The sequence below is a fragment of the Carcharodon carcharias genome, chromosome 7, assembly GCF_017639515.1.
Source record: "Carcharodon carcharias isolate sCarCar2 chromosome 7, sCarCar2.pri, whole genome shotgun sequence".
Lineage (NCBI taxonomy): Eukaryota > Metazoa > Chordata > Chondrichthyes > Lamniformes > Lamnidae > Carcharodon > Carcharodon carcharias.
In genome coordinates this window covers 30,786,608-30,849,129 of record NC_054473.1, presented here as the reverse complement: position 1 = coordinate 30,849,129, position 62,522 = coordinate 30,786,608, and the positions used below count along the sequence as shown (strand labels likewise).

Genomic DNA, 62,522 nt, shown 5'->3' with positions numbered 1-62,522 from the left:
GGGTGGGAGGGTGAGCTGTGAGGAGGATGCAGAGATGCTTCAGTGTGATTTGGACAAGCTGAGTGAGTGGGCAAATGAATAGCGGATGCCGTATAATGTGGATAAATGTGAGGTTATCCACTTTGGTAGCAAAAACAGGAAGGTAGATTATTATCTGAATGGCTATAAATTGAGAAAGGGGAATGTGCAATGAGACCTGGATGTCCTCGTACACCAGTTGCTGAAGGTAAGCATGCAGGTGCAGCAGGCGGTAAAGAAGGCAAATGGTATGTTGGCCTTCATATCAAGAGGATTTAAGTACAGGAGCAGGGACGTCTTGCTACAATTATACAGGGCCTTGGTGAGACCACACTTGGAACATTGTGTGCAGTTTTGGTCTCCTTATCTGAGGAAGGATATTCTTGATATAGAAGGAGTGCAGTGGAGGTTTACCAAACTGATTCCTGGGATGGTGAGACTGACATATGAGGAGAGATTGAGCCAGTTAGGATTATATTCGCTGGAGTTCAGAAGAATTAGGGGGGATCTCATAGAAACCTATAAAATTCTAACAGGGTAGATGCAGGAAGGATGTTCCTAATGGTGGGGGAATCCAGAACCAGGGGTCACAGTCTGAGGATACGGGGTCGACCATTTAGGACTGAGATGAGGAGGAATTTCTTCACTCAGAGTTCTGATCCTGTGGAATTCGAAAGTAGTTGAGGTCAAAACATTGTATGTTTTCAAGAAGAAGTTAGATATAGCTCTTGGGGCAAAAGGGATCAAAGGATCTGGGGACAAAGTGAGAGCAGGCTATTAAGTTGGAAGATCAGCCATGATCATAATGAATGGCGGAGCAGGCTCAAAGGGCTGAATGGCTTACTCCTGCTCCTATTTTCTATATTTCTATGTTGATATGACAACAGTGATTTGCATCTATAGAGAATGGATTTTTAAAAATTCAATTGGCTGTATATAATTTTTAAAAATGATAACTACTGGATCCTTCATTAATTATGGACTTGATGTTTTGGGGGTAATCAGCAAACAAATGTCCATATAAGCTAAAGACTTTGGAAAACTCATTAATAGATTGCTGCCACTCTGCATCGTCAAGATGTTATGTACGTTTTCCCCAGGATTTTCTGTTCATTGAATTTTAAACAAGAAGAAACTGAGGGCAGAAACAAAGATGGAGACCAAGTGACAATGGGGAAATGTTGCTGGAAGTTGGGAACCTGATGGTACCAAAGGGTACCGTTCAACACTGCATAGGATAGTAGAGGTCCAAGAAAGAAAAGCTAACCAGAAAACCCAGAGAGGACAGCTGAAACAAAGACAGAGGATGCAGGCCACAGATTATGGTCACTGGTGACTCTGCTCAGGAAAATGACCTATTTGTGTCAGAATTATACTACTTACAGGATGGTGAGCTGTTTAACTGGAGTTGTACATATTAAGGAATATTAAGACTTAAATAGAAAATCATTTAAATTAGACAGGTGAAGGTAGGAGGGTGGGAAGGAAATAAGATCTTGAATGAGGCACATTGTAGGGTACAAGGTAATGCAAATTCATGTCAAGACCAGCTATAAGCAGATGATGAGATGAGGGGAGGAAAATCTATTATATGAATGCTAGGAACATTTGAAATAAGATGCCAGAACTGATGTGGCATTCAGAAACTACAATGTGGTGGATGGATCAGTAATGTGGCTAAATCGAGGATAGAAGTTAGTGTGGTGCTTGGAAGGAGAGGGAGTCCTACATGTCAGTTCCACCTTGGAGGCAAAAGATAACTTTAAGTTGAACTGAAAGTAGAGCTAGGAGGACAGGTTCAATTCGGAAAAGATATTAGCACCCAAGTTCTTCTTCAAACAAATTGATCAAACTTGCAGAATAAGCTTTCAGATAAAGTCGTTGAGGGCAAAATCTGGAGTCATTTAAGAATCAATTGAACGTTAAAATGAGGTGACTTCAGGAACTGTTTGTTTGGTGAATTAAAATGGGCCAATTAGGCTTCTGTATATGTAATTATACAGAAATAAAAACAGGAAAAGCTCAGCACGTCTGGCTGCACTTGTGGAGAGAGGAACCGAGTTACTGTTCCGAGTCCGTATGACTGCGGAATTCTGCTATTATGTGAACACTTATTGTTAAAAGCGACGCCACATACTAGTATAAGTAAAAAGCTTGGATTTCAAAAGTTGTAACTCACAGATAAGCAAGAATAAATGTAAATATGAACTCGTATAGGGGAATTAAATATGTAAGTGCCAGTAAAGTGAATACCAGCTGCAGCTGTGATGGAGATTGAATTCGCAGGTTTCATTTATGATGCGTTGTGCCCAGTTTGCACTATCACGTATTCCAATAGTAATCACTTAGTTCTCTACTACTTACTTTAAATTTCAGTTCTTGTGATGATTGTTTCAGTTCCTCTAACTGTTCCACTTTGCTTCTGCAGTCAGAGAGAACTCCGATCAGAGCAAAATTACTTCTCAGCTCCTTCTCCAACTTGTCAATTCTGCGTGTTTGCTGCTGGTTCCGTTCCCTTGCAGCGTCTAGTTCCAGTTCCAGCAACTCAACCTTACAGTTGGAACAATTTAACTTGTCAGTCAGCTGTCCGATTTCAACCTGGCTGGATGCATATTTGACTCTGTTCTTTATTTCCGCCGCAAGTTCCTCGGTTGTCAGATTACAAGAATTGGAGACCCCCTCCCCCTCTCGGAGTTCGTCACCTTGAATTGGTTCCGAATCTTGACCCGCTTCGCCTTCAAGCAACAGGCTGCCGATTCTATCGCCTGTCTTTCCCGATTTAAATGCATGGACATCTGCAATAATTTCAACTCCTGAGCACGTCCTGCTGCACATGGGCTGTTGGGGAAGTTCTTCAAAGATGCTCCCTCGATCTTCACCACATGTCTCCCCAAAATCGCCGCCCTCGCCTAGTGAAACTGCGCCAGTAGCGGGGGGTTTCGCTCGCTGTTGGGAAGCACCAACACTGAACTGGGGGATCTCGCTGCGTCTTGATATCCCTGCCGCTTCCAGACAGCCGACAAGCTTCACGGGTTCTCCGGCATCCAGGGAGGAGCGTTCACATCCCCCCTCCGCCTGCTCGCCGGGATACTGTCCACCCTGCATATCTTGAGCATTACAGCGGACTCCCTCAGCTCAAGGCAATTCAGCCCATTTATTTCTCCAGCTGTACTACGCCCCGGGTCACTCACTCCACTCCCTCCTGCTAAAGGAACGATTCCCATGAGTGGCGCGTCCCAGAGTCTCATGAATTTTTGTTGGCGGGGTCAGTTAAACACCCTGTTCCGGTGACTGTATTCGGTTGTGAGGAATCTCGTTTTTTTTCCCCCTGCGATTTCCCAGTTGTTTCTGTAAAGCTCCTGTCCCCACACACTTGCAATTGGGCCGGGTTTTCCTGCCAGCTTCCTGTCAGTGCCTTCATTCACCAGATCTGCTATTCCCAAGAGGCCCTTCTCATTTCCATCATCTCATTTGCCTCTGTGTCAAAAGTTCGCCTTAACTAACTTGCAGCCCAAGGGCGAATTCGTCCTTTTGCAAGCTCTGCACAAATACCTATTTTGCAACCAGAAACATTCCGATTCAAGCATAACATAAGCTCTTAAGAACAGGTTATTTTCAGAAGACTTTAAGTCCGAGATTTCGGTGGTGTGTGGTAACCTGGCATTTAGCAATGAAGTTAAAAGATGATTGTGTAAACACTCGGTCGCCTTTTCTATTACATGTATTAACTTTTTGAGATATTGGAAAGGCACAACCAATGCTGCACATGGCCGAGGAGTCGAAGTGGCAGATTATATTCTAAACTCAACAAATGAGGGTATCGCTCGGCTTCGGGGATTTGCATCCTCTAAATAAATATGGTATTGTAATTATTACTTCAAAGCAAGATTTTCCGATAACAATGTTAGTAAGCTGGTAAGATCTACAATAAAACAGTATAATCAATAGCTTTGGTATCAACCTTAAACAGAAGCGAACACGAAGAATGTGAATATTTAGTTAGAGAGTTGGAGGCGAGCACATATTTTAATGAAATTGCACCAAGCGTAAAAAATGTAAGATATAATTAAAGTGACTTGTGAGTTAATTTAGTTTACAAAATATCATCTTCAGAGCCTTCTCGTGGACTTTGTTCATTTTGCCCTTTATTGTCCCCTCCCCTTTGGTTTTCGACACGAATCAGGAGAGGCAAACTTGTTCTTTGTAAAGGACTTAGTTTCATACCCTTACCTCTCATCTCAATGAATTTCGGGCTCCGCACGATGCTGAACACTTCGTCTGCCACCTTTGTCTCCGTGCTCACTTCTTTGGGCAGGAGTCCTCTCCCCGTTCAGGGATCCTCTTACCCGCCTATAATATTCTCCCTCCACCTGGACCCCTCCCTCTGGATTCTTACCTTCTCTTGATCTTTTCATTGAAAACTGCGGGGGTGACATTAGTCGTCTCAATTGCTCTGCTCCTCTCACCCACTCTAACCTGTCTCTCTGAACTTGCTGCAATCTGTTCTCTCAGGTCCAACCCTGACATTGTCTGGCGCACTGACATCTACCTGGCAGAGGCTGAGCGTCAACTTGCAGACACTTCCTCCTACTTCCCCCTGGACCATGACCCCACCACTGAACATCAAGCCATTGTTTCCAGGACTGATACTGACCTCATCTCCTCTGGAGATCTTCCTTCCACAGCTTCCAACCTGATAGTCGCCCAACCTCGGATGGCCCGCTTCTACCTCCAAAACAAAATCCACAAAAAGGACTGTCCCGGCAGACTGATCGTGTCAGCCTGTTCCTGTCCCATGGAACTCATTTCTTGCTATCTTGATTCCATTCTTTCACCCCTTGTCCAGTCCCTTCCCACCTACATTCATGATTTCTCTGACAACCTAATTCATATCAACAATTTCCAGTTCCCTGGCCCCAACCGCCGCCTCCTCACCATGGACGTCCAATCCCTCTACACCTCCATCCCTCGCTGGGATGGTCTGATGGCTCTCAGCTTCTTCCTCGAACAGAGGCCCAAATAATTCCCATCCACCACTACTCTCCTCTGTCTGGCTGAACTTGTTCTCACACTGAACAATTTCTCCTTTAACTCCTCTCACCTGCTCCAAATAAAAGGTGTGGCTATGGGTACCCGCATGGGCCCCAGTTATGCCTGACTCTTTATGGGGTATGTGGAACACTCCTTGTTCCAGACCTACTCCGGCCCCCTCCCACAACTCTTTCTCTGTTACATCGATGATTGCTTCGGTACTGCTTCATGCTCTCGTCTGGACCTGGAAAAATTTATTAATTTTGCTTCCAAATGCCACCCCTCCATCATTTTCACATGGTCCATCTCTGACACTTCCCTTCCCTTCCTTGATCTCTCTGTCTCAATTTCTGGTGATAGACTGTCCACCAATATTCATTACAAGCCTACCGACTCCCACAGCTACCTCGACTACAGCTCCTCACACCCCGCTTCCTGTAAGGACTCCATCCCATTCTCTCAGTTCCTTCACCTCCGTCGCATCTGTTCTGATGATGCCACTTTCAAAAACAGTTCCTCTGACATGTCTCCCTTCCTCCTTAACCGAGGTTTTCCACCCATGGTGGTTGATAGGGCTCTCAACAGTGTCTGGCCCATCTCCTTCACATCCACCCTCATACCTTCCTCTCCCTCCCAGAACCATGATAAGGTCCCCCTTGTCCTCACTTATCACCCCACCAGCCTCCGCATTCAAAGGATCATCCTCCGCCATTTCCACCAACTCCAGCATGATGCCACCACCAAACACATCTTCCTTTCACCCCCCTGGGAGGCATTCCGCGGGGATCATTCCCTCCGGGACACCCTGGTCCACTCCTCAACCCCGGCCCATGGCACCTTCCCATGCAACTACAGAAGGTGCAACAACTGCCCCTTTACTTATCTCCTCACCGTCCAAGGGCCCAAACACTCCTTTCAAGTGAAGCAGCATTTCACTTGCACTTCCCTCAACTTAGTCTACTGTATTCGTTGTTCCCAATGCGGTTTCCTCTACATTGGAGAGACCAAACGCAGACTGGGTGACCGCTTTGCAGAACACCTTCGATCTGTCCGCAAATATTACCCAGACCTCCCTGTCGCTTGCCATTTCAACAATCCACCCTGCTCTCATGCCCACTTGTCCATCCTTGCCCTGCTGCATTGTTCCAGTGAAGCTCAACGCAAACTGGAGGAACAGCACCTCATCATCTGACTAGGCACTTTACAGCCTTCCGGACTGAATATTGAATTCAACACTTTTAGATCATGAACTCTCTCCTCCACCCTCAACCCCTTTCCGATCTCCCCCCACCCCCCCCCCCACCTTTTTTTTCCAATAATTTATATAGATTTTTCTTTTCCCACCTATTTTCATTATTTTTAAATGTATTTCCATCCATTGTTTTATCTCTACCTTTTAGCCTCCTTTGATGCCTTCCCTTCACCTCACCCCACCCCACCCTCACTAGGGCTATCTGTACCTTGCTTGTCCTGTTTTCTACCCTTAATAAGCACATTCCTTAGATAATATCACCACCTTCAACACCTTTGTCCTTTTGTCTGTGACATCTTTTGGTTATCTCCACCTATCACTGGCCCTCTAATCAGCTTCCACCCCCCCTGCCCCCCAGACCAGCTTATATCTCACCCATTTTCTATTCTTACTTAGTTCTGTTGAAGAATCATACGGACTCGAAATGTTAACTGTGTTCCTCTCTGCAGATGCTGCCAGACCTGCTGAGTTTTTCCAGGTATTTCTATTTTTGTTTTGTTCTTTGTTGATGTTGTAGGGTCATGTGATTTTTGTGACTTCCATGGCTTCAGTCAAGCAGATGCAAAATTAATTTACAATGCAGCTGTTACCTTTTTAACTATTGAGCAAAATTACACTACAAGTTATCGCCCTTCATTCTAAAACCTTCTAACTAAAACCATAGCAGGTGCAGAGCAACAAAACAAGTGCAGCATTTCCAGCCTCTGATTCAGAAGGTGAATATTTGATATCAAATTCGGGAAGTATGTTGTTGTCTTGGCGGAAACGGTCCATCTTTTTATCTGCAGACTGCGGAATGTCCTGCCCCACCTTTAATCTCCACTTCCTCGCTCAAGTCTGCTGTCTGGACAGGTCCTGGTGTTCCCTCTTGCCATCCATCGGGAGCCTCCACTGGAAAGCTTTAGAGTCATAGAGGTCTACAGCCCTTTGAGTCTGCGCCGGTCAAACAAGTACCTAACTATTCTAATCCCATTTTCCAGTACTAGCCCCATAGCCTTGTATGCCATGGCATCGCACGTGCACATCCAAATACTTCTTAAATGTTATTAGGGTTTCTGCCTCTACCACCCTTTTCAGGCAGTGAGTTCCAGATTCCCACCACCCTCTGGGTGAAAAAATTCTTCCTCACATCCCTTCTAAACCTTCTGCCCCTTATCTTAAATGCTCCCTGGTTATTGATCCCTCCAACGAGGGAAAAAATTCCTTCCTGTCTACCCTATCAATGGCCCTCATAATTTTATACACTTCAATCATGCCCCCATCAAGCTCCTCTGCTCCAGAGAAAATTACCCCAGTCTATCCAATCTCTCCTCATAACTAAAACTCTCCAGCCCAGGCAACATCCTGGCAAATCTCCTCTGTACTCTCCCTCTAATGCAATCACATCCTTCCTGTACTGCAGATTCCAGAACTGCACACAGTACTCGAGCTGTGGTCTAACCAGCATTTTATACAGAACCTCCCTGACCTTATATTCTATGCCTCGGCTAATAAAGGCAAGTATCCCATATGCCTTCTTAACCACCTTATCTACCTGTCCCGCTACCTTAAAGGACTGGTGGACATGCACACTTTCTAGGGTGGGATCCTTTCCCATGCCACTGGGGATCTGGGGTGGGGATTGTTATCTGGAGAAATGTTATGAAATATGACACCCAGTGGGCCTCCTGTAACTTCTGCAGCTGCAGGAAGCCATTATACCTGGAGCGTGAGAAGTTGCAGCCGTTATTTTATTGTTTAAAGGGACTGGTTCTCAGCTTTTGGACCCAATGATAGCCCCCTCCTGATCTCGTGGGTGTTGGGGTGAAAGGACCTTCTCATTGATCTTCTCCTGGGCCAGGCAAAAACAGGCATTCACAGATCCAGGCTGAGTGTGACCCTTTGGAGGGGCGGTGTGGCTGTCTGGCTTCCAGGGTCTTTTCCATGCTCAGGTGGCCCAGGAGAGGGAACGTCTCGTTCACCTGAGGCCTTCTGCAACCAGTGGGTACCGCAGGAAATTCACTACCTCTAATTGATATGGATAATATTATAATTTGATCAGCTCACTTATTATTTAATTAAGAATAAACAATAGAAACCAGGTTTCACAACTGTGAAGAAGGATGTGATTGTTTTTCATATTTTGGGAATATGGTGATATTCCGTAAAGAAGCATCTGTGCATGTGTGTCCATGATTAATTAAACTGGGGAGAAGATTAGTTAAGACCGCTTGTCTCTGGGAACTGAGAGATGAAAGGTAAAGGGGCTAGATGCATGCATTTGTAATGAGGGGCTCTGGTGAAGTGGCTTTACAAGTAAATAGGTTGGGTTTTAAAATTTGCATTAAGTGATAGGTAGGCACTTGCCTTTTCAGCTGTTAAATTTCAAAGGGGAGTTTAGAAGTGACAAGGGACTTTCACAACTAACAAAGGTTTCACAAGTAAACAAGGGAAAGTTATTAAATTTTATTTTGACCGAAAGTGGAGGCAATAGGAAAACATGAAAGATTTTTATATTTTGGAAAAGTTAAGTTCAAAGTGATGCTTGGGACAATGGAATATAAGATGAAAGGGGAAAAAGATATTTAAGGAAAGCTGTTTAGTTGAGTTATGGTGGCTGTGTGGGGAAGATGCCCTGACACCATTGCATTGCTGGACCTAATTCTGGGGAATGAAGCTGGACAGGTGGCTGAGGTGGTGGTGGGCGAGCATTTTAGTGATAACGACCACAACATGGTACAGTTTAAGTTTTTGTTATGGACAAAGAAATCGACAAGTTGCAAAAAAATGTTGTGGATTGGGGGAGAATGGAGTTTAGTAAAATAAGGCAGAATCTGGCCAAGGTAGACTGGGAACAGTTACATGTGGAGAAATCTATAGAGGAACAGTGGGGGGTGTTCAAAAAGGAAATGGGGAGGGTACAGGCTCAATATGTTCCCTCTAGGTTGATAGGAAGGAGTAACAAGCCCAGAGAACCATGGATGACCAGAGATATTCAGATTACGGTGAGAAGGAAAAGAGAAGCTTTTAGCAGGTACAAGGGAAGTAAATCAGCAGAGGCATTAGTAGAGTACAGACAGTGCAGGGTGGAGCTTAAGAAAGCAATTAGGAGATAGGAGAGCAAAGAGGGGACATGAGAAAGCTCTGGCTGGTAAAAGTAGGGAAAATCCCAAGATATTCTATAAGTATGTCAATGGGAAGAGGATAACCAGGGAAAGAGTAGGGCCCATAAGGGGCCAAGGGGGCAATCTATGGGTGGAGCCAGAGGACATTGCTAGAGTGTTGAATGAATACTTCATGTCCGTCTTCACCCAAGAGAATGAGGATGAAGGTATCGAACTCTGGGAGAGAGACTGTGAGGTTCTTAAGAAAATTGATATAGGGAGTGACAAGGTATTGGAGGTGTTGGCAGGCTTAAAAGTGGACAAATCTTCAGGTCCGGATGATTTGTGTCCTAGACTGCTGAGGGGAGGCAAGGGAGGAGATCGCAGGGGCTCTGACCCAAATTTTTAATTCCTCTCTGGCCACAGGGGAAGTGCCAGTGGACTGGAGAACAGCTAATGTGGTTCTGCTATTTAAGAAGGGTTGTAGAGATAAGCCAGGGAACTACAGGCGAGTGAGTCTCATGTCAGTGGTAGGGAAACTATTGGAGAAAGTTCTGAAGGAGAGTATCTATCTCCACTTGGAGAGGCAAGGTTTAATTAGGGATAGTCAGCATGGCTTTGTCAGAAGGAGCTCATGCCTAACAAATTTGATTGAATTTTTTGAGGAGGTGACCAGGTGTGTAGATGAGGGTAGTGCAGTTGATGTAGGTTATATGGATTTCAGCAAAGCCTTTGACAAGGTCCCACATGGGAAATTTATAAAGAAGGCAAATGCACATGGGATACAAGGTAATTTGATAAGGTGGATTCAAAATTGGCTTAGTTGTAGGTGGCTGAGGGTGATTACGGAAAGATGCTTTAGTGACTGGAAGCCAGTGTCCAGTGGTGTACCACAGGGATCTGTGCTGGGTCCCCTATTATTTGTCATTTATATAAACGACATAGATGACTATATGGTGGGTAGGATTAGTAAGTTTGCAGATGACACAAAGATTGGCCTGGTGGTTAACAGTGAGGTTGAGTGTCTTGGGCTACAGGAAGATATAGACGGGTGGTCTAAGTGGCAGATGGAATTTAACCCTGAAAAGTGTGAGGTGATACACTTTGGAAGGAGTAATTTGAGAAGTAAGTATTCAATGAACGGCATAACACTAGGAAGTTCTGAGGAACAAAGGGACCTTGGCTTGTGTGTCCATAGATCTCTGAAGGTGGAGGGGCATGTTAGTAGGGTGGTGAAAAAGGCATGTGGGACACTTGCCTTTATCAATCAAGGCATAGATTACAAAAGTAGGGAGGTCATGTTGGAGTTGTGTAGAACCTTAGTGAGGCCACAGCTGGAGTAGTGTGTGCAATTCTGGTCACCACATTATAGGAAGGATGTGATTGCACTGGAGCGGGTGCAGAGGAGATTCACCAGGATGTTGCCTGGGATGAAACATTTAAGTTATGAAGAGAGGTTGGAAAGACTTGGGTTGTTTTCACTGGAGCAGAGAAGATTGAGGGGCGACCTGATCGAGGTGTACAAGATTGAGGGGCATGGACAGGGTGGATAGGGAGCAGCTGTTCCCCTTAGTTGAAGGGTCAGTCACAAGGGGACATAAGTTCAAGATGAGAGGCAGGAGGTTTAGGGGGGATGTGAGGAAAAACCTTTTCACCCAGAGGGTGATGACGGTCTGGAATGCACTGCCTCAGAAGGTGGTGGAGGCGGGTTGCCTCACATCCTTTAAAAAGTACCTGGATGAGCACTTGGCATGTCATAACATTCAAGGCTATGGGCCAAGTGCTGGTAAATGGGATTAGGTAGGTAGGTCAGGTGTTTCTCACATGTCGGTGCAGACTCGATGGGCCAAAGGCCCTTTTCTGCACTGTGATTCTGATTCTGTGCTGAGAGAAGGTGTGAAAGTTGTGAATTTGAAGCAGCCATCAAGTTTTCAACTCGAGAAGTCTTTATGTTCAGAAAGCAGTCTGTTTATGGACCTTTCTTTTGGATTTCCATAGCAGTGGGAAAGAGAGTGAGAAGTTGTGTTATTAAAGTGACAGCAGTTTTTGCCTTGGATAATATTAGTGGATTTTTATGTTTAAAAATCTATAAGGGAGCTGTTGTCAAGTAGTCATGTGTTCTGACCAAGTGGGTTTTTTGGGGACATGTTTGGTAAAACTGTTATGACAGTGTAACTTTAATCTGTGTGCTTAATTTTTTTTCTTAATAAGTCATTTAATTTAAAAACCCTATTAGTGTTACTGGGATTCTATGCTTCTGGGATCTGTAGTTATCCCCTCATTTTCAAAATACAAAAGAAGGTTATGATCAGTTAGACAAGTTTCCCTCTGGGATTTGACTTGCTCAGCAAATCACATCAACTGTGGTTGTATCACATTGTAAACTTATTTTATTATTTGCTGTTACATACTCCATGATTTGAAGACATGGAGCAAAGATGTATACACACCTTGATGGACACATTAGTTCTTTTTTTCTGTCCTGCAGCCTTTGATGCTTGTCATCTATTATTTAGTCATGCAAATAAATAAGAGGAATGAGCATAGATTACACCTTTAGCGCACACTGATATTTGAAATGAGTTGGGTTGTAAAAAGACGACCCTAAAAGTAAATTTGTTCAATTCTATTTATTTAATTAATGAAGGAGACCAACTATGACCTTAGACAAAAACAGAAAGTGCTGGGAAAACTCAGCAGGTCTAACAGCATTTGTGGACAATGAGACAGAGTTAATATTTTGTATGACTTCCTCGGAGCTAAAGAGAAGTAAAAATATGATGAAATTTATACTGTTTAAGGAGGGTGGAGCAGGTGAAGCTGGATAAAAGGCCAGTGATAGGTGGAGGCAAAGGAGAGATTGACAACGATGTCATGAACAAAAAGACAAAGGGGTGTTTATGGTAGTGGCACTGGCTAAAGGAGGTGCTGATGGTGGCATTAAAGTCTGAAAGCAGAATGTGGTAATAGCAGGACAATCTATTGTCCCATTACCACATTCTGCTTTCTGACTTTAATGCCACCATCAAATCCAGTTTGTCAATAAATGAAAAATATCTAAAGATCTAAAATTTGGAATAATTTGCAAATACAATGAATTGCCTTCTCCTCTAGGCCAGCAGAAAAGATTGTCATATCAGGGTATTCACTATAATAGGATTTGCCAATTTGCTGCATCAGAAAAATAAAGTAATTTGAACTGGCTATAATTTATTAAGTTAAAAAGTGATACACTTATTATATTGCTTATTATTTGTACTTTGCTCATTGCAAACTGGTTTTATCTTTTCTAGTCCTCCAAAAAGATCCTCAAATACAGAAAATGACTGAAGTTTTGAATAATGGTGATTTCCTTTCTGAAGTTGTCCAGTGAAGCGTTAACTGGTCCTATGCCATCCATATCCATGTCAGCAGAATTTTCCTCATCCTTTTCCCAACTCAATATCGCCAATTCAATAATGTCCCAATTATTCATAGTTGTTCACGTAAGGGATTTATTTTCTTCAAACTTAATTTCCTATCATTTCGTTTCTGAGAGTCCTAGTATATTATTCCTCTGTAACAGACAGCATATCCTTTTGACCACCATTTTCTGCACCCCAGTTAAATCTTTCCATGCGAAGTGCATGACTTGCAGAATGTCCATATAGGTATTTTTTGGTTTCTTAGACTGTCGTTATGCAGTAGTGGAAAAACATTTGCTAGCCTTCCACTATTCCCTCCCATGTTAATATCACCCTTTTCATAATTGACTACCTTAAATTTTAAATTGTACCACTGCTTAAAGTGACCCAGTCTTCAAGTTCGACACCTAAAGGACAGAGAAATTTGTTGGACCAAGTCATTCTGGGCTCGAGCATGATAAAACCTAGTCATCATAGGTTAGGAAAATAGACCATTCTGAGAACGTTATATACTTCGAGGTTAAAACAGGCAAAGGATCCATTCATTGTCCCTCTGGATATCATGGGGCAGAGCAGCTATAGCACTTTCAGTATGAAGAATCGATCAAAACCTACCGAGTTGTAAAAGCAATGCCAGTATAGAGCTGAACTGTGTACTGACTGTTTGCTATCTGATTTATGTTGAGTAAGCAGATTGTAGGGGAATAATTGGCATCAATGGCACTGGAATAGAGAGGGGGTAAAATCTGTCAGGACACTCACCTGATTATTAGTTAATGATTCCTGTTGGAAAGTACACAGATGTGAATGTCCATTTGTCTCAGCTGCAATACTTGCGATAGAAAAAAAGAAATAAAGTATTTGCAATTATTTAAGGTCTTTTACATCCACGTGCTTTTTGTCCAATCCTAATCACGCTCTAAGGTGGTGGTGAGCTACCTTCTTGAGCCACTGCGGTCCATGTGCAGTAAGTACACCCACAGTGCTACAGTGCTGTAAGGGAGTACAGTAACAGTGAAGGAATGTCAATATAGTCCATATCAGGGTGTTGTGTTCCCATGCAGCTGCTGCCCTTGTTCTTCTAGGTGGTAGAGGTCATGTGTTCAGAAGGTTTTCTGGAAGGAGGCTTGGCGATTGCTATAGTGCATCTAGTAGACAGTAAACACTCCGTCACTGTATTAGTGGCGAAGGGAATGAATATTGCTGGGGGGGGGGGGGGGGGGGGGCGGCTGGTGGTGGTTGACAGGGTACCCATCTAGGTAAGTGGAGAGCATTCCATTACACTCAACTTGTGCCCTGTAAATTACAAACAGCCTTTGGCCTGCTCTTGGTAGCCATAAATGTTTTTTAAAAATTCATTCATGAGATGTGGGCTTCACTGGCTGGGGCAGCATTTATTGCCCATCCCTAGTTGCTCTTGAAGGTGATGGTGAGCTATCTTCTTGAACCACTGCAGTCCATGTGGTGTACGTACACCCACAGTGCTGTTAGGAAAGAAGTGCTAGGATTTTGACCCAGCAACAGTGAAGGAACGGCGATATATTTCCAAGTCAGGATGGTGACTGACTTGGAGGGAAACCTCCAGGTGGTAGTGTTCCCATCTATCTGTTGCCCTTGTCCTTCTAGGTGGTAGTGGTCGTGGGTTTGGAAGGTGCTGTCGCAGGCCCCTTGATGAATTCCTGCAGTGCACTTTGTAGATGGTATACATTGCTGCTACTGTGTGTCGGTGGTGGAGGGAGTGAATGTTTGTGGCTGTGATGTCAATCAAGTAGTCTACTTTGTCCTGGATGGTGTTCTTCTTTAGTGCTGTGGGAGCTACAGTCTTCCAGGCAAATGGGGAGTATTCCATCACACTCCTGACTTGTGCCTTTATAGATGGATAGGCTTTGGGGAGTTAGGAATTGAGTTACTTGTCATAGGATTCCTAGCCTCTGACCTGCTCTAGTAGCCCAGTATTTATATGGCTAGTCCAGTTCAGTTAATGGTAACCCCCAGGATGTTGAGAGTGGGGGATTCAGTGATGGTAATGCCATTGAACATCAAGGGATGATGGTTGGATTTTGTCTTGTTGGAGATGGTCATTGCCTGGCACTTGTGTGGTGCGAATGTTACTTACTACTTGCCAGCCCAAGCCTGGATATTGTCCAGGTCTTGCTGCATTTGAACATGAACTGCTTCAGTATCTGAGGAATCACGAATGCTGCTGAACATCGCACAATCAGCAAACATTCCCACTTCTGACTTTCTGATGGAAGGCGGAGGGGGTGAGGTTGCTTTGTTAGTAATAAATGAAATTAAATCAATAGCAAGAAATGATATAGAATCTGTGTGGGTAGAGTTGAGGAACCGCAAAGGTAAAAAACCATAATGAGAGTTATGTACAGACCTCCAAACAGTAGTCAGGGTGTGGGTCACAAAATACACCAGGAGTTAGAAAAGGTGTGTAAGAAAGGCAAGGTTACAGTGATCATGGGGGATTTCAATATGCAGGTAGACTGGGAAAATCAGGTTCGTAGTGGATCCCAAGAAAAGGAATTTGTGGAATGTCTACGAGATGGCTTTTTGGAGCAGCTTGTGGTGGAGCCCACTAGGGAACAGGTAATTTTAGATTTAGTAAGGTGTAATGAGGCAGATTTGATAAGGGAGCTTAAGGTGAAGGAACCCTTAGGAGGAAGTGACCATAATTCAATAGATAGAATTTACCCTGCAATTTGAGAGGAAAAAGCTGGAATCAGATTAACAGTATTACAGTTGAATAAAGGCAACTACAGAGGCATGAGGGAGGACCCGGCCAGAATTGACTGGGAGATGAGCCTAGCAGGAAAGACAGTGGAACAGCAATGGCAGGAGTTTCTGGGAGACACAGCAAAAATTCATCCTTAGGAAGAAGAAGCATACTAAAGGGAGGACGAGGCACCTATGGCTGACAAGTGAAGTCAGGGACAGCATAAAATCTAAAGAGAAAGCATACAATGGCAAATAGCAGTGGGAAACCAGGGGATTGGGAAGCCTACAAAGGGCAACTAAAAAAGAAATAAGGAGGGAGAAGATTAAATATGAGGGTAAACCAGCCAGTAATATAAAAGAAGATTGCAAGAGTTTTTTTGATATATAAAGGCTGAGAGAGGCAAAAGTGGACATTGGGCCGCTGGAAAATGATGCTGGAGTAGTGGGGAACAAAGAAATGGCGGAAGAACTGAATAGGTACTTTGTCAGTCTTCACGGTGGAAGATGAGTAACATCCCCAAAGTTCAAGAGAGTCGGGGGGCAGAGGTGAGTATGGTTGCCATTACCAAGGAGAAGGTGCTAGGAAAACTGAAAGGTCTGAAAGTGGATAAAGCACCTGGACCAGATGGATTACACTCCAGAGTTCTGAAGGAGATAGCTGAAGAGATAGTGGAGGTGTTATTGATGATCTTTCAGGAATCACTGGAGTCAGGGAGGGTCCCAGAGGACTGGAAAATCGCTAATGTAACCCCGTTTAAGAAGGGAATGAGGCAAAAGATGGGAAATTACGGGCCGATTAGCCTGACCTCAGTTGTTAAGATTTTAGAATCCATTATTAAGGATGAGATTTCAGGATACTTGGAAGTGCATGGTAAAATAGGGCAAAGTCAGCATGCTTTCATCAAGGGGAGGTCATGCCTGACAAATCTGTTAGAATTCTTTGAAGAGGTAACAAGTAGGTTAGACAAAGGAGAGCCATTGGATGTTATCTACTTGGATTTCCAGAAGGCCTTTGACAAGGTGCCGCACGGGAGGCTGCTCAGTAAGATAAGAGCCCATGGTGTTAGAGGCAAGGTGCTAGCATGGATAGAAGATTGGCTGTCTGGCAGGAGGCAGAGTGGGGATAAGGGGGTCCTTCTCAGGATGGCAGCCGGTGACTACTGGAGTTCCACAGGGGTCAGTGTTGGGACCACAACTTTTCACTTTATACATTAATGATCTAGATGAAGGAACTGAGGGCATCCTGGCTAAGTTTGCAGATGATACAAAGATAGGTGGAGGGACAGGTAGAATTGAAGAGGTAGGGAGGCTGCATAAGGATTTGGACAGCTTAAGAGAATGGGCAAAGAAGTGGTAGATGGAATACAATGTGGGCAAGTGTGAGGTCATGCAGTTTGGTAGTAAGAATAGAAGCATAGACTATTTTCTAAATGGGGAGAGAATTCAGAAATCTGGAGTGCAAAGGGACTTGGGAGTCCTAGTCCAGGATTCTCTTAAGGTTAACTTGCAGGTTGAGTTGGTAGTTAGGAAGGCAAATGCAATGTTGGCGTTTATTTCGAGAGGACTAGAATATAAAAGCAGGGATGTGCTGCTGAGGCTTTGTAAGGCTCTGGTCAGACCACATTTAGAATATTGAGTAATTTTGGGCACTGTATCTCGCGAAAGATATGCTGGCCCTGGAGAGGGTCCAGAAGAGGTTCACAAGAACGATCCCAGGAATGAAAGGCTTAATATATGAGGAACGTTTGAGGACTCAGGGTCTATACTCGATGGAGTTTAGAAGGATGAGGGGGCAATCTGATTGAAACTTACAGAATACTGAAAGGCCTGGATTGAGTAGACATGGGGAAGATGTTTCCATTAGTAGGAGAGACTAGGACCCAAGGGCACAGCCTCAGAGTAAAAGGAAGACCTTTTAGAAGAGATGAGGAGAAACTAATTCAGCCAGAGTGGTGAACCTATGGAACTCATTGCCACAGAAGGCTGTGGAGGCCAGGTCATTGAGTGTATTTAAGACCGAGATAGATAGGTTCTTGATTGGTAAGGGGATCAAAGGTTACAGGGAGAATGGGGTTGAGAAACTTAGCCATGATTGATTGAATGGTGAAGCAGATTCAATGGGCTGAATGGCCTAATTTCTGCTCCTATGTCCTTTGGTCATTGAAGCAGCTGAAGATGGCTGCACCTTGAGGAGCTCCTGCAGTGATGTCCTGAAGCTGAGATAACTGACTTTCAACAACCACAACTATCTTCCTTTATGCTAGTTATGACTCTAACCAGCAGAGTTCTCTTCTCCCTCCCCCTCTTCCCATTGACTCCAGTCAAATGCAGCCTTGAAGTCACGGGTGGTCACTCTCACCTCAGGAGCTCAGCTGTTTTGTCCATGTTTGAACTAAGGCTGTAATGAAATCTGGAGCCAAGTGCCCGTGGTCGAAACCAAATGACAATGAGCAGACTATAGCTGAGTAAATGCTACTTAAAAGCACTACCAATGACACCTTCCATCAACTTGTAGATGATTGAGAAAAGATAGATGGGGCAGGAATTGGGCCCAATTGAACCTGTCCTACTTCTAGAGCGTAAGTCTTCAGTACTACAGTTGGTTGTTGTCCAGAGCTGTAGCCTTTGCAGTATCTAGTCTTCTGCAGTTTTTTTTTGCCATCACATGGAGTGAATATAATTGCTGAGGTCTGGCAGCTGGGGCCATCAGGAGGTTGAGTTGGATTGTCCACTCAGCACATTTGGTTGAGGACAGTTGCAAATATTTTATTCTGGTCTTTGTGCTGGACACCCCCTCATTGAGGATAGGAATATTTGTGGAACCCCATGTTTAATTGCCCACCATTCAAATTTGGATGTGGCAAGACTGCAAATTTGACCTAATCTGTTGAACATAGGATCCCTTCACCTGTGTTTAGCATGCACGTAACTATATTGCAGCTTCACTAGGATGCAACCTCATTTTCCTGAATGTAGAAGTGCACTAGTGGGTGTCAGGTCTAGAACTAAATGTGCTTTAAAAGGCTGAAGCATAATCTGTGCAGATTAAGAAATAGACTTCAAAACCAAGGCCTTTTTTTTTTCCAGTGCATTTAGTTATCTGCAACTATATACTGTACTATAATCCTGACATGTTAATTCCTACATATACTAGCTTACACTTAAACTTACTTTTTCCAGATTCCTTTAAATTCACAACTATTCAATTGAGCTTATTTCATGTTGGCTAATGTTAACCTTGTTGCCAGAGCTCCAACATCCCATATCCAGAGTACTGTTATTCGCAACTTGTCATCAATTACAAAAACATGGTGCATGTCAGAACAATCTTTTTGTTTCCATCTTCACAAAAAACCTCACACGACAATCTGATAGTTTAATCAGTGGGGTGAACCTCAAACTTGGGCTGAAGCTCATGTAGTAATTCCCAAAATACTGCTCCATAATGTATTGAATGCATAGATATTATTCCCAGTTCAATATCATATTGCTCAAGAATTTATCTTGGAAATTTTCTTCATGTACCAAATTAACTGCAACCTCAATCATCTAGCCAAAAAACCTTAGTATGGAAGTAATTATTGGAAAATGACCACTTCACACCACACCCCCCTCCCAAAAATGCAAATTTGGGTTTTGCAGACATTTTCACTTATGCACATATCAAACCCACTCAATCCACACAAGCCTTTTCAGCTTCAGTAACAATGACTTTCATCTTTCACACTGTATATAAAAACAGGCTTCCATGATCCAACATCTGTTCCAATAGGCAAATGGAATAACTTTGATATTTCAGTATAATTTTCATATTGATGTAATCAATGCAATCATGCAAATCCTCCAGTGGCTAAATAGTGTGTATTATAACATTTTCAAATCAAATTCAGTTTATTAGAATCATACACGTTTCACATTTCAAGCACTTGAAAATTTAGACCAAGATAAAGCTCCTCACTTGCAAACCCAATTAAATGCGCTGCAGAATTCCCTTAGACTGGATTAGCAATCTTTCAACTGGCTACAGGAGAGATTTACTTCCACTTCTCAATGAACAATTGAGATGCTGTAAACCAGGATTCAAAAACTAATACATTCCCCACTGGCATAGAAAGACAAGGGGGATTAAATAGGTTTATCAAGGTTGAGTGGCTTTGAGGTTAAATTGATACTTCCAATTGTTGTAAATGGCAACAAAGTCAGACTGAGCACAACTATAAGTGCTAGGCTGTATATTTAACCACACAGGATCCAACGCTTTAAAGGAGTGGTTATTAAGGCAGTGCATAACATTTAAAAGGGAAATTAGTAAGTATTACAAGAACTAATATAGGGGAAAGGGTACAGAAAAAAGGACTAGACCAGATAGCTTCTACTGAAGATGTAACACCAGTATTAGCTGAAAAGGCCACCTTCCATACAATTTTCAGATTCTATGCTAAAAAAGTTCTCAATTGCAAGAAGCACTTCTGGTTCACATCCATACATTGGTCAGCCAAGAGGGGAATCTACAAAAAAAAAAATCATTGGTTTCCCAATCAAATGAAGTGAACTCAAATGGGTGGAAATATGTGCTGTACTGGTCTAGAAACAATGCAAATTTGAGAAAATGCTATATGTCTTTGCAAAGTTTTTGGGGTAAAGGTATAATAGGATGAAAAAAAGGTGGGCAATAATACCATTCTAAAGTTTTGGATAACTTGATTCCCTTCTTTGAACTCTAAGTTTCCCAAGCCAAGTTCTCTATTGAGATAATTAGAATTCACTACTTAAATGCAATTAAGGCTTGCAATCCTGATGTTGATCTGACCTGAAGATTTATCTTCCTAGAATGAGAACTTGGTGAACAAAAGTTGAGAAAAAGTACACCTTTTAAGATGGAAAGTATGCACTTTCACTCATGTATTATTTACGTTTTAAGTATTATGACATCTCAGGTTAGCAGAGTAGATTGTTTGCTGTAGCCAAGACAGACTCAAATTCTAGGAATGCCTTGTTTCACTCCAAAAGCAACATGTCCACCAGCCAGTCCACTTCTGTAGCAGAGCCACACAGCCAACAGAAAAAAACTCAGTGGTTAACAATATTTAAAATAATCCAATCAGTCAATAATATCCATTAAACATTCAAATTTAAGGAACTAGAAAATGAAAACACTAGGAAACATGTAACTAATTTTTGAATTTGAGCTGCTCATTTTGGAACAATGCAAAGGTTGCTCAGAAACATTATCAAAATGAAAAGCTTTGTGGAAATTATTCCAGCCCCATAAACCACACTTAAGTATTGGGCACTATTTGGGAACAGGACTCCTCGGTGGTACGTCTTGCACAAGTTCAATAGGTGTTATTATTTAGAAGTTTCCCGCTTATACTGCAGATAATGGTTATATAACAGATTATTCCAGAGAAACATGTGATTTGAGCTTCACTTGCAATTTAGATATATTTTTAAGATGCATGGAGCTATGCAACAGCCCAAGGTTTCAAAGCTTTGCAATTCCATGGGTATGTTGGTTCATTTGGTACCTAATTCCTGTTTACATCTGTTCATTTAAAGGTATCTGAACTTTCAATTTTTCCCCTAGGTCAGCTACAAAGGACCTTACTACATGGCCACAATCTAAACTTGTTACTTCCAATGACCAAAATGAAGAAGAAAGCACCCCAAATGGCAAGCCACGGCTATTCCAAAGGGTTATCTGTTACTGGAACCAGAATGAAGCTTGGAGTGAATAGCTTTATAACTTTGGAAAGAGCCGTCAAATAATGTTTACATTTTCTTGAATACAAAACAAATGTAAGGAGAGCATTTTAAGGGAATAAACTTGTGAAGTCAAGCTGCCTACTCAAAATATTGCCATATTCCTTGATTTGTATTCATAGCCAATTATCTAAATGTCTATTATGTGTACATTTGATACTCCAATTTGGCATCTGCAGCGGTTTTTGCTGATCTGGTAAATTACTAAACAATGCTTTCCTTAATGTTTAATTTTTGACACGAAATCTGCAATCTCTACCGGCTGTTGGGATTAAAGCAGAAATTACACATGTAGACCATCAAGAAGCTTTTCCAATTAGTGAGAACTTGAATTAGTATTAAATTGTAGGATCGAGGCCTCCAGGATGAATCATGAAGCTAATGGTTCATTTCTTTACATGCAAAGAAAATTGATTTAATTTCCTTAATTTATATCATTTCTGGATTCTTATCCAACTTTATACTGTGGCCCAATTTTGTATTCCCTCATTTAAGCAAGTTAACAGTCTCTACTTCCTGGTGCTTATTCAGAAAAAAATTCAAATAGTAATTTCCCTAACTTTCCTTCGGTAGCAATCAATACCTCCTCCAAACCCCCCAAAAAATAATTTCCCAACTCCTCCTTCAGAGGGCACAGTAAACACACTTGTCATAAAGGAAATAATTCAATCTACTTGTAAATACTGAAGCAAAGCAGCTAAAATTAATCTAAACCCAGCAGACTTGTCTAATGTCAGTTACCCAATTCTTATTTTAATCCGCATAACATGCTTTTGACTTACCAGGAGTGCAGAGTATCTGCACTTGTGAAAGTATCACAAACTAGTTTGTACTCTTTTCCTCAAAATGAAATGCAAATCATCTATGCAAATTGTATGCTGAATACTCTCCAACAAAGATCACTCAGACAAGCTTTCCCCTTCCTCCTCCAGCTTTATTGATAGTTTAAAATTACATTTCTATAGTTCTAAGACTTCAGTTGCTTTTACCTTCTGTCTTAAAAAACTGATTTCAAGCAAATGATTCTTTACAGTAGTCTAATTGTATTATACAAAAATAACATCTTGATTTCTGTGAAAACACATTCAACTGCTGTGTAGTTCCAATCCTGTTTGCTATGTGTTTGCTGTGGTATTTCATAATGGGTATAATAGCTGCTAAACTACATTCAAAAATTTATTCAAACCTCTGCTTGAACATCTGTATCTCCGACACTGACTCTGGTTTCAGCTACTGTAAGTTGGTTACTCCTATGATGCTTTTTAAAAAAAAAAACCTGTACTTTTCAGCTGTGGACAGGCTTGCTCTTTGCTTCTCATTGTTTACTCCCACTTTGCTGTTTACTGTACGTAGGGCCCCGAAACAGATGTTGGTTTATGTGGTGAACTGCTCCCAAGATCAAACAATTCAAAGCCAACATTTCAAGAAATCACATGCGGAAGTTTTTACAGACACTTCCAGTTTTGGTTTCCTCCCACAGAATCACTTCCAGAACCCAAAGGGTCACTGATCGGGCTCATCGCTTACCACTCATTAATCCCTATACACCAGTGGCATGGAAAGGGGGTTCTTTTACAAAGCATTATACATAACACCTCTACCAAACTAAACATAAACATTTGTAGTTAAATGCAGAAAGTCAATTTCCACCCCTTTCCTCCTTTTACATTTGAGTAAAGCTCACTTGGCCTGGGACTAGCCTCTATCTGCCAATCGTTGGCCAGTGAAGAGGATTCAGAGGAAATAATACAACCATCAATCAGAAAAAGGAGGGGCGACAATGTAAGATTTAAGCCGTAGCCTCGATCGTGCATTCCCGTGCAAGATGTCCAGCTTCACCACAACGGTAGCAGTTCACTTCACTTGCCTTGCTGCAATTGATGGCAACATGACCAGTTTCACCACACCTGTAATTTAAACAAGATAATTTGACACTTCCGTATACTTATTGAAACTTAGCTATAAACATAAGTTTAAATTCATAACTACAGAATACACGAAACTCAATGGTGAGAAACTGCATCAAGCGCAATCTATCCACAGTGATGATTATAGAAAGCACGCTATCAATGCAGTTTACACACATGATGGCTAGTGCACCAGGAAAAAATTAGCTTAGCTTCAGATATTAAAATATAACGTCTTATTTAAGTACCAGCTCTGGTATTGGAGTTCAGAGCTCCACCCCTCTCGCTCAGGTGATTCTCCGAAGTAGCAGTCTGGAGGTAGCCCTTTCCAAGAGAAGTTTCAACTGATCTCCCACTCAGAATGTGGTGATCTGAAGAGAATATCCAAGCTTTCTATTGTTCATACTTAATTATAATTGCAGAAAATGCTTATGACTACATACAAGCTTCATGAGGTGGATGCTTTTCCACCTCAAGTGGAAATATAAAGCAGTTTTATCAACTTCACCACTACCAGCATGTACTGTAAACGTAGCTCAAATTTCAGCAGGCTTGCCACTTAGGGTAGCCTGGAAGAACTCAAAGGGTGATTGCACTTTGAGCATGATGTTGTTAACGGCCTGAGATTGTTAGCACCCATAATACGGCTTAAGCAGAGCCTCTATAACTGTTACTTAGGGTAATGGCAAACAGTTAGCACTGTTTATCCTAGACAGCCATCTACATTGGGTAAGTAGGGACAACGCAAGGGGAACTGAAGTTAACCATCAGTTTCCTCCGCTACCCCACCCTCAACCCAATAATCAGTATTTTACACAACCTGAGGAAAACAGCGCCATTTTCTCCATAGATTCTTCAAGACCACGATCAAGTTGGCAGTGACAACTACAAAAATTACTATATCTATATTCTAACATGTAAAGAGATGTTTTGGATTTTAACTGATATTTCCTACATTAGAGTATCTCAGATTCAGTTCTCTTAATGATCAATCCAGAATATCTCAATTATGCTTTACTCAGGATTGCAATAGAAATGTCCTTCTAACTGAATGTCAAACGAATTAAAAGCAAATTCCAGTAAGACTAGAAGTAACAAGTAAATGTTTAAAAGTTTTGTTGACAAAGAATAGATATGCTGTCAAAGCTTTTTGACTTGCACTCTTCAGGACAAAAGAATGCCAAATTTCAAAGGCAGCAACAATTTATACTTCCAAAAAAAGGAGAAAAGTCTGAGTTGACTGATTGGTTGAGGCATTACCATGGAGATGCGCCAGGGAACAATTGCTCCCCCCACTGCTTTTGTTTAATTTGAACAAAGTACAATACCTGGACATGAACCATTTGCCTGCAGAGGTCAGGTCCTTCAATATGAATACATGTAGCTACATTGCAAGTCCGACTGATGATCTTAAATTGGTTATCAGGTGTGATTCCCTAATTGGACATCACTTGCTAACAATCCCAAGAATGCTAATTACACCGACAACCAATTTAAAATCAGTTGGGCTTGTAATGTGGTCCATGTTCGCTTGCTCAAAAATATATATATTAATTTGCAGGCAAAAGGAACATGTCCAGGCATTGCACCTTTTTGGAATTAAGCAATAGTTCCCTGGTGCATTCTCCATGGCAATACCTTGACTAGAGTTGACTTGCCAAAAAATCAGCACCCTTTTCTCATGCAGTATAAAACATTTCTCCCCATGAAATTGGCATTGGTGTCTGCCCTAATGAGTTCAAGACAAAAAGCTTCAACACCATGTCTCTTTTCAGCAATCACCAAGTGACTATTCAAACACTTGTTTAGTAATCCAATCTATGAAATACAGACACAGTAGATGAAATTTAACACAAGTGATTCATTTTGGTAGGAAGCTGAGAAAATATAAACCAAGCAGTTTAAAGAGTGCAGAAACACTTACCTGGGAGGCGGGTTTAAACATACAAAGATGATAGGATAAGGTAAGGCAGCTAAAGGATATATAAGCTTTATAAATAGGGACAGAGCACAAATGCAAGGAAGTTATGCTAAATTTTAGGCATCAGCTTGAGTACTGTGGCTACTTCTGAGCACTACACCAAGATGGATGTCAAGGCCTTTGAGAGGGTGCAGAGATGATCTATTTGAATGGTACCAGGGCTGAAAGACTTCAGTTAGGTGGAGGGGCTAAATAACTGGGGTTCAACAGGTTTACTAGGTATTTACAATCATGTATGGCTTGGATAGAAAAAATAAACTGCTTGCAGAAGGGAAGAAGGGTCAGTAACCAAAGGACACAACCCTTAAAGTAATTGGCAAAAGAATCCGATCACATGAAGGGAAAAATTATGCACTGAATTTTGATGATCTGGAACACATTGACTGAAAGGGTGGTGAAAGCAGACCTCATAACTTCCCAAAGTAAATTGGGAACTGGTACAGCTCTTTCAAAGAGCTGGTAACAGGCACAATTTGAACAACTTTCTTTGTTTCATGGCTGAAGCAGTCCATGTCCTTATGCAACAAGGCCCAGATAATAGTCAGGTTTGGGCTGATAAGTGGTAAGTAACATTTGCACCATACAAATGCCAGCAATGACCATCCCCAACAAGAGAGAATCTAACCATCTCCCCATGACATTCAAAGGTATTACCATGCTGAATCCCCCATGGGGTGGGGGGGTTTCCAACATCCTGCAGGGGGTTACCATTGATCAGAAACAGAACCAGTCATTAAAATACTGTGGCTGTAAGGGCAGGTTAAGCATTTTGCAGAATGTAACTTACCTCCTGACTCCCCAAGGCCTCGCCATCATATACAAGGCACAAGTCAGGAGTTAACTCATCACCTGCCGAGATAAGTACAGCTCCAACACTCATGATGATCCAAAGCAGCCCGCTTGATTGGCATCACAAACATTCAGTTCCTCCACAACTGATGCAGTGTGTACCATCTACAAGGTGCATCGCAGCAACTCACCAAGGCTCCTTTGACTGCATTTTTCAATCCAATGACCTCTACTACCTCTACAAGGGCAATAGGTGCATAAGAACACCACCATGCAAGTTCCCTCCAAGTCCTACACCATTGTGACTTCGAACTATAAGCACTGTTCCTTCACTGTCACTGGGTCAAAATCCTGGAACGCCCTTCCTAATAGCACTGTGGGTATGCCTACAACACAGACTACAGTGGTTCAAGGCAGCTCACCACCACCTTCTCAAGAGCAGTTAGGGATGGGCAACACACACTGGCCTGGCAAGTGACACCCACATCCCATGAACAAAAAAAAAAATTATGAATCCACTGTGCAACGGAATGGTTATAGAATATTGGCTACGATTCTTCCCTCTGCAGATAAACCTCTCTCGCCAGTGCTGCAATCACTCCTGTAAAGGAAATAAGAAATCTATTGACTGGAACTTAGTAAAAGTGATTTGTTTTATGCCAGGAAATGGCATATTTGATTTGACAGGTGTGGAAGAGAAGGGAGCAGCATGATATCTGGGTAGGCCACAAGGAATTACATGGAACCTACAGCAAAGAACCCCAATTGGTTTGCTTCAGTGTTTATATTCCACACAAGCCTTTCTTTTCACCGTCTCCTATACACCATGCACAAAGCCTCCCTTTAAATGTCAGCAAATGCAGCAAGTTCCACATTTTCATGTAAAAAAAGTTTCCGAAATTCTTTTGATCTATGAATCATTATGTCCGAAGTTACCTGTGTCAGGATCCTTCAAGAAATTTCTAATCAGTGTCATTAAATCCCAATGTGTATATTTTTATTTTTAAGACACTGATCTTAATATATTTACACTTAAAGCAAAAGGGCTGCAAGTCAAAAAGTTAAGGCATTAACAGCACTACTGGCAAAGTGTAATTATAGTTTGCATTCTAAATGTTGATGCAGGAATTTCAAATGATCAGTACGACAAAAGTTAACAGGAAGCTGTGTTTAATAGACCAAACGTGCACAGACAAGATTTTTTGATTATATACATTGAACACCAAAAAATTTTTTTTAGCTGAGAAACTCATGACAAATACTGAATGAAAGTGGATTGCCTCCTTTCTTTTCAGGCTTCATATAAGATGCAATATGTATTTGGTTGATTAAATTTGAAGTTCAGCTGATTTCATTTCAGTTACTCATCACTTAATATTTTAGCAATGCATAACCAGTGGCCCTGTAATGTATTGGTGCAGCATACAGTATCTCAAAGATAGAAGTTTTCAAGTGCAATGGAACTTTTAGTTTTTTCATTTCCTTTGGCTTGTCAGATGTACCAAAGCCTCCACCAACAAAATGATTCAGCTCCATTCCAATTGAACATCTGAAATGAACAGTGACCAGCTAATGTTTCCTTTACACTAATTTGATGCTACAGGCAAAGGTTTGACAGGAAATTTCTACTGCTGGCTCAGAAACCCCCTTGTGATTAATGTGCACTTGGCATTCCACCATAAGTGCTTGAAGGGCTCATGTTCGGCACTGTTGGCTTGGCAAACAAGTGCTTGAGCCCTACAGACTGGAAGATTTCAATGGCATCAAGAACATTAGAAATAGGAGGTCTTGGACATACAACCGCTTTTGAGTGTGCTCTGTCATTCAGTATGAATGCTGATCTTCTAACTCACTCCACTGCCTGCCCACCCCATATTCTTTAATGCATAAAAACCTATGCATCTCAGCCTTGAACATACACCTTGATTGAGCACTCAAAGCCCTCTGGAGGTAGGGCATTTCAAAGTTTCACAATTGACTAATGAAATTTCTCAGCCCAACCCAAAATGAAGAATGATGGCCTCAGCAATCCAAAGTCAAGGAATGGATGGGGATAGGAGGGGACATTGGCCGGCGTTCTTGTTCCTGTTAAAATCCAGTAACAGCCCTGTACCTTATGTGCTCTCGTGTAGATGCTCAACTGCAATGCCTTGTTTTTGGAAAAACAACACTGTTGAGGGGCTCACATAATGGAATGGCCAAATGGGCAAAACACAGGAAGGCACTTGTGAAACTTTAGCCTAGTAGTGTCAATACTGACATTAGACAAATGAGGGGAAAAAACCAGCAAGAAAAATGTTCCAGTATTATCCATGTCACAAAAACATAGCTGCCCAACCTAACTGAACTGTTAAGTCATCCAAATTCTTTCCTAACATTCCCACTGAAGAAAAAGACATGTGATTGGTAACATGAGTTTTTATACTCTGCATTCTCATCAATGCCTCACTACACAACAACACAGCAGCAATGTTTATGTAACTCATCATGAAGACAGCAAATGGACAGCTGCAGAGTAATTTTGGTTAACTAAGAAACAAGCATGAACAAAGTATTCAAAAGGATGAATGCCCAGTGTGTGCTTGGATTGCATCAAGTTATTCTTCCAACAGACATTTTGGACTAATTGATCAGTAAGTGAAATGTCGCTCATCTTCAGAAGCCAATAGATATCTATTATTACATAATTAGCAAATTAATCCACAACACCAGCCAGGAATAAAATTCACAAAAATTGCTGGTCATCTGCACCATACCTATAGCACTTGACTTTGGTGCAATCCTTCTGAATATGCCCAAATTCGCCACATGAATAACATTTCTGCTCATCAGCATGATCACAGTCACGGGCCAGATGTCCAGGTCTGCCACAGTTATAGCAGCACTGCTCCCTCTCCTTCTTTGGCTCCTTGCAATCTTTGGCAATGTGGCCACCCTTACCACAGTTGTAGCAGGCTGAAATGTGACAGCATAACAATTATTTTTGTTTGTAACAAGTTATTTTGGCCCATTTCCAACAAGAATGTTTGTATATTTACCATCTTCCTGGAGCTCACAATCCTTTGCAAGGTGGCCCGATTCACCACAGCGATAGCAGATATCTGGAAATAGAGTATAGATTTAAAACTGGGTTCATCAGCAAGTAATGAAAACAAAACACATGACATAGCATGTGCAGCAGATATTTGCTTATCACTTGAATTCCTCTATAATTCTGTTTATGTAGCTTGACAGAAGTACTGAAAAAAAAAACTTTAAAAATGCAGACTACCCAAAAAACAAATACTGAATAGAATTAGAAGTACCTAATAATTTGTGTACATGTGCAATTCTAATTTCTATATCCACACACTTACAATCCCTATGTCATTTTTCATTTTGCTGAAGCATGGATCCATAATGTCATATAATGGAATATGCCTCAATAATTATGATTGCAGAGCATGATCACTGGTGGAACAAGTTATTTACCATGGATACCTGTGCCTAAGTCTTACTCAGAGACGGAGTGAGCACTTTGTTTGCCAGTTGTAAGCATCCTATGCAAAATATTTTGGGCAGTCTCAATCCAGTTTCTGGTGAGCATGGCCTTCAAAATTACTAACAATTAAAATGTCACTCGGACAGTTAATTTGCAAATTGAGAAGACCCATACTGATTTTGAGGATGGTTTGAAGCTGCAGCATAATGTAAAGAACTTTTCTTTCCATCTGAAGTATACCCAAGTTGGGTATAGTTAACTTTGATATCCAAGGTGACAAAAGCTTTCCATTTGCAAACTTCCATCCTTAGTCTATTAAAAACAAATGATTTTTCAATAGTCAAATCTAGTCTAGAGTGGTCAAACACCACTTGGATTACTGCTGCCTTCATAAAACACTGAGGACAAAATTTAAATTTTTGATGGCTTTTTCCACAGAATAGTGATGACAAGTTACCAAAGAATTGACAGAGCCTGCCAATATCATGGGTCTATTTAGTTGGGAGAACACCATCTGACACGTCAATATTTGTGACTTTGTACTCTTGCAGGGCATGGAACGAGCAGTTTATTTTCTGATGTTAAGTTAGTCACTTCAGAATCCGAAAAAAAAAAAATACTGGCCCGATCTTACAGCTAGTGGTGAAACATCTGCTGACCAGGAAGAAATCTGCCCACTAAAGTGGGCGAAGACAACCCTGGGACAGGCAGTCAGCAGCTAGAGGATCGAGCATCTAGGCTATACTTAAGTTAAGATATGTCTGGGGAGCTTAGTCTTGTGATTTGCACATCCTGCACTATGTGGGAAATAGATGCTCCTGGTGGTCTGGATGACCTTGTGTGCAGGAGATGCCTCCGACTGGAGCAACTCGAGCGGCAGCTGGGGGCACGACGAGACTGAGAGGTTTGTGGATAGCACGTTTCAGGACGTGGTCACCCCGCAGCTTAAGGAAGTGCAAGCAGAGAGGGAATGCCAGACAGAAGACAGGGACCAGGCAGGGAGTGAGGGAATCCTGAGTGCATCCGTTTGCAAACAGTTTTCCGGCCTTGGAAGACAGTGAGTGGCTGTTCCTTAGTGGAGGCCAACCAGAGCAAAGGCCATGGCACTGTGGGTGGTCCAGCTGCTCAGGGCAAGGTGGGGAAAGGAATGTGGAAGGGCAATAATGGTCAGGGATTCGTTAGTGAGAGGAGTCTGTAGATGCGATTCCAGGATTGTACGATGCCTCCTGAGTGCCAGGGTCAGGGTCAAGGATGTTACGGAATGGCTGCAGGACATTCTGAAGGGGAAGGTGAACAGCCAGAGGTCGTGGTGCACGTTGGGACCAATGACACAGGAAGGAAGAGAAATGAGGTCCTGCAAACCGATTTTAGGGAATTAGGTAGGAAATTGAAAAGCAGGGCTTCAAAAGGTAGTAATCTCCGGATTACTCCCGGTGCTATGCAGTAGTGAGTATAGGAACAGAAGGATAGAGCAGATAAATGCATGGCTGGAGAGATGGTGCAGGAGGGAGGGCTTTAGGTTCCTGGGACTGTTTCTGGGAGAGTTGGGACCTGTACATGTTGGATGGGTCACATCTGAACAGGAACAGGATCAATATACTCACAGGGAGGTTTGCCAATGCTGTTGGGGTGGATTTAAACTAAATTGGCAGGGGGATGGAATCCTGAAAAGTGATTTGGAGGGGAGAGAAGCAGAGATGGAATTAGAAGTTAAAATGCTAGTGAGTCTGGAAGATAGTGGAAACATAGGCTAGATAAGATTAATAAGGCTAAATGGCATATATTTAACACAAGGAGCCTTAGGAATAAGACACGGGTCACAGATAGGCATGTGGGAGTATGATATCATAGCTATGACCAGGACTTCGATAAAAGGGCAGGATTGTCAGCTCAACATTCCTGGTATTCAGAACAGATAGACAGGAGGGTATGAAAGGAATTGTTGGCCCTGGGGGGTGGGGGGGAGTGCAGCTGCAATATTGATCAAGGGTTCAATTATAGCACTGAGGAGGGATGCTATCTTGGAAGGATCATCAAATGAAACCATTTGGGTAGAACTAAAAAACACAAAAGGGGGAAAACATTGTTGGAAGTGTACTATAGGCCCCCAAAGAGTCAGGGAGAGATAGAGGATCAAATATGTAATCAAATTTCAGAAAGTGTAAGAATAATAGGGCAGTAATAGTAGGGGATTTTAACTACCCAAATATTAACTGGGATAGTTTTAGTGTGCAAGGTAGGAGGAAGCAAAATTCTTAAGTTGCATCCAGGGGAACTTTTTTTTAAGCCAGTACGTAGAAAGCCCAACAAAGGAGGGGGCAGTTCTGGACCTAATATTCAGAAATGAGCCCAGGCAGGTGGAAGGCGTTCAGTAGGGGAGCATTTTGGAGATAGTGACCATAACTCAGCTAGATATAGGATAGTTATGGAAAAGGATATGGCTGGGCCAGGAATAAAAGTCCTAAACTGGGAAAAGGTTAATTTTACTAAGATGAGACGCGATTTGGCCCAAGTGGACTGGGAGCAGCTACTTGCATTTAAAACTGTGTCAGAGCAGTGGGAGGTATTCAAGGAGGAAAGAGTGAGTACAGGGCAAATATGTTCCCATAAAGGCAAAGGTGGGGGACCAAGTCCAGAGAACCCTGGATGTCAAGGGACATAAAGGTTAGGATGAAGAAAAAAAGCTTATGGCAGATACAGAGGGCTCAATATGGCAAAATCCTTGGAGGAGTATAAAAAGCGCAGAGGAGAACTTAAAAAGGAAATTAGGAAATCTAAGTGAGTTCATGAGAAAGCATTGGTGGGTAGAATAAAAGAAAACCCAAGGGTTTTTTAAAAAATATATAAAGAGCAAGAGAATAACTAAGGAAAGAGCAGGGCCAATTAGGGACCATAGAGGTAATGCATGTGTGGACCCATAAGGCATGGGTGCAGTCCTCAAGGCATACTTTGCGGTCTTCACAATGAAAAAGGACGACGCAGATATAGACATCAGGGTGGAGGACTGTGAAATTAGAGGAAATTAACACAGAGAGGAGGTACTAAAAGGTTTAGTAGCCTTAAAAGCGGATAAAGCCACAGGCCTGAACGAGATGTATCCCAGGCTGTCGAGGGAGGCAAGGGAAGAGATATCAGTGGCCCTGGCAATAATTTGCAAATCCTCTGGCCACAGGTGAGGAGCCAGAGGACTACTAACATTATCCCATTATTAAAAAAAGGGAGGAAGGGATAGACCAGGAAATTACAGGCCAGTCTAACCTCGGTTGGTGGGGAAGTTACTTGAAAGAATTCTGAGGGATAGAATATATTCACACTTGGAGACGCAGATTAATCAGGGATAGTTAGCATGGATTTGTTATGGGAAGATCATGTTTGACAAATTTGATCAATTTTTTGAGGTGTTAACCTGGAATGTTGATGAGGGTAATACATTTGATGTGGTCTACATGCACTTTAGCAAGGCTTTTGATAAGGTCCCTTGTGGCAGACTGGTAAAGAAAGTAAAAGCCCATGGGATCCAAGGCAAAATTGGATCCAAAATTGGCTGAAAGGCAGGAAGCAGAGGGTGATGGTAGAGGAACATTTCTGAGACTGGAAGTCTGTTTCCAGTGCGGTTCTGCAGGGCTCGGTGGTGGGGTCCTTGCTGTTTGTGGTGTACCTAAATGATTTGGACTTAAATGTAGGGGATATGATCAAGAAATTCATGGATGATGGAGGCTATGGCAAAGCAAGTGAATATCAAAATACTTCTTAAATGTTATGAGAGTTTCTGACTCAACCACCCGTTCAGGCAGTGAGTTCCACTAAAATTGTTAGGGTGGTAAATATGGAGGAGGGTAGCCATAAGCTGCAGGGGGATAGCAATGGACTGTTCAGGTGGGCAGAGCAGTGGTAAATGGAGTTCAACCCAGAAAAGTGTGAAGCAATGCACTTGGGGAGGGCTAACAAGGGAAGGGATAGTAGGACTCTGGAAAGTACTGAAGATCAGAAGGACCTTGGTGGCATATCCACAGATCCCTCAGAGTAGCAGGGCAGGTAGATAAGGTGGTTAAGGAATAAGGGATTCTTGTCTTTATTAGACAAGGCATAAAATACAAGAGCAGGGAGGTTTTGCTGGAACTGTAGAAAATGCTGGTTAGGCCACAACTGGAGTACTGCGAGCAATTCTGGTTACTGCATTATAAGAAGGATATGATTGCACTGGAGAGGGTGCAGAAGAGATTCACCAGGATGCTGCCTGGGCTGGAGAGTCTGAGCTATGAGGAAAGATTGGATAGGCTTGGGCTGTTTTCCTTGGAGCAGCTAAAGTTGAGAGGGGACCTGATAGATGTATAAGATTATGAAGGGCACAGATAGGGTGGATAGGAAGGCACGTTTTCCACTAGTGGTGGGGTCAATTACCAGGGGGCATAGATTTAAACTAGGAAGTAGAAGGCTAAGAGGAGAGTAGGGGAGAAATTTTTTCACCTAGAGGGTGGTGGAAGTCTGGAACTCTCTGCTTGAAAGGGTGGTTAAGTCAGAAGCTCTCGTAACATTTTAAGAAGTATTTTGATATTCACTTGCTTTGCCATAGCCTTGAGAGCTACAGGCCAAGGGCTGGAAAACAGGATTAGTGTAGTCAGATCTTTGATGACCGACACATACACAATTGGCCGAATGGCCTCCTTCTGTGCTGTAGACGTCTATGAGTCTATAAAGATCCAATGATCTATGGCATGGATTTCCCTTATCTTGATGTCAGTTTGAATCTGGCAGAAAGCCAAAGAGATTTCCAGGTGTACAGCAACATCAATATCATCCAGCCAATTACATTGAACGGTTCTCAGACATCAAATCAGCAAGTAAAATGTACTGAATTTTTCACTTAATTAAAATGGAGTCTGAAATAAATTTTAATATGTACAGGATTAACAAAAGCTGAAATATCAGGAACAAACTTAATAATGTAAATTTCATAATGGAAAAGTTTTATATTCTACAAATAATTTTTAGGGCCATTGAGACTATTCAGCAGTAATTATGAATATAGTGTGCCATTAACAACCCAGTGACACCTTATTCAATAAGGTTTAATGAGTTTTTTAAAAAAAAGTCAGACTAAAAACATGAAAGGACAGGTTTGTCAGTTCAATGACTTCTACTTGATGGCAAGTTCATTTACATAAAGTTACACACATCTTTCCTGGAACTCCATTGTTGAATCTGAGCTCATCTTGGCCTCAAATATGACACCAAGGCTGTGAAAAGACTGAATCAGCCTCAGACAGCTGGCAGGGTGAGTGGGCAGAGTTTGAGATAGGAAATGAAGACAATGGCTTTAGTCTTCCCAACCGGAATGAATTTCTGCTCATCCACTATGTCAGATAAGCAGAGACAATGGAGAGGGGTGATGGTGAAGTAGAGCTGCGTGTTGTCAACGTACTAGCGGAAACTAAGTCATGCTTGTGGATATGTCACCAAGGGGAAGCATATAGGTTAGATTTGCCAAGGTGACATGCTCAAGGACTTTCCACTCACTTCTGAACCCTCAATTATTATGTTCGTAGCATATGCCACCCAATTATGTGACAAAAGGAAAATAGAGATTTAACTCCCAATTACAAGGTTACTTCTATAGAAATGATAAGTGTCCAAGGGCTGTGACACGTTTAACTATAACAAATATACCACACACCCCATAGTTTTGATATAATGTAGCAATCAAATCTAATATCAAATAATTTGTTTGAAATAAGCAGGCTAGAGTTATTCACTCAACCTTTTCATTCTTAAAAGACTGATTATTCAATTACATTAACAGTATCAAGGCTAAATTTGAGTGATTATGGAACAGTTAATTTGGAATTCCAAACAAAACTCTTCAAAAACTTGCGTGCATGCATGTCCCTAAGTTCCACTGAAGATTAAAAAGCAAATTCTTATGTTACCTCTTGCAGCAGTGAAACTTCCTCTGCCACGACCTCTAATCCGACTGCGCCCACCAGCACTTGGGCATTCACGTGCCCAATGCCCAGTACGCCCACATGTAAAGCACTCCTGGCTGCTCATGGTGAAGTATATTCAGTCTAAAGGAAAAAATATTGGGACATGTAAAATAATGTTACTGCCACCATTCCACTAAGATTCACACTCATGTTTTTACTTTTATACATAACTTTAAAAGTTAAGCAAATATATTTCTACTTGGCAGCTGATGAGTGCACAGAGCACGTTTGCATTCTTCAGACTTTATATTTTGCTATGCTCAATGCCAGCATTATTTTGTTTTAAAAATACAGCCTATAATGCAATCTTAAGAAATATTTGTCCAAAGGTGCAACTTTACAATTTGTAGTTTTTAAAAAACATCAATTATTTGGAAAAGCGAACAGTAATGCCCAAGCCAGCCACTTAGTGCATAAACAACTTACTGTAAAAGCCAAGAAATACAAAAAATGAATCTGCTCCTTTACTCATTTGCTCAATATGTAGGTCAAAGAGACACACAAATCACCAATACTTTTACATCGCTTTACTCTGGTCTCCTTGCCTTTCTTGGAGTGCAGAGCTTGTCCCACACCAGGAGTAGGCACAGACCAGATACAGAAGTACAGAACTTGAGTATTGCTGAAAAAGAGACATGTCTAAGCTTTTCCTCTTGCACTCATTAGAAGGCTCGCAAGAATACCAACATAAAACTTGTGTGTGTGTGTGTGTGTGTGTGTGTGTGGGGGGGGTGGTGGTGGTGGGGGGGGGGGTGGAAGAGAGAGGGAGAGGAAGAAGAGAGACAGACAATTTATACTGTATGTGAAGTGTGCTGATTGGTTGTGACAGTGTTCTTGACCATCAGTTGCTCTATTGATGGTACGGTATCATAAAAGATTCACTTCAAAAAGTATGCCAAGCTCCTAGTTTTCCACACAAGAAGTTAAATGATTAAAAAGGTTGTGGAAACTTTAACATACTTTTTTTGTTGATATATACAGGAGAGCAGGACAGCTAGCAAGTTTTGACATTTGAAGTGTCAATCTTGTTAATCAATTAAAATACAAGATGTAGACACGAGGGCAGGCTAGGATCGATAATCTGGAACCTGGTGACTTCAGTGGAGTGTGGAGATTTTGAAAACCTTCATGAAATCCAGGCTAAGCATCTCATGCTCTATGGCTCCAATCTAACATGTTTGCAAGCATTTCAAAAATAGAAAATGATATTGCCAGAAGATCATTTTAGTTTTTGTTGTTGAATAATGATTTTACAATTTTGTATCTAATTGAGAGAGTTCCCAAGACAGCAGATAAAAAGGCCATGATGTTGCTTAGCTATGTGTCATTCCTAGCCAGAAAGCCTTAGCTCATATAAACACAGATCACTTAGCTGACCCACCAGTTGGCTAGTGGCACTTTTGGAACTGTCCCCAGCAACGTTAACTGCCACAGGAGAAAGGAAAATAAAAATTGACAAAAACAATTAACATAACCAAAGCTAAATTGGATAGGCCACAAAAAAAAGAGCACCGGGTGGGAATGTATGATCAAACCCACATCTGTTGATTAAACAAGCAGCACAAAACGTTGATGCGCTGCCTGCATTGCAATCACTACATCCAGTTAGTACTAACATGCTGTTAAATGGAACCCTGCTCATGCATCTATCCTACATCATGAGTGGCCAGCAGCACTTTTAAAGGGGAACCAACCAGGAAACAGACCATTTTAGAGCTGGTAATGTGTAAATGTGACAGGGTCAATTAAGGACCTCATAGTAAAGGATCTTCTAGGCAAGAGTGATCATAACATGATGAATTTCAGTTTGAAGGCAGGAAATTTGGGTCTGAAACTTACAAAGGTATGAAAACAGTTGGCTAAAATGACTGGGAAGCAAGATGATAGATAAGCAATGGGAAAAGTTTATGGAAATATTTCATAATTCTCATTCCTTTGAAAAAGGAGGACTTTACAATGCATCATGTGTCATTAGCTAAGTTAAGGATATCAAATTGAAAGAAAAAGGTGTACAATGCTGCAAAGATTAGTGCTAGGTCAAAAGACTGGAAAAATTTTAGAAACCAAAAGGTGACAGAAAAAGAAATCATAAGAGTAAAGACCATATATAAAAAAGGCAAGCTTCTGCAAGTATATGAAAAGGATGAGAATAAAAGTAAACGTTTGGCCCTTAAAGGGTGAAAATGCAGAATTGAAAATAGGGAATTAATAATGGAGAAATGTGAAAATGCCAGAGGCTTCAAACAAGCATTTCTGTCTTCATAGAAGACACAAAGCATCCCAATAATAGTAGAGGATTGATGGGACTAAAGGCTCTCCTCTCTCTCTGGGTGTAGGGGTCGCACAGAAGATGGTGGCATAGTGGTAACATCTTTGGACTGGTAATCCAGAGGCCCAGGCTAAAGCTCTGGGAACACAGGTTCAAATCCCACTATGGCAGCTGCTGCAGTTTAAATTCAATTAATAAAATCTGGAATTTAAAAGCCAGTCTCAGTAATGATGACTGCGAAAATACCATTAATTGTCATTAAAACCCATCTGGTTCACTTTGGTAGTGGGTCCTTTAGTAAATGAAATTGGCCACGTTTACCAGGTCCAGCTCACATGACTCCATATTGATAGCAATTCTTAACTGCCCTTTGAAATGGTCTAGCAAGCCACTCAGTTTGAGGGAAATTAGCAATGGGCAACAGATGCTGGCCCTGCCAGCAACACTCATTCCAAGAATTAATAATAAAAAGTCCCCTGGGCCAAAAAGCTGCATCCTGGGGTCTTAAAAGTGACTGCAAAGCTAGTGGATGCATTGTTGTAACCAAAGAATAGTTACAGCACAGAAGGAGACGACCATTAGGAACATAGGAACAGGAGTAGGCCATTCAGCCTGCTCAACCAGTCAATTAAGTCATAGCTAATCATCCACCTCAATGCCACTTCCCACACTATATCCATATGCCTTGATGTCATTAGTCTCTGGAAATCTTATCGATTTCTGTCTTAAACATGCTCAATGGATTGAGCTTCCACAGTCCTCTGTGGTACAGAATTGTAAAGATTCACCATGCTCAAGTGAAGAAATTCCTCATCTCAGTATAAATGGCCTACCCCTTATATCACCTGGTTTTAGGCTAAACAGCGAGGGGAAACATCTTATCTACATCCAGCCGGTCACGCCCTGTAACAATTTTTTAAGTTTCAAGTGTCTCTTGTGTGCTTGTGATGGCCCTCTGAAGGAACAAGTCACCTAGTGCTACCAAACACATCTCTTCACCCCCCGTTGGCATTCTGTAGAGACCGCTCCCTCCAGGGCACCCTGGTCCACTCCTCCATCACCCACAATGCCTCATCCCCCTCCCACAGCACCTTCCCATGCAACTGCAGAAGGTGCAATACCTACCCCTTTATTTCTCCCCTCCTCACCATCCAAGCAGTGCTTCACTTGTACTTCCCTCAATTTGGTCTACTGCATTCACTGCTCCCAATGCGGTCTCCTCTACATTGGAGAGGCCAAATGCAGACTGGGTGACTGCTTGGTGGAACACCTGTCCACAAACATGACCCAGACCTTCCTGTCGCTTGCCATTTCAACACACCACCTTGGTCTCAATTCCACATGTCCGTCCTTGGCCAGCTGCAATGCTCCAGTGAAGTTCAACGCAAACTGGAGGAACAGCACCTCTTCTTCCGATTAGGCACTTTACAGCCTTCCGGACTTAACATTGAGTTCAACAACTTCAGATCATGAACTCTCTTCTCCATCCTCACCCTTTTTTGATCCCCTATGTTCAAATATTTTTAAATTTTTATTATTTTTTAAATGTATTTCCATTCATTGTTTTATCCCCACTTTTTAGCCTATTTTGATCTTTTTTCCCCCACACCTTCCCCTCACCAGGGCCAGCTGTCACTTGCTCATTCTGCTTTCTACTCAATGTCACCATTAGCACCTCCTTTAGCCAGTATCACCACCATCAACACCCCTCTGACCTTTTGTTTGGTGACATCTTTTGCAATCTCTCCTTTGCCTCCATCTATCATTGGCCTTCTATCCAGCTTCACCTGTCCCACCACCTTAAACAGTCTATATTACACCATATTTTTACTTCTTAGTTCTGAAAAATACAGGCTTGAAACATTAACTCTCTCTACAGATGCTGACAGACCTGAGTTTTTCCAGCAATTTTGGCTTTTGTTTCACCTAATGCTACTCCCTTGCTTTGTATCCCTGCAATTTTTTTCCTTTTCAGACAATTCCCTTTTGAAAACTTCAACTGATGCTGTCTCCACCATACTCATATGTCCAGACCTTAACCACCTGCTGCATGAACAAGGTTTGTCTTCATGTTACCACTTTTTTTGCTTGTTACCTTAGTCTGTGTCCTCTGCTTCTCAATCCTTCTAATGGGAAGTTTCTCCTTACTTAACCTATTCATACCCCTCTTGATTTTGAATACCTATCAAATCTCCTCAACTTTTTCTCCAAGCAGAACAGTCCCAACTTCTCCAATCTTTCTACATAATTGAAGTTCCTCATCTCTGGAACTATTCTCGTGCACCCTCCTTAATGTCTCCCAAAATTCCCTAGATTTTGGAAAGGTCCCAGCCAATTGGAAATCGCAAATGTACACCTTTATTCAAGGAAGGAGACAGAAAGTGAAAAACTAAATATAGGCCAGTTAGTTTAATTCTGCCTTTAGGAAAATGCTGTATGCTGTTATTAAGTTGCAGCAGGGCATTTACAAAAAGGGAAACCTGTAGATGCACTGTATTTGATTTCCAAAAGGCATCCGATTGGGCACAAGAAAAGGTACTACAAAAACTAAGGCACTTGGGTGTTAGGAGGTATTAATGTATTAGCATGGGTAGCAGATTGGCTAAGTAACAGCACAGCAAGGATAAATGGGCCATTTTCAGGTTGGCAAACTAACTGGTGTGGTGGGTGCCACAGAGATCAGTGTTGGGGCCTCAACTACTTAGCTTGGATGAAGGGGCAGACTGTACTGTAGCCAAATTTGATGATAAAAAATAGGTGGGAAAGCAAGTTGTGAGGAAGACAAAGTCTGCAAAGGGTTATAGATAGTTTAAGTGAGTGGCAAAAATTATCAAATGGAGCATTGTGGGAGAAAATGTGAGGTTGTCCACTTTGGTGTAAAAAATAGAAAATTTACAAAATGCTGCAGTAGAGATATCTGGGCGTTCTTGTACAAGAACAAGAAGTTAGCATGCAGGTACAGCAAGTAATTAGGAAGGGGGATGGAGTAGAAAGGGAAGCCTTACTAAAACTGTCTCGGGCATTGCTAACACCACATCTAGAGAGTTGCATAGTTTTGGTTTCCTTGGGGAATATACTTGTATTGGTACTACCAATACCTTTGCTGCCATCTCGGCCAGTCATCCCAGGCTGCTGACTCCCATACCGAGTCTATTTGCAATCTCCTCCACTAGAAGTCAGCAGCTTTCCGATACTGCAGGCACTGGGGTAGCAATGCACAAAGGTGATTAATTGACTTTGTCTGCAAAATGGGATGATTTCATTTCTAAATTTGGTTTGAAAGGTTTAGTGCACAATGGCTTTTGTTTTTGAGGCCATGTGGACACTGATGATCAGAGCGGGAAATTAAGTTTGGTGAAAGGGTTTGTAGTTACTATTATCACATAGTTCTTGACATGCAACCTAATCAGAAAGGGACTTTGTAAGTTGCCTCTTCACTTCCTCTACTTGCTATATAGCTGGTGGCAACAATTGTTCATGCTAGTATGGTTGCACAGCATGCAGCTGACTGCCATGAATCCTGCACTGCCAAGTACTGGAGGGCTCTTCCAGAGGACTCCAAAAAATGTATTGTTTCAGCATGTAATAATCAGTTCTCATATTATGCAAATGCCAATGTCAGCCATGTCATCAATGGATAGCCCTTGCCGCCCAGTAGCCACCCTTTTGTTTCCTGTGGCAAGTCAACGTGCTGTCTGGTGTAATTCACCCCACAAATGAATGTGTACAGCAAATACAACTTAACCTGTAATTAGGCTCCGAGCACCCAAAAAGAAAAAAAACAGGTACTTCCACCATGATACTCCAATATTATAGACATTACAGATAGAGCCAAGGGATCTCAACTAATGGATCATATCAAAGATCTGAAGTCCTGCCACATCAACCATTTACTTGTTCGCCATTCATGGTGGTTCCACAAACATCCTCAATGATGGGGGAACCCAGCATGTTGATACAAAAGACAAAGCTGAATCATTTGCAACCATCTTCAGCCAGAGGCAGAGTTGATGACCCATCACAGTCTCCTCCTGGGGTCCCTGGCATCACAGCCTCCAGTTTTCAGCCAATTCAATTCACTCCAACCAAAAGAAACTGCTCAATACACTGGATAGAGCAGAGGATGTGTGGAAAATTGTCCAGTAGTCCTGTCCACAAGAATCAGGACAAATCCCATTGAGCCAATTACCAGCCCAGTCTATCCAAAATGATGGAAGGGGTCATCGATAGCACTATCAAACAGCGCTTGCTCATCAATAATCTGCTCAACTGGATTCCACCAGCAGCACTCGGATCCAGACCTCATCACAGCTTTGGTTCAAGCATGGACATACGAGCTGAATTCCAGAGGCGAGGTAGTGTGATTGTCTATAACTGAGTATGACATCAAGGAATCCTAGCAAAATTGAAGTCGCTAGGAATCAGGGGAAAATCTCTCCACTGATTAGAATCACACCTAGCACAAAGAAAGATGGTTGTGGTTGAAGGCCATTCATCTCACCCTCAGGATACCACTGTAGGAGCTCCTCAGGTTAATGTCCTCGGTCAAACCAGCTTTAGCTGCTTCAATAAAATTCCCTCCAACATAAGGTGGAGATGTTCATTGATTAGTGTTCAGCAGCATTTGCAATTCCTTAGGCTCTGAAGCAGTCAACGCTATCTTCCCTTGATATTCATGGACATCATCACTGGTGAATCTCCCAGCATACCAGGGGTTACCAAGGATCAGAAATTTCACTGGACTACCCACATAATACTGTGGCTACAAAAGCAGTAACTCACCTGACTCCCCAAAGCCCATCCATCATCTACAAGTCAGGAGTGTGATGGCAATAATCATCTCCAACAAGAGAATCTAGCCACCTCCCCATGGAGTTCAACAGTATTACCATTGCTGAGTTCCCACCATCAACATCCTGGTGGTTACCATTTAACATGATCAACTGCATAAATACTCTGGCTACAAGAACAGGTCAAAGGGTTGGAATTCTGCAGGGAGTAATTTTTTAAAAATTCATTCAAGGGATGTGGGCTTCACTAGCTAGGCCAGCATTTACTGCCCACCCCTAATTGCCCCCGAGAAGGTGGTGGTGAGCTACCTTCTTGAGGCGCTGAAGCACCTTACTCCCAAAATCCAGTCTGCCATCTACAGAGCACAACTCAATAGTGTGACAGAATACTCTACACTTGCCTGAATGAGTGCTGCTCCTGCAACACTTAAGTTTCATACCATCCAGGCCAAAGCAGCTTGCTTGATCAGCATTCAATCCAGTGGCAGCAGTGTGTGCCATCTGCAAAATTCACTACAGCAATTACCCTCCTTTGACAGCATTTTCCAAACCTGCAACCTCTACCACCTACAAGAACTAAGTAGGGCAAGGGCATGGGCACATCATCTGCAGGTTCAATTTCAAGTCACTCACCGCCCTGATTCAGTGGGAACTTTTGTAGTACAAAAAACTAAACTGAAACCATAATTTAAAAAAATATGGGCAAAGGCTTTTATAAGAGAAGAAATCAGAAACAAGATTATATTGAAAGATAAATTATGTTTGAAGCCTTCTATAACCAAATCAACAAAAAAAATCCCACTTCCTTGGAACAACTAAGTTTTCAGAGCAGGTACTGTGATGCATAAATAGCAACTAATATCACAAATTAAACTAAATTACATGGCTTGAATCACTGCAACACAATCATAGCACTTAAACTATTTGTGCTTATTTAAGTATTTGAACAAAAATCCTATTTACCCTGTCCTCCATCCCCCATCTGCACTATTTTCACTTCAAGCATATTTATTTTTACATATTTCCAAACTCTTTTCCCTCCATCACTAACAGCATTCAATTCTGAAATAAGTAATTTGGAAACAGTTGTTTCATGAGTTTAATACCACCTTGAAAGGCCAGTTATTAAGTTAAATTCAGGAATACATCTGACATGGTTGCAACACAGCCTTCATCTCAAAACCATGTGCACAGCTCAGGAGCAGGAACTCTGCCTATGAGTAAACCTGGCACTGGCAAAACACCAAATGACACAATAGCTTTACAAAAGAATTAAAAAGTCACTGCAACAGTACGCTAAATACTGATGCAGTAAATTCATTGTCTGATGCCCTCGGTTTTAACCGACAGTTGAGATTCAATATAAATAGTGCAACTCATAAGTTATGGATAAGAAAAAGACCATTGAAGCCAATCCCCCTAAAACAATAATCCTCTCATCAAGAATCCAACTGTTCAAATAATCTGGTGTTTTGCCCTGACATATCATTTTGAAAATTTATCATGCTGAGATAGAATTCTTAGATATGTTAAGTGATTTACTAGCTTTCAAATATCCTTTAGTTTATATCCTAGGTACTGTGTTAATTATACTGACATTTTACATATTTCAACAAGATCATCAAGCTGGCATTTTATTGTGCTGATCCAACTTCTATTCTGTAAGCTTCACAAATTCTCTCCCTTGGCTCTTTCTCTCCAATAAAAATCTATCTTGTTGCAAACACAGAACTAAACAACATGCAGAACAGATTATCCCAAGTAATTTTCAAGTCTTTGCTGTTAGCTGATTCCAGCCACAGCAGTTAAGGTGCTGCAACTTTGGTTGCCCATTGTGGTTTGAAATAGTCCTGGAGACTTTACTGCACGTCTTCAAGCCCCCATCCACTCTACCCAATTCAAGTCATCCCTCCCCTCCCTCATGTTTGTGTAAATAAAACAAAAAGTGCTTTTAAAATGTGCTTTCAATTTCTTTAATACCTGTTTTTTTTTAATTTCCCAGTGTCCCAAGATTAATAGATAAGTCCCAAAGATTTGGAGCCCCCAGCTGCAACTGTATCAACTGCCCAAGGGGCAGAAAATTTAAGTGTGAGGAGGTCGTCTCCATGAAGGTTTGACACCATGTCTATTAACTTGCACAAGATTCTGTAGATGCATCGAGTGCAAATATTCCCATCCACACAACGTATAAATTAACCCAAGTGTAAAATGTTCAACTACACAGCTGAAGCTGTCTTTAGATATCAAAATGTTTTAATTATGCCAAGGCACATTTTTAAAAAACTTCTACATGCCACAACTCCAACTCAACTAGAGAAAACTAGGTGAAAGTATATTACAAAGCCACAGATTTTGAAGTCCATCCCCTTGTGCAAACCACGTGCAGTTTTACAAATGCCCATTTGACAATTCCTGTACTATGTATAATATTCTTATTTGTATTTTAATAGTATCTTTTCTCAAAGTTGAATGTTGTGGGCACTAAACTTGGAAATCTTAGAGAATGTGACCTTTACAAACCAGAAAGCAAAGTAACAGAATGACTCACTACAAGACTCAGAATAAGAAACTTGCCTCAAAAAGGAAACTTAATAGTACTGGTTGTGCATTTCGTAAGCAATTTGCTCAATGTGTACATATATAAGCAATTTGAAGCCAAATTTGTAGGTGGCAAAATTGAATGTTGATTTAGGAAAAGTGACAAAAATTACATACCTCTTAACTGCATCTAGTTTCCTTAATATACTGTCCATCTACCTGGCCATACACAACAGCACAAACTAAACCAAACTGATGGCAGGACTTTCCTCTTCCCCCTCAGGAATTAGGGTGCATGGCCACATTTATTTTCTGAACACTATGAACAGGTGATTAAAGGTGTTTTTTTTGGGAATGCAAGTATCAGTAAGACTTGCATCTGGAAACTGCTCACTCCACCATTAGACAGGCCTTTAGTTAAGAGTATAACTGCTGCAGTTCTATACATCAATGTGAATGATTTTGAATCAAATTTTAAAAATAGAAAACCAAATATAATAGTGGAGCTCAAACTTTGGCTGCATGTGCATATATGCAGTAATTTTTCACAGCAAAGTTTTTAATACATCAATCTGAGATAACACTAACCAGCCTCCTGTGCATGCCAGGTTTCTCCCACACCACTACTGGTAGCCAAACCTTCAGCTGTCTAAGCCTCAAGCTCTAGAATTCCTTCCCTGAACCTCCCTGCCCTCAAGATGTTCATTAAAACTTCTGACCAATACCTGTCCTAATATCTCCTTGCGTGGCTCAGTGTCAACTTTTTGTCCGATAATGCTCCTGTGAAAGGCCTTAGAATATTTTACTATGCTAAAGGCACTGTATCAAAATGCAAACTGCTGGTGCTATTTCCAATGTCATCCAAGTTCCACGGTTAAATCAAGGTGGCAGTTTCAGTTTAATGCAGAGAAATGCAAAGTAAATTTTGGAAAAGGCACTTAAAAGGTCTACTCTAAGTAGCAAGACAAAATGAAAAAACAGCAATCCTTGGGTGCAGAACAGGTGTGAGTGAAATAAAAGGTTCTAAAAAAGGTAACAATAGCTCTATTTCACAAAGGGCATTATGAAAGCAAGGATATGCTGTATTTATCTATGACAAGCTAGACCATCGTTACAATATTGCATGTGGTTTGGTGCACCTCGGTTAAGAAAGCAAATTATGTCTAAGGAATGTAATGTATATTAATTAGGCATTTACTAGGAGTTTATCCAAACTTTGAAGTTATGAAGAGGGGTTCAGAAAATGAAGGCTTTTGCCATTCCAGGGGGCAGGCTGGAGAGAAAGAAGTCTAATCATGTTGCCCAAAAGTCTTCAAGGTCAGAAAGTTGTATCTACTTTTTAAAAAAACTCATTCTTGGATGTGAGCATTGATGCGCAATCCCCAAACACCCTTGAGCTGGATGGCTTACCAGGCCATTTCAGTTAAATGTCAATCATATTGGTGTGGGCCTGGAGTTACGTATATACCAAAGGAAGAATAGCAGAATTTAAATTCTCCCGATTTCCGAGGTTGGGTATTAACTCCTGTCTCCAGAGCATTAGTCCAGGCCTCTGGATACTAGACCAGTAACATTACCATGGTATGCTACCAACCCACTGTAGTCAGTGGATGGGACTCTGGATTATCACCAGAAAAGTAAAAAGCAAGAACTAATGAATATCAAAAGAGCAGGCAAATGCAGCTTGGTAGTTAGTTGAAAATAACTGGCATGGTAGGCCAAGTGGTCTTTGTTGCTTTCCATGGATTGAAATAAGTAATTAGCCAAAACCGAGTATCATTGTAACATATTTCTGTGAAAACTGTAAAATACAGAACAAACTTTATATCCCAAAATATGTACTAACATTTTCTAGGAGCATTATGGCCATCCTGAGGACACTGCAGATTACCCAATATTAATTGGCATCAACTACACGGCCCAATATTTAGAACTTTTTACATATTCCTAAATACAATCCTGCACGTTATTCATGGACTCATACCTAACCTCTATTCCCTCCACCCCAGCACCCCCACGCCAAATTAATCGCAAGCATTCATATGCAAAACTAAATTAAATCAAGTGTACACGCCTAACATGGGAGACGGAAATGGGCACATCATTTGAAATCGAGTAGAATTCTCGTTTACTAAGTAGCTAGAATATAGTACTTTTATACATTTTCAGCAGAAATATCGTAAACAGGATACTTCGGGTCAATAGACAGTTGATATGACCGGTACATCACCCCACGCGGAATATTTTAATTCACTTTCCCGCCAAAGTGCAGCGCATTCAAGTTTCGGGTTAAAGCACGCTTCGAGGGGCGGGGTGTTCGTCGTTGTTTAACGCATCGAGGCTAATTTTTACGAATAAATCGGCTCACGCGGCCCCTAAAGCTATCAAAATATGGCCTCGAGGTTCGCTTTGAGTGCATGCATTGGGGAAAGTGGGCCTGTGGGGCCGGTCCCGTTTTAACTTGGGCTTCCCGGATTTGTCGCCGGGGCCGTCAAGCGCGACGGCGGCGCAAAGAAAAAAAGGCGGTGATGAGAAGCAGACCCTCGCCGCACCTCCACTTCCCCCTTCGCCCTCACGTGTAGAGGGGCTCCAGTGTAACGGTCCCAAACAGAAACCCAAGCTTCGGGCCGACGGCGGGGAGGGAGGCCGAGGGCAAGCAGCCGCCGAGGCGCCGTGGGCGGCTTGGCACAAGCCACGCCGCTGCACTAAGGCTAAGCGGCAACAAGCGCACGCACAAGACACCTCCCCGGGATACCGCGTTTGGACTGAAGCGGTCTCGGCTCGGTAGGAAAAGGTAAGTTTCTCAGGCAGAAGACACATTACTCCAGTCGATGCTTTGAGACGTCCGGCAGGGTGGCTGTGGAAAGGTGATTTGAGAAGGGAGGGGAGAGGAAGGGAGGGGAGGGGGTGGTGGTAGAAGAGAGCAAGGCTCGAGCCGACAGCCTGACGCACAGGCCGCAATGCGCCGTCAGAAATTCACTTGTTTACCTCAGCACTTCTTCAGAGTTTAACCCTCAGGAGCCCGGGCAGCTCAGGGAGGGAAGAGAAAAAGAGGGAAAGGAAAGTCAGGTTCACCGTGTCGCCGTTAAGACTCTCCACCGCACACAGTTATTTTTCTTAGCTACTCACGGTCGCGGTACTGCACCTCTTCCCTCAACCTCCCACCGCCGACTTTCGGTTTTTTTTCTGGCTCTTTCCTTCTGCACGCGTCACGCGGTTTGCACACGAGGGGGAAGGAGGGGAAAAGGGGGGCGGAACCTCTGCACACGGCACGCTCCCGGAAAACAGCCAATCAGATTATCGCACTCCCGAATCTCCTCCTTATGACTGGATACCTTGAATGCCACTCCTCCGTACCAAGACCCGCCCTCCACCGCCGCAGGACCAATCATACGCCACCTTCGCCGAGATTGCGCATTGCTGCGGCCTGGCTGCTTTTCAAGTTCTTTTTAAGGTGCGTTGTTGGGCGAGCTTAACGATTTTTGCTTGTTTGAGCCTCTTATTGCGTTATTTTTCATCTTTAAGCGAGAAGTATAAATTGATTCATGTGGAATTAATTCTTTTGGATACAGAGGATATCTTGCTTTGTGTTCATTTCAAAATTAAGTCAAATTAGTGTGCGTATTGTCTGTTGGGAGTTGTAGTTTCCGACTGAGTGACAGATCCACATGGCACTGAGCCCAGATTTTCCCCCCACCACGCCCAATCCACAATTCTCTAATCCGTCTCTTCTACTTGTTTGTTAATATTTGTAAGGCTGAGGGTGGGGAAGTTTAGAGCATTTAACTTATTAGTGGATTTCCCGTTGCGTTGTATAGGTGACCGCGGGGGGAGGGGAGGTAGGGGCGTTAAAGGACGGACCGTCATTACGCTAGGGCCGCTGATGTTATTCAGGCTGCATTTTAAAGTTATCAGTTCTATCCCCCTTTTTTAATATAATGCTTCAATTTTATATTATTAATGATAGTTGATTAGGAAAATAGGCCACATTTTTGGGACGCAGAGTGAAGTTGCTTAGAGTTTAGGAGTTTTCTCTGTTACAGGCTGAGGCAGCACAGGCAGGAGGGTGTAATATAACAAGCTTGCAGTTATACCATTATAACCGCGAGCATATTAGTGAAGTGCATATGCAGGTGATTTTTAAAAAAAGATTTATATACGTGTTGTCTGGAGTGGGCCTTTGGTAACATTATTGTCATTAATTGGGTTTGATAACCTCCACTAGTCTCTTTCGTTATTTAAGAAAGATTAACAATGCATGTACACTGCTCCTACTGGTGGCTTTTCCATTTATTGAATAGTTAACACTCTCAAGATTCTCATTATCCATATAGTTTGTCGATATCTAGCTCTCCAGGAACTCCTGTATGTCATTTGCTTCACTTTCAGGCTGATAAAATACTACATAATTCAGAATGCAAATCAGATTTATGTGGTTGCTATCCAACACCCTGTACATGAACAATCTGGCCTTAGACAACTACAGATCTGTTTATCTGGGTCACATAAAATGTTGTATTATTCTCTATCCAGTTTCCTGACTATAAATGCACTGCATTTTCTACACTGATGTGAAAGTTAAAAGTTCTGAGATCTGAAGTATTCATAAAACTGCAAATCTTAAACAGATACTCATGGTGTGTCTCTTTGGAAGTGTTTGTACAACACAATGATTATTACTTTAGTGTCTTTAATGTACTAAAATGTTCACAGGCACTTCACAGGAAAGTAATCGGGCAAAAGTTGATCCAGAGCCCATGAAGGAGATGAAAAGCTTCAAAATAGGTTTAAAGGAGTGCCTTAAAGTAGAGAATGGGGATGGTAACATAATTGTTACATTATTGGACTAGTAATCCTGAGACTCAGATGTGAGTTCTAAATCCCACCATGACAGTGGGGGAATTTAAATTAGTTTAATTAAATAAATCTGGAATTTTAGTGTGCTTGTTACACTTGGCCATTTTCTACTAATATATGAATAGGAACAGAAACCATGTTGATGCTAGTAACCTTTCTTACAGCAATCTAACAACATAATACCATGAAGAAGTCACCAACTAATAATGGATGATTTTTATTAGAATTACTCTGTAATTGAAGGATAAATAATAATCAGATTAGTTGGATTTCTGTATTTTTCTATTTATACCCCTATATAAGGATTAAAAATGCTGTCACAGAATCTGGGGGGAAAAAAGAGCCTGAATTATCCATGGGACCCTCTCGTACCAGAACACTCTGGCTTTGACTTAGTTTGATCAATGGGTTGCCTGTAAGCTTTAAGATAAGGGACACAGCTTGAAGCCAAGCTATTGTCTTAAGTTTAAGGCAATTTGCACAAACTGGTTAGAATCAATTAAATTAATCCTTACAACGTTATTGATCAATTAGCCATTTCCAGCAAGGTGGGCTAAAGTGAGGATAAAATCTAAAATCTAGGCCAGTTTACCCCTGCGAGGTGTGAATGTTACTTGTCACTTTTCATCCCAAGCCTGAATGTTGTCCAGGTCTTGTTGCATACAGGGACGGACTGCTTCATTATCCGAGGAATTGTGAATGAAACGGAACACTTTGCAACACTTATGACTTTACAATAGAGGGAAGGTTATTGGTGAAGCAGCTTGAGATGGTTGGGCCTAGGACACTTGAGGATTTCCTGTAGCAAACAGAGGAATAGGAATGTAAAAACACTTTTTTAGATATAAAAGAGGGTTACAGGAACCATTTTGTGTGCACCAAGTGAGGGGAAACGGTTTGGATCTTTGGGGACAGAGATCATGAGTGTAGCACTGGGCCCAGGGACAAGGACAGAATTCCTGTGTGTGGACCCCGGATAGTGAAGTTTCCATTGGAAGCAGAGGCGAATACTTGTTGGCACGAAAGATTGAGATAATTAATATCCCCAGTGACAGAAGAAGTTTCCTGTCAGCATTGGGATTGAGTCTAGGGTTTCGTTGATAAGTATACTTTTATTTTCTTTTTTAATTAATTGATAAGTCTTTGGTTAATTGCTGAGTGTATTGTTTCATTTTGCTTGTGTTCAATAAACTTTGGTATTATTTCTAATTCGGTGTCTGAGTCTTTGATGTTTATATCTCTGTTGAGCTCAGTTTAAAGGGTTAATTTGGGATCCAGTAATTCAACTGCATGCATCTAAATTAAATCAAGTCTTAAGTTTATAAAATATTCTTTTTAAAACCTACATAAGTGCCAGGCTATGACCCATGACCAACAGAAGAGAGCCTATCCCACCTCCCCTTGATATTGTTGCTGTTGTTGAATCCCCACCATCATCCTGGGCATCACCACTGGCTAGAAACTTAACTGTTCTAGCCACATAAATATCATGGCTGCAAGAGCAGATCAGAAGCTGGGTATTCTGCAGCAAATGATTCACCTCCTCACTTCCCAGAACCTTCCACCATGTAAAAGGCACAAAGGCTGCAAAATTGGGCTCTGTGGTGCCCATAGTTTCAGTCCTATGGGAAGAGTTTTGATATCAAAATGGCATCTGTGCTGTTCATGCACATTTCCGGGTGGCCTGCACTGAAAGGCATCCTGGTGAGGGCATTAGCAGTCTGCACAAGAAGTGTACAGAATAGGCAGAAAAGTATGCAGAATTGTGACATCAGCATGCAAATATTTAACTGCGCTGGCATTTTGGCCTCACCACTCTAGCTAACACCCTGGAGGTAGTGGTGCTGCACATGGAGAAGGCCTTGATGGTATACTCAGTTCCCTTGCAGTCACAACTTGCTTCTAGTCATGAGTGTCATGGTTTCAATTCTCCCTTGGGCTGCAGCATTACAAGCAGTTGGGGCAGAGATGGTAAAGAAAACATAACAGGGAAGGGGAGGAAGACTCACAGCATGAGGCCTTATCCATGTTGAGATTTCCAGGGGCACTTTTCTTACCTCCACCTAACCCAGAAGCTTTGTATGCACGGTTTGCACTTTACAGAGGTGTTCACAGAACTCTGCCATCTCCTGCAACCTTGGAGTAGGGTGAGGATGGTACTGTCAGTGGCTGTGAGGGCGACTGTGAATTTCTTTGCATTGGGATCCTTATAGGCTGAACCAAGTGATATATCTAATGTCTCCTAGTTGACTATCTACTGCTATATCAGAGAGGTGAAGAGCTCTCTTTATGCCAGGTGTGGGAAGTTCATTGGGTTCTCACTGAACAGAGAAAAGCAGGTAAAGTGTCCACATGCTTTTGTCAGGATCCCTAAGGTACAGGGTGACATCGACTACACACACACGGCTTTGTGGGCACCACAAATCAATGCTGAGATAGCCACATTTCCTTTTTCATGAGCTGAGGTTCCCCCTCACTCTGGTTGACAGGGCCCTCAACTGTGTCCAATCCATTTCCGCGCTTCTGCCCTCACCCATTCCCCTCCTACCAGAACCATGTTAGGGTTCCCCTTGTCCTTACTTTCCACCCCACTTGCCTCTGTATTCAAAGGATCATCCTTCGCCATTTCCGCCAACTCCGGTATAATGCCACCACCAAAGACATCTTCCCCTCACCTCCCCTGTCAGCATTCCATAGGGACTGTTCCCACCATGACATCCTGGTCCATTCCTCTATCACCCCGAACACCTCATGCCCTTCCCAAGGCACTTTCCCGTGTATTCGCAGCACGTGTAACACCTGCCCCTTTATCTCCTCCCTCCTCAAACACTCCTTGCAGGTGAAGCAGCGATTCACTTGCACTTCTTTCAATTTTGTCTACTGCGTTCGCTGCTCACAATGTGGCCTGCTGTACATTGGGGAGACTAAAGGCAGACTGGGTGACCACTTTGTGGAACACCTTTGATCAGTCCCCAGGCATGAACCTGATCTTCCTGTCACTTGCAGTTTCAATTCAGATCTTGCTCTCATACTCATGTTTCTCTTGTCCTGTTACAGCCTTCTGGACTCAACATTGAGTTCAACAACTTCAGACCATGAACTCTGTCCTCCATTTTCATCTTTTTACCACCCAGCCCCAGGGTCAGTCTGTAACTTGTTCTCATGTTTTGCTTTTAGGAAGTGCTGATCCATGTTCTGCTATTAACACATTTTGCTATCTGATCTTTATGACACTATTAACACCTGCCTTAATCTTTAACACTATCATTACCCATCTCTCTGTTTGGTGTCCATGTCATAATTCTCAGTTAATCTCTCCTGAGCTCCAACCTATCCCTGGCCTTCTATTTTGCTCCACCTGTTCCACCCCCTTTCTTCAACAGCATAAAACCCGTCACTTTTCTACCTCTCTTCAGCTCTGAAGAAGAGTCTTATGGGCTCAAATGTTAACTCTGTTTCTCTCTCCACACATGCTGCCAGATCTGCTGAGCTTTTCCAGGATTTCCTGTTTTTATTATGGCAATTCTTAGGTATCTGAAAGTAGAAAGGCACAAAGGTAGGGTTTGGGGGGGTCGTTGTGGAAGTAAGAGGTGCATGCTGACACTTGTTACAAATATCTGATTTTATGACTCAAATGTTTTAGAAATATAACTTTTAGTTTTGGGTATTTAACTTTTAAATGCAAGATACATAGAAAAATCTGTGTTTGAGAAGCTGGTAAACACTCCTAAGATAATTACAATTTGAAGGATGGTCCATATTTGTTCAAAGGGGTTAGAGTTGGAGGTGTGAAAACAATTAACAACAGGTTGCCCTCCCTTAGCTTCACGATGGAGCCAGTGAGAATGGTAAGATTGCAGATGTCCACTTAAGGGATATAAATTATTCATGTGGGTCCCAGAATCAAAGAGGCGTTATTGAAGGTAAAGTTAATTAGTTTGAATTCCTATCAGGGACATCCTAGTGGTGCCTTGTTGTTGTGGGGATAGATTGCAGGGAGGTTCCTTTTTTATTTGGGTGTTATCTGTGTTTTTTCTCACAGAAACAGGCAATTGGAATTTGCATCAGCCTGGAAGCAGTTTTGAGACAAGCAGAGAGAGAAAGGAATCTTCCAGGAGCTATAGACCAGTAGAAGAGGGCTATCAGAAACCAAAGGTATTTTCTGATGTAGACTCACTCAGCAAGAGTGCAGTGAGGCCCATACTTGAGCTGGGCAGTCCACAATCATGAGATGCTTAAGGAGGGTTGGAGGGTCGCCTAGCTGGATGCTTGTGGAAGGACCCTGAGAAATCTCATACCTTCGAGCATAGCAGGAACATTGAGGAGAATCAAAATGAATTCCTGAGAGCTGTGGCACACCTTTGTTTCGTCCCAGGAGAAGCGAAAGAACCCTCAAAATCCTGTAAACTATAGGGGAGCTCTTGGGTGGAAGTGAAGTATTGAGAGCTTTGGATTTCAAGTAAAAGTCTTTATGAAATATGGGCCTAGATCTACTGGTCTCTGGATCATCTGAGAATGGACATACCCCCAAGATGTGCTTTGGGTCTCTGTGGCAGTCCTGATGCAATGACTCAATGGTAATACTGCCAACGGGCAGTTAGAGTCAGTTCCAACTTACTTATCTGGATAGTTACCCAGCAAATGTTAGACAGAAAATCCTAGTTCAACTCCTGGGTAACTATTACAACTGACATCCCAGACTTCCCCCCTCGACCCCTGACTACCCTCCATCACCACCTGACTTCCACCACACACCACCACTACCACCACCCCCCCAACGCCCCCCCCCCCCCCCCCCCCCCCCCCCGCCGGATCTGATCTCACTAGCTTCCACTACACGACTCTCCCCGACCTGACTTGATAGCCCCCACCATCTGACTCTCTTTACCCGAACTAACTAGCCCCTACTGCCTGACGCTCCTGAGCCAACCTGACTAGCCCTCACTATCGATGGTCACCAATGCCTTCTTAGGGCTTGGTACCTGAAGGAGGAGGAGGAGGATGTTCTTTTAAACCTTAATAATGGCAGTTTGTGTCATTGCTTGACCTAGCTGGATTCAAAGCTGCAGCATTATATATGTCAGATTCATGGTGCACTAAAGCTCCAGCTCTGCAAGCCAAGGGAAAAGAATGTGATAAGCTAGGTGGGGAGAAGGAGAAAATTAAGAACAAGAGAAAGACAGAAATGAAGTAAAGATACAGGGAGAGGGAAAAGTTAAGGAAATGGGAGGGAAACAAAATTGAAAGAAGAAACAGGAAGAGATGCAAATGCTGTGGTCCAATGATTCTAAGAAGAGGAAGTTTTTGGATAGTTGGATTCCACATTTAATCATAATTCTGTCTAATACAACAATGATTTAATCAAACAAAACTCACCCTCTAGTTGTAACACAAGGTTCTGGCCTACCTATCCATAATGTTGGGCATTCCTACCATTTAATTATCTGGGGGCATGTAGAAGGCCTCTCGCTTCTTAGTGACAGATCTACCAATGAGTTCAGTCAATAATCCAGGTTAACTAGTCAACTGTTAATAGTGCACTGACATATCTTGTTTAGATTTTGAAGTACCAAGTTTGTTATGTAGAAATAATTTGTTTAAAATCTGCCACCGCCTTTACAATGATTTTGTTTGGGAACCAAGTGCAAGAATTTTCCTCTTCCACACCCCAAAAAAACTCCTCAGGCCTGCTGTTTGCTCCATTTGAAAATTGCCCCTCTTGGTCTCTTCCTCTGTGTCTCACAGGTGCTGTTAATTAGAATATTTATATTTTCTGTAAATACTACACCAATTAGAAGTGTTTTGCTAAGTTCAACTAATTTGCTGCTTTTTTAGAAAAACAATATTAAAGACGGACTCCCTCTCCATTTAATATGCTTTCCAAAGCTTACATAACGCTAAATAAAAGTTACAAGAGGTACGTTATCTGTCTCTCTTTCTCTCCTTGCTCTCTCTCACAGGGTGGAATCTTGTGGAGGTGACGGGGGCCTGCTGGTTGGTGAGCAGACAAGAGACACACGTTGCCTTCTTTGGGGAAGGCCAGCTGAATTACAAGCCAATGGGGCTGTTGAGAGTCAATGGCATGCCTTTCTCCAGGATAACACCCCAGGGATTGAGGTCCTGCCAATCGAGAGCGCCTGTCAGTCAGAACTTTTGCAAGGCAGCAAGGGCAGGATGGTGGCTCTCAGCAGGACCCCGTCCCGAAGCCAGACCCCTCGATCAGACAGAGTGCCTTTGAAGAAGGGATGCCTCCCACACCCTGGAGACAACAAGCAGCCTGCACAGCTTTATTTGTTATGCACGCCACATAGTGACAGGCCTGCCCGCAGCTGCATTAATATCAGCGGCAGTGGGATGAGGCCCTTATGTGGACACTAATTGTCCACTTAAGAGCCTCAATTGGTGCCAGGGTGGGAAAGCCTTTCTGCCCTGGACTTAATTGGGGTAGAGACTGAAAAGCGCTCACTGACTACCATCTCTCCTAATTAAATGCTCTCCTGCCTCCAAACATGTCACTAGAGAGGGTAGAAGATTCCGCCCGCAGATTCTGCTTCACAGAATCACAGAATCACAGAATGCTGAAGAGGCCCTTCGGCGCATCCAATCTGCACCAACACGTGAGAAATAGCTGACCTACCTACCTAATCCCATTTACCAGCACTTGGCCCATAGCCTTGAATGTTATGACGTGCCAAGTGCTCATCCAGGTACTTTTTAAAGGATATGAGGCAACCTGCCTCCACCACCCTCCCAGGCAGTGCATTCCAGACCGTCACCAACATCTGGGTAAAAAGGTTTTTCCTCACATCCCCCCTAAACCTCCTTCCCCTCAACTTGAACTTAGGTCCCCTTGTGACTGACCCTTCAACTAAGGGGAACAGCTGCTCCCTATCCACCCTGTCCATGCCCCTCATAATCTTGTACACCTTGATCAGGTCACCCCTCAGTCTTCTCTGCTCCAATGAAAGCAACCCAAGTCTATCCAACCTCTCTTCATAACTTAAATGTTTCATCCCATGCAACATCCTGGTGAATCTCCTCCGCAACTCCTCTAGTGCAATCACATCCTTCCTATAATGTGGCAACCAGAACTGCACACAGTACTCCTGCTGTGGCCTCACCAAGGTTCTATACCACTCCAACATGACCTCCCTACTTTTGTAATCTATGCCTTGATTGATAAAGGCAAGTGTCCCATATGCTTTTTCACCACCCCACATGCCCCTCCGCCTTCAGAGATCTATGGACACACACGCCAAAGTCCCTTTGTTCCTCAGAACTTGCGAGTGTCATGCCATTCATTGAATACTTCCTTGTCAAATTACTCCTTCCAAAGTGTAGCACCTCACACTTTTCAGGGTCAAATTCCATCTGCCACTTATCTGCCCATTTGACCATCCTGTCTATATCTTCCTGTAGCCCAAGACACTCAACCTCACTGTTAACCACCTGGCCAATCTTTGTGTCATCTGCAAACTTACTAATCCTACCCCCCACATAGTCATCTATGTCGTTTATATAAATGACAAATAATAGGGGACCCAGCACAGATCCCTGTGGTATGCCACTGGACACTGGCTTCCAGCCATTAAAGCATCCCTCTGTCATCACCCTCTGTCTCCTACAAATAAGCCAATTTTGAATTCACCTTATCAAATTACCCTGTATCCCATCTGCATTTGCCTTCTTTATAAGTCTCCCATGTGGGACCTTGTCAAAGGCTTTGCTGAAATCCATATAAACTACATCAACTGCATTACCCTCATCTACACACCTGGTCACCTCCTCAAATAATTCAGTCAAATTTGTTAGGCATAACCTCCCTCTGACAAAGCCATGCTGACTATCCCTGATCAAACCTTGCCTCTCCAAGTGGAGATGGATTCTCTCCTTCAGAATTTTCTCCAATAGTTTCCCTACCACTGACGTGAGACTCACTGGCCTATAGTTCCCTGGCTTATCTCTACAACCCTTCTTAAATAGTGGAACCACATTAGCAGTTCTCCAGTCCTCTGGCACCTCCCCCATGGCCAGAGAAGAATTAAAAATTTGGGTCAGAGCCCCTGCGACCTCCTCCCTTGCCTCCCCCAGCAGTCTGGGACACAAATCATCCGGACCTGGAGATTTGTCCACTTTTAAGCCTACCAACACCTCCAATACCTTGTCAGTCCCTATATCAATTTGCTTAAGAACCTTGCAGTCTCTCTCCCTGAGTTTGATACCTTCATCCTCATTCTCTTGGTGAAGGTGGATGTGAATTATTCATTCATCACTGTAACGATGTCCTCTGGCTCCACCCATAGATTGCCCCCTTGGTCCCTTATGGGCCCTACTCTTTCCCTGGTTATCCTCTTCCCATTGATGTACTTATGAAATATCTTGGGATTTTCCCTACTTTTACCAGCCAGAGCTTTCTCAGATTCCCTCTTTGCTCTTCTAATTGCTTTCTTAAGCTCCACCCTGCACTTTCTGTACTCCACTATTGACTCCGCTGATTTGCTTCCCTTGTACCTGCTAAACACCGTTCTTTTCCTTCCCATTGTAATCTGAATACCTCTGGTCATCCATGGTTCTCTGGGCTTGTTACTCCTTCCTATCACTCTAGAGGGAACATGTTGAGCATGTACCCTCCCCATTTCCTTTTTGAAAGTCCTCCACTGCTCCTCTGTAGATTTCCCCACAACTGGCTGTTCCCAGTCTGCCTTGGCCAGATGCTGCCTTATTTTACTAAAATCCACTCTCCCCCAATCCAAAACAATTTTTTGCAACTCACACACAGAAATCACATAAATAACCAAATAACTTGTTTTACTGATGTTTGTTGAGAATTAGGTATTGGACAGGACATCAGAAGAACTTCCATGATCTTCTATGGAATTGTACTCTTGCACCTTTTATGTCCACCTGAGATCACAAGACAGTTTAACATGTCAACTTGCATTTATATAGTGTTTCATATTTAAAAACAACAGAGCTTCTCAGTGCTTTCTCATCTAGGCCTTTACTGAACTGATCTCAAGATGTCTGCTTACAGAGACTGCCACATGGCAGAGCTCACCTGACTACGGTAAGCCAGATGGGACATATAGAACTGATTGCATTTCAAACCCAAACGTCTCCCTTTTCACACCAAACAAAAGATAGAAACATCCCCTTTTTCCTCGCAAACAAAAGACAAATTTGCATGCACAATCATGTGTGACTGTGAGTTACCCACTATACACCATCTGTTCTCAAACATTAACAACTGTTGTACTTCCATTGTTCTTGGGGACACATGGACCTATGGGATTAATAGTAGTTTTGTACTCAGTACAGCTGGGTGACATCCCATCTTCTTGATTGGCCGATTGGTGTGAAGAAACAGCTTTGGCAGTTGTTCGTATATGCCTACAGTTGCACCAAATATGACCTTACTTGGTCATTCGCTTCCACCTCGTACAAACAAGGTGACAAGTTTTCTACGTGTGTCCCATGTTTCCACGTGGGCTGATTCCTGTTGGGAGCATTGAGAGTTTATACTTTGACTGGCTTCTTATGTTTTACCATGGCTACATATTGCTTCTTGAAGTAGTCTTTCAGAGTCACAACTTCTTTGCGTTCCTTTTCTGCCTGCCATTTTGTCTGGCTGTACATCTGGTTCAGTTTTTTTCAACTCCTGCTTTGATTTGCTAACTGCGGAATTAAGGATCATTATTCTGTCATGGTATCTTTTGTCTTCTCTAAAATTTGTTCGTTCAAACCTCACACAGCTCAGTTCATTGGCAACCTCAGTTTATCATATGTTTTCAAAGATATATGAACCTTGTACTTCAAATTTCCAGTTCAGCATTGATGCGAACATTTTCCTGTCAAATTGCTTCATTTACCTTTCGCACATGCATTTCATTGCACTGACGTGGTTGGTAACCATCTTGTGGTTGACTTGAATATTGTCTCCCTTTCTCTGGGGTCTTCTGTCTCCCTTGCTCTGGAGTCTTTTGTTTGCCTCTCTCTGGGGTCTTTTGCTGCCCTTTCTTTGGGGTCTTTTGTTGTCCTTTCTCTGTTGGCACATTGAGGGTTACCAGTCTAAGCTATAGACTTGCTTCAGTTGAGATGAGTGGCTGCTGCATTCCATCTATGATCTGGAACTGGAGATCTTCCTTCTTGCCATTGCATTGGGCTCTCAGAATAATTTGTCCTTTTGGTATGAGTATCGTGCCAACATATAGCCTCAACCTTACTTTCAAGGGCTTAATTTTTTGCATCATCAAGTTGAGCTACTTTGTACAGGTCTGTGAAGATCATTACGTTGCATGATGCACCAGTGTTGATCTGACACTTTTTGTTCACTTGATACTTTTCTTCTGCAGTCATCATTGTAATAGTCACAAACCATTCATTACCTATAGGCTTGACAGGATGAACCTATTGTATTGTGTATAGTTCTTGATCAGACTCTTCAGCTGGTATCTCTCCAGTGACCATTTGTATAATCTTGTTTTGCTTCTTTCTAGCCAAACACTTATGTGTGAAATGATTCTGCTTCTTGCAGTTAACAGACTGCTTTCCCCACACTGTGCAATCTTTCTTTTCCTTTGTATGATGTTGTCCACAGTATTTGCATCCTGCCCTTTGTCTGCGATTGCTCTGCTCTTTTGGCCTGTTATGTCTCTCAATATAATGTATCTTCCGGTCTGCTTTGCTATACATGTGCTCTAGCTCTGCATTTCTGTGCATGTCTGTCACTTTCTTGAGTGTAAGTTTCTCATCTTTCAGTAGACATGCTCTCACTGAGGGGGCTTGAATGACTAAGACTATTCTATTTTTAATCAGATCACCTTTTAGCTGTCCGAATTCACATGATTCTGCAAGCTGTGTTACTGTGATCACATACTGTTCAATGGTTTCATTTTCACCTTGAGCTCTAGTGTTGAAGACATAACATTCACATGTAACATTCACTCAGGGTCCAAAGCATTTGTTCAAGGCTATCAAAATCTCTGCTGCCTGTTTTCTTTGTTTGTCGATTAGATTTAGGGTGGTATACAATTGGTAACAGTCCCTCTCCAGCAATATTAGCACTGTGGCTACTCTTATCAATTCCAGCTTGTTAATCAACTCTGTTTCAAGCTCGTAGTTTTGCTATTGCAAGTGGCACGTATCACCTTTCAATTCGACGGGAGCTGGACTTGGAATGTTTAGTGCCATATTCACTCACCCAGTATCTTACTTGCATAGATGTATGTGTTTGCTTTTCCTTGTTCTTTTTCAGGCCATCTTACAGTGCTGACGTTGTCTGCACTGGACTGCTGCTTTGGGTAGCAGTAGAGTGCTTAAGTTGGAGTTTGGTGACTGAGGGAATTCAGTAAGGAGGGAAGGAGGTGATCCTTTGAGTACCGTGAGTACGGTCGGTTAAGTATTTACTACTTTTATCCTTTATAGCTTTTAAGGTCTTACTTTGTGGTTCATCGTTTGTATGGGCTATATTCTGTAACAACGAGGAGCAGGGAAGAAGGGCCCTAGAGTAATTGATATTATTTGACATTAAGTATCTTCCAAAAAATTTAATTTAAAAGGATAAGTCATGGCAGGAGAGCTCAAAGCTGTGGTGTGCTCCTCCTGCTCTATGTGGGAAGCCAGGAATATTTCCAGTGCCTGGGGCCAGCATGTGTGCGGGAAGTGTCTCCAGCTGTAGCTCCTGGAAGCCCGAGTTTCAGAGCTGGAGCGGCGGCTGGGGACACTGTGGGGTGCATCCGCGAGGCGGAGAGTATAGAGAGGTGGTCATACCGCAGGCTAAGAGTCCACAGGCAGGAAGGGAATGGATGAGGCAGAGCAAGAGGACTAGGCAGGCAGTCAGGAATCTCCTGCAGCTATTCCCCTGCAAAACAGATATACCACTTTGGATACTGTTGGGGGGGGGGAATGGCCTATCAGGGGAAAGCAGCAACAGCCAAATTTGTTGCACCACGGTTGGCTCTGCTGTACAGGGGAGGAGTAAAAAGTGTGGGAATGCAATAGTTATAGGGGATTCAATTGTAAGGGGAATAGATAGGCGTTTCTGTGGCCGCACATGAGACTCCAGGCTGGTATGTTTCCTCCCTGGTGCTAGGGTCAAGGATGTCTCAGAGCGGCTACAGGACATTCTGGAGGGGGAGGGTGAACAACCAGTGGTCGTGGTACACGTTGGTACAAACGACATAGGTAAAAAAAAAGGGATGAGGTCCTAAAAGCAAAATATAGGGAGTTTAGGAAGTAAGTTGAAAAGTAGGACCTCAAAGGTAGTGATCTCAGGATTACTACCAGTGCCACATGCTAGTCAGAGTAGAAATAGCAGGATATATCGGATGATTATGTGGCTGAAGAGATGTTGTGAGGGGAAGGCTTTCAGATTCCTGGGACATTGGGATTGGTTCTGGGGGAGGTGGGACCAGTACAGACTAGATGGGTTACACCTGGGCAGGTCTGGGACTGATGTCCTAGGGGGAATATTTGTTCGAATGGTTGGGGGCGGGGTTTAAACTAAAATGGCAGGGGAATGGGAACCTATGCAAGGAGTCAGAGGAGGGGGAATCAAGGACAAGAACAAAAGACAGAAAGGGGAATAAGAAAAGTGATAGGCAGGGAAATCAAGGGCAAGAATGAAACAGGGCCTCAGTGAAAAATAGT

The 62,522-nt window shown here is 42.4% G+C and overlaps 1 protein-coding gene across 2 annotated transcripts; it reads right to left on the bottom strand.

Annotated features, from left to right (window-relative positions):
* Positions 1-22,191: 22,191 nt before the first annotated feature.
* Positions 22,192-48,268, bottom strand: cnbpb (CCHC-type zinc finger, nucleic acid binding protein b). 2 transcript variants are annotated; one of them, XM_041192351.1, is made up of 5 exons: positions 48,147-48,268; positions 35,364-35,501; positions 28,994-29,056; positions 28,712-28,910; positions 22,192-23,185 (listed from the first exon to the last, which is right to left on the bottom strand). In XM_041192351.1, the coding sequence occupies exons 2-5, from the start codon at positions 35,482-35,484 to the stop codon at positions 23,068-23,070; spliced, it is 501 nt and encodes a 166-aa protein (XP_041048285.1). In that variant the 5' UTR covers positions 35,485-35,501; positions 48,147-48,268; the 3' UTR covers positions 22,192-23,067. The 2 variants fall into 2 exon arrangements, with proteins under 2 accessions (XP_041048285.1, XP_041048284.1); XM_041192350.1 differs by lacking the exon at positions 48,147-48,268 and adding an exon at positions 48,006-48,141.
* Between the last annotated feature and the right edge of the window lie 14,254 nt (positions 48,269-62,522).

Coding starts and splice junctions, on each gene's coding strand:
- cnbpb (XM_041192351.1), bottom strand. CDS start 35,484: ATGAGCAGCCAGGAGTGCTTTACATGTGGGCGTACTGGGCATTGGGCA. Junction 29,057..35,363: donor AAGTTTCACTGCTGCAAGAG/GTAACATAAGAA, acceptor CTCTATTTCCAG/ATATCTGCTATCGCTGTGGT. Junction 23,186..28,711: donor ACCAAAGTCAAGTGCTATAG/GTATGGTGCAGA, acceptor TTTAAATTACAG/GTGTGGTGAAACTGGTCATG.